Source organism: Cyprinus carpio, chromosome A14 (assembly GCF_018340385.1).
Source record: "Cyprinus carpio isolate SPL01 chromosome A14, ASM1834038v1, whole genome shotgun sequence".
Lineage (NCBI taxonomy): Eukaryota > Metazoa > Chordata > Actinopteri > Cypriniformes > Cyprinidae > Cyprinus > Cyprinus carpio.
The window spans coordinates 25746551-25818639 of record NC_056585.1 but is presented as its reverse complement, the minus strand read 5'-3'; the positions used below and the strand labels follow the sequence as shown (position 1 = coordinate 25818639).

General features: G+C 35.9%; 3 protein-coding genes across 4 annotated transcripts in view; 2 read left to right on the top strand and 1 right to left on the bottom strand.

The window, feature by feature from the left end:
• Positions 1–30739: 30739 nt before the first annotated feature.
• Positions 30740–43400, bottom strand: LOC109089960 (sulfate transporter-like). 2 transcript variants are annotated; one of them, XM_042770373.1, is made up of 5 exons: positions 43061–43400; positions 35799–35901; positions 34069–34674; positions 33245–33984; positions 30740–33156 (listed from the first exon to the last, which is right to left on the bottom strand). In XM_042770373.1, the coding sequence occupies exons 3-5, from the start codon at positions 34654–34656 to the stop codon at positions 32382–32384; spliced, it is 2103 nt and encodes a 700-aa protein (XP_042626307.1). In that variant the 5' UTR covers positions 34657–34674; positions 35799–35901; positions 43061–43400; the 3' UTR covers positions 30740–32381. The 2 variants fall into 2 exon arrangements, with proteins under 2 accessions (XP_042626307.1, XP_042626305.1); XM_042770371.1 differs by lacking the exon at positions 35799–35901 and having other exon boundaries at positions 43061–43393.
• Positions 43401–47642: 4242 nt separating this feature from the next.
• shtn3 (shootin 3) lies at positions 47643–66381 on the top strand. Its single transcript, XM_042770370.1, has 18 exons — positions 47643–47741; positions 47867–47925; positions 49221–49281; positions 54808–54902; positions 55487–55649; positions 55791–55888; positions 56103–56184; positions 57451–57545; positions 57793–57939; positions 60438–60591; positions 60697–60856; positions 60955–61025; positions 61104–61207; positions 62189–62203; positions 63510–63605; positions 63707–63827; positions 64857–65133; positions 65695–66381. The coding sequence occupies exons 1-18, from the start codon at positions 47711–47713 to the stop codon at positions 65837–65839; spliced, it is 1974 nt and encodes a 657-aa protein (XP_042626304.1). The 5' UTR covers positions 47643–47710; the 3' UTR covers positions 65840–66381.
• Positions 66382–69597: 3216 nt separating this feature from the next.
• thoc3 (THO complex 3) overlaps positions 69598–72089 on the top strand; it is a 3424-nt gene continuing 932 nt past the window's right edge. Inside the window, exons 1-5 of the mRNA XM_019074204.2 lie at positions 69598–69812; positions 70492–70648; positions 70730–70934; positions 71006–71167; positions 72070–72089. The exon at positions 72070–72089 is cut by the window's right edge and continues 81 nt beyond it. Of these exons, the coding sequence (XP_018929749.1) occupies positions 69633–69812; positions 70492–70648; positions 70730–70934; positions 71006–71167; positions 72070–72089 (724 nt within the window). The 5' untranslated portion in view covers positions 69598–69632. The remainder of the gene's footprint in view (positions 69813–70491; positions 70649–70729; positions 70935–71005; positions 71168–72069) is intronic.

Sequence of the window (72089 nt, the reverse complement as noted above, 5' to 3'; positions counted from 1 at the left end):
GCTGAGTTATGCTAGATGGTAGTAGACAATGGGTGTTATGAGAATCGATAGTATAAAAACTTTCAAATTGACATTGAACAATGAAAAAATAAAAATAATGTAAACATATTTGCCTAATATTGATTGACATTTAGAGATCTAAATTTGCAATTTTTGAAATATTAAAAATGAAATATGGTACAAAGGGAATTTGAGTAAACCAACAATGAAGCATTTTTGTGTTTGTTTTGTTCTTTCATTGAAAATAGTTCATACAGACTCATATCTTCTTTGAGAAAAAGCGCCTCCACTACACCAACTATCTTCACTGTAAAAATGATTTTCAAAATTGCAAATAAAACAAATATTACTGGAGTATGTTTTTTTTTTAAATTTTTTTTTTTTTGTTTTTTTTATTTTTTTATTGTTGTTTGTTGTTTTTTCTTCATCATTAAATTGCAATTAACTTCATTCAATTAACTTCAATTACTAGTAGTTTCTGAATGTGAATTGTTTCTACACCAACTATTCTTCAAATTTACATTGAAAAAAATCTGAAAATCAAACATACTGTGTTGCAAAAAACATTGTAATGTTAGGAGCTGAACAAAGGCCAGATGAGGTGGATCCACATGCAAGCAGAGTTTATTAACAAATGAATAGACTAACAAAATACAGGAACACGAGCCAACGAACTGGGAACAAGGAACACAAGCACCTACAGGAAGCACAACGACAGACAAACAAGCACTGACACACTGGGTATATACAGTATACACCGGAAACGATTTAACAAGGGGGGAGGAGCCAATGAAAAACCATGGTAACACATAGGGCAACAAACAAGAGAGAAGAGGGAAAGTTTGCCTGAGCACAGAAACAATGGGAATGGAAAATATTTCAAATTTAAAATTCTTCAACACAAGACTGGGACAGTGTCAAATGTTCTTTCATTCTCTCAGTATTTGTATTATGATATTTTATATTAGAACTAAATTTGAGCAAACCTGAAATGTTGAAAATAAAATATGGTGCAAAGGGAATTTGTGTAAACACACAATGAAGCATTAGTAGTAACTGCAAATCACTTTGAATTTCTGTTCATTTCTGTTGAGGAAAGATTGGTGGATCCTCAAGCATGAGCTGCTCTTTTCAGGTCCTGCCACATCGTTTCTATAGGATTCAAGTCAGAACTTTGACTAAAGGCCACTTTAAATCATTAGATGATCCGTTTTGGATCATTGTTCTGCTCCGTAGTTACACTAGTTTCAGCTCACACACTGTTGGTCAGATATTCTGTTTAATGATAGTCTGTTATATACCAGAGTTCATGTTTCGCCCAGATCCCAGTGCAGAAAAAACATCTCCTAACAAGCACACAGTGAAGAGTTACAGCACAACTTGACTCTGTCAAAAAGTTCCATTTTGATTCATCTCATGATATATATTCTCAGAAGTCTAGGGTATCATCCAGGTGCTTCTGAGCTTCTGAGCAAACATGTTCCTCTTGGTGTGCAATGCTTTTTTTTATGCCTTTTTCTTATGAGAGAGTCATGAATACTGACCTTAGCTGATGCTAGAAAGTTTTTCTTAGATCTTTTGAAACTTTCCAGATCAGGTGCCTCTGTGGGATTTTTTTCCTCATAAAGCTCTGATAGAAAACAATGAACATATGCACAATTAATCTTTCACAATGTCTACACTTTGTGTGTTAAAATGAGAGGATTAGTGAGCACGCAATTTCAACTCTGTGGGGTATAACTAACTGCTTTGTTCCATTTCCACACTGAAATGTAACTTTTTTTTTTCTTTTTTAGCTGTTCACACACACACACACACATCCACACACACATATAACTAGCATTCAAAAGTTTGGAGTCAGTAATATTTTTTTTTTTTATGTTTTTGAAGGAAGTCTCTTATGCTCACCAATGCTGCATTTATTTAATCATCAAATTCTTAAAGGTGCTGTATGTAAGATTTTGACTCTACTAAAGCATAAAAAATGGCATAATATGTTTGCAGATATTTAAGAAACATGCTAAGTTAACATACTTGTTCATCCAAAAAACAATGCTACAGTCAGTTATTCTCCTTTGAAAATGTGTGTTCCAGGCCGGAATGTTTGTATTTGTTTTGGTTAGTGAAACCCGCCCACTGCTAGTTTACCCAATTGTATTTCGGCACCCCTGGTTGCCAGTTGCCGAAAAAAACACAGCATATTTCACTTCATTCATCGTCAAGTGTGCTCGTTTCTGTTGGTCTTGTCAATCTGGCAACCTGCATGTGCATCAAGTCTGAGGAGGAGGGGCCGTCTGGAAAAAAAACCCCTCTCCAATATTTTGAATTTGGACTGCAATACCTAGTTCAACCATTCGGTGTCAATTCTACATACAGCGACTTTAAATATTATTAATAATATTATCTATATTAACATATTTTAAAATTAATTAAATGCTGTGATCGAAGCAAAATTTTGGGCATCATTACTCCAGTTTAGAGGCCTGCGTATGACAGATTTTTCAGTCCCACTCCCGCAAGATTCTGTCCCGCTCCTGCAGAAATATATCTTATCTGGTCCCGCTCATGCCCCCTACATTCATGTTTTGTCCCGCTCCCTCCCGCAAAAGCCTGCATAAAAGTAATCTATATAGATTTTTTACAGCACTTCAAAGAAATTTACATCAAATGGTTTTGTAACATCTCCTAAGATCCACAACATCCCAGCAAAAGCACTCCCGATAAAATATTTGTTATTTAGGCTAAGCATCCACATTTACAAACCAGTGTTATTTTTAATAGAAAAGCAAGCATGGGCTGCTGCGTGCATGGTTTGGCATGGCAGAATGAGAGCAGCGTGCTTCCTTTATCACTAAAAGCTGACATCTCAGTTCATTGCGATCTCATAAAGCTCTGTTATAACAATAAATATATGTACAATGAATCTTTCACAATGTCTACACTTTGCGTGTTCAAATGAGAGGATTCGTAAGCACGCAATTTCAGCACTGCAGTGAGTAGATTGTAACTTAATCACCTCTGATTGGCCATTGCATTCCAGAAATCAACAGCTGAGTCTGTTATTGGCTACATTGCGCAACCCTTTAAACATGTGTTATTAATTGAAACTCTGCAGCTTGCGCATGTTAATCATTTTAATGTTATTAGTTGTTCTTTTTGCTTTTGTGCAACACATAAATAACAATTTATGTGTTTTAGACATTTTATGTTTAGATCATTTCTATTTTGCGGAAGTCCCGCAAATAATTTTATTCTCCCGGATCCCGCACACACACGAGTCTCTTCCCGCCCGCAGCCGCACCCGCACTCGCCCATCAAGAGTTGTCCCGCGCCGCACCCCCCGCGGTACTCTTGCGGGAGTGCAGGGCTGCGTTCAGCCCCGACAAAACATTGCAAAACGTTTTTTAAACGGAAACGGTGGCGTGTTGAACACCCTGTTGTGATGACGCAAGCGTTGCAACTATGGCAGCTGAGATTTCAATTCTCTGTGTTCTTTTTGAAGAATTTTCGGAGCCTGATGATATTGATATAAATACTTGTTTAATACTGCAAAGTACCCTCGATGTTACAGTCACTGCCCTTGCCGTCCAGAATGAAAGAGAACATCCCAATCGAGTGAAGGGATTTGTGGAAACTGTGGTCCCTAATTATTGTGATCCAACATTTGCCTCGCATTTCAGGATGAAAACACATCTATTTTATCTCCTGGTAGCTAATCGATTCTAATTTAAATTATTTTATTTCTAGTTCTTAATTTTTAAATACCTTGTATTAATTATCATTCTCATTTTTTGTAAAGCACTTCATTACCACTGTGTATGAAATTTGGTATATAAATAAACTTGCCTTGCAATGAAGTTAAAAATATAAAACAACTACATCATCATGGTGATATGCTATATTTTACTATAAAACTCTTACGGCAAACATGTCTTCTAATGTCTTCAATTGTTGCATATACCGAGCTGCAGCGGACACATTTGTAAACTACTTTACTAGGACCCATTGTGCGAGGTGTCTCTTTAATACCGCGTGGTTTATATACATGCTGCCGCTGATTGGGCCTACATTTCTGACACACCCACCAAACAAGAGAAAACGCATCTCAAACCCGTTGCACACCGTTTCCAGGAAACGTGTCGTTCAACCCGGAAAACGTAGCAAAACGTTGCGCACCGGTGTGAGCTTGAACGTGCCCCAGGTCTCTACTCCAGTCTTCAGCGTCACATGATCCTGCAAAAATCATGCTAATATTCTGACTTGGCATATTTGATATGTATATCTTATACGGATATATACTGTAAATATATAAATGGCAAAAAGCAACATAAACTAATTGTGAAATTATCTAGTAAGACATTCATTTTTGTGAAATCATTCACTGAGAGATATAAGCAATTTAAAAAGTCAAATATGTTTTTACCAAGCTGTAAATATTCATACCGAGGTCTTTAATCTAAACCTATTGAATCTGGATCTTAATTTAGCTAATTAGAATAAATGCATAATTTTTTTCTTGTAATTAATCCTACACAGTTCTTTAGAAATACGCTCTCTCTCGATTCTTCTGTGTAATCAAGGACACACATTTTTTCCTTACTGAAATGCTCCCAGTTCAATTGTAAAATCTCTTTGCAAACACACAGCTCCACATGATGTAAGAACCAGGGCTTCAACAGCCAAATAAAAGCAGCTGATTTGCCCTAAAGGCCATTCTGTCCTGTGCTCCTATCTGTTAACTATCTGTGCATCCCTCTATAGCTTCAGTAGACCTCATTACACAGCATCATAAACCCACTTATATAAACCTCATTCTGGAGTTCATTGAATGGCTGACATCCCCATTTGACCCATTTATTATAGTGTTTGATGGTGTTTTTCCAATTGTGTAAGTGCATTGTATAGTGGTTTTGTATGTGTGAGTGTCTGCATAATTAATCATAGTGCTGTGTAATTCATAATGTAAATGATTTGCATTAACTCGCTCTAAGTTTATAAACACAAGGTCAGCCGAGAGCTCAGGGATTGTAATGACATTTTTACATAAACACACAAGATGAACTGAGGAACTCGCTGCCGAACTACAGTACATGCTTTAATCATTTTTAAAAGGATTTATAGAAAATATTTTAGAACATTGTTAAAACTAGATAAATGAACTTGCAAAGCAAAGACTTGTTTTTATGGGCTATATCTTGACTTAAGGTTCTTTTGTTGTTGTTTTTTGTTTGTTTGTTTGTTTGTTTTGGTTTAAGCATAAATCTAACAAATCTTTGAAAACAAATTATGTTGCACAATTATTTCAAACTTCAGTTATCGAGTTGGAAGTTAAGTACAATGAACTTTCAGTATTTATTTATTTTAGTTTTTTTTTTTAGTTTCATTTTTATTTAAATGTATCTAATTATATATATACCCCCCCCCCCAACACACACACACACACATTTCCATTCAAAAGTTTGGAATCAGTTTTTTAAAAGATTTTTAATGTGTTTTAAAGAAGTCTCTTTTCTATTTTAATATACTTTAAAATATAATTTTATACATGTCACATGATCCTTCAGAAATCATTCTAATATGCTGATTTATTATAAATTGTGGAAACAGTTGTGCTGCTTAATATTTTTCTGGAATCTTTAATACTTTTTTTCAGGATTATTTGATGAATAAAAGTCATATCATCCTGTATCTCTTGATGTTTCTCTTGACTTTGACAGTTTCAGTTTTCTTTAATAATTTTCTTGTTACCTTTGTCCCCAAGCATTAGGTTTTGTGTTGAGCTCAAACTCAGGGCTTTACCCTTCGGTTGAAAGTCCAGTTGACGGTCCATTTCATATGCAGGAGTTAATGGCTCAGAACTGGTGTAATCAGGAAGCAAACAAACGAATGCATAACGTAACAATCTTCCAGTAAGGCCAGGCCTGCTATACACAAGCTCTCTTTAAGACTCCTGCTATTTATTTGTCACAAACCCAACTATTTGTATGTACATCTAGTTGAACCTTGAATCACACTGAGGCCTTTCACATTACACCTGCTGTTGGAGAAACCAGGTTGTTTTTTTCTCTTTTTTATCAGACCAATGGCATATGTAAGTGGAGATAAGGGAGGCTGAGTCAAGATCTAAGAGATCGTCATCAGAATGGCAGAACTCTGCTCAGAGGAAAAAGGTTGTCTGCGGACATCACAAGAGAATATGATTATACTGGCAGGAAACGACAGACAGACCTGGACCTAATGATGTGAGGTCTTGTACTTGTCCTTTGAACAAGCTGTTACTTGCACAGAAACTATAGAGTTTTTAAACTTCATTGGGTCAAGCTGTGATGAAAATACTGCAATTATTCTTCATTCTGTAATTATTCTGCTTGCTTTTTCCTCATGGTTTCACAGTTATTTATTCTTAAATTTGCATTTAAGAAGACTTTTTGATTGCCACTGGTAAGCTGATTAAAAATCATACTGTTTTCTGTCCTAGAAAGATTATTTATAACCCTAATAAAACCAGAGCCCCAAAACCGCCATCACCCTCCAGTGCCAGGAGCCGGTCGGACAGTATGAGCTTCTTTCACAGCACTGAGTTTAAGGATTAAAGCAGTTCCCCTCATCACTTTGCTCTGCTCTCTGATTTTCACGTAATGCTCATCTAAGCCAATTCATCTCACAGCATTCAAACGGGAACATAAGAACAGATTCCAGTCTGATTCAGTTCTGGTTTTTAATTTCTCTTTAAAAATATATATATTTTTAAGATATTTATATTTATATTCAGCAAAGGATGCATTAAATTGATCAAAAGTGACATTAAAGACATTTATAATGTTATGAAAGTTTCTATTTCAAATAAAAACTGTTCTTTTGAACTTTCTGTTAACAAAAGACAAAAATATTGATCAGTACAACCAATTTCAACATCAATAATATATCAGAAATGGTTCTTGTGCAGCAAATCCGTTCGCCTTTGTATCACAGGAATAAATTATATATTCAAATAGAAAACAGTTATTTTAATTTGTAATAATATTTCACAATTTTACTGTTTGCTGTGTTTTTGAGTGCAACCTTAGCAAGTATAAGAGACTTTTTCAAAAATACAAAAAATTGTACTGACCCCAAACTTTTGAATAGTTATGTACATATTATGAATTATTACTAATGCAAAACATGACATTTTTACATTTTTTAATTTGTTTTAAGCAGTTTGGTAAATGGCAAAGCAGTTTCTTAGACATTAATTTAAATTACTATGTATATATGCATTTATTTTTCAGAGTGTGGACAGATAGCCACCATCAAGAAGAGCTGTGAGCCCAATGCCAAGAACATTTTAAACTTTTTGAAAACTGGCTTCTTTTTCACTAAGCTTGTGTTTGTTCTCAGTTTAAAGAGTTCAAAGGGATAGTTCACCCTGAAATTAAAATTCTGTCATTATTTACTCACCCTCAAGTTGTTCCAAACCTGTATAAATTTGTTCTGTTGAACACAAAAGAAGATATTCTGAATAATGTTGGTAACTAAACAGTTGATGATTCCATAGTTTTTTTTTTATGCTATAAAGCCAAAGTCAGTTTTGGGTGAACTTTCCCTTTAAGGTTTAAAGACTCTGATATTTAAAAGTAAAAGAAGGAGCAATAATAACAGATGTCAGGATTTAACGCTTTGTGCATTTGTTCAGTTCCGCATGGCTGGTAAAATTCTACATTCATCAGTCTAAGTGACTTGTGGGGAAGCAAGTTCATTTCCTGTCCTAAATGTAACTTAATATATTACTGTCATTTCTTACGATGGGTTTGTTGGTGTTACATAATCACAATATTGACCAATGAACATCATTTCAGCATTGAACTGAATATTGATCGCCTGTTCATTGCATTGAGCATTACAGTAATTACTTTACAGTGCTCTACAGTGTTATTGCTGCGATGGACTTGACATTGTCAGTATGTTTTATCTCTAGTGTGTGGCTAATCTGAGGATGATGTCCATCAGTGAGCACTGATTTGTAAAGCCTCTTCTCTGTCAGTTCCATCAGGGCCAGTTAGCATCAGCCTTTGGCACTCGCCGATGGTCCCTTGCCCCTTGCCGTCCCTATCAATCACAGCCTACTGTCAGATGAGTCGAGCTGCACTGACGGCTGTCCTTGTGAAGGAGGAGGAGGAGGTGAATATGTGTCCCAGCATACACTGCAGATCTTAGATGACCTCTCACTGCAACACAGCTTCATCCTGCCCAGTGTAAGAACAGCTTTCAATCCTTCAGGGACTGGACTCTGGTCAACTGAGAGTGAAGTAATCCTTGAGATCCAATAAGTTACGATGAAAAGAAATAATAATAATAATAATATATATATAAAAAAATACAAAACAGAGACAGAAACAAGCATGTATTTTTTACACATGTGATTGTCCTTTCCACCTTTTTAAATCACTAAGGGTAAAAAAAAAAGAAGTTTAACTAAGTCTAAATATTTTGTTTTGTAGCTACTTTTTATGGAAAGTAGTGTTATTTTACCTTTGTGTTACTTTTTCTCAGCTGGCTTGGGTTGCTTGTTTGTTTTTAATATAAAAAGTGAAATGAATATGCCTCAGGCTAAAGGAAATGTAAATTGAAAAAGCGCAAATAAATCTTTCAGTTGTGCTGCCTTTCTGGATTGTATGAAGAATAGGATACAAAAGAAGAAAGTTCAACACTTTCTTCTCAATCATCTCACTTGTGCAAAGTCTGAATATGCACAGAAAACCTTCCCATCACCATATGCACACACGCACAACAGACTCATATACAGTATAAGCACACTGTTTTTCTATAATGTAAAAAAATAAAAAATAAAATGTAAAATGTTACCTGAATAAAAGTGTCCCTTAAATCTTGACCTTGTATATAAAAGATAGATGCACATATTTTAGCGGTTGCCGTGTCATGACTTTTCATCAGCCATGTTGAATTTATGTTGCCATAAACTAAACAGACAATGTCATATAAAGAGTACAACCATATAGTATTATGGCTCAAATGTGGATGTAACATCATAACCTGATGGTTTTAAAGATATTTTCACTGTAATGGAAACCAAAATATAAGTTTCATAAACAATTGCCTTCATAATAATATGTCATTAGGGTTTATATATATATATATATATATATATATATATATATATATATATATATATATCTATATATATATATATATATATATATATATATATATATATATATAGATAGATAGATAGATAGATAGATAGATATACAACATAAAATAAACCTAATTTAATAATCTGTCAAACAGATTTGGCAGATCAAATAGATGGAGCAGAAACTCATCAGCAAACATTTTATGAGAGCTCAATGCTTTTAAATAATTCATACTTAAGGATCTAATATGAGATTATGGAGATATTTGAAAATAAATTCCACTCTTTAACAGGAAATATTGTGCATTTATGGGCAGGTGTTAATAATTCCAGTTTCACTCGTTGAGAATAAAACAGTGATCCTTTGGTGACCTCACAGTAAATATGAATGGGAGCTTTTGCATGCAAATTAAAGGATATTATCATACCATTTTGTGTTGGTTGTGATTATGTGTATGATTCAGAGAGATCCATTAATGAATACCCCTTTATCTAGCAGCTGATGGCCTCCAGTCTTTCTACAATGGCTAAATATCCCCATCTGACAATGAACTATGTGAGATAAAGTCTGGCCGTATAGTACTGGTGTATGAAGGGTGAGCTGATTAAGAAACACTTCTGTAGGTATCTGTTCTGAAAGCAGCAGCCCAGCTGCCTCACAGTAGGGGTGATCTGACTGCCACAGCTGTTCGTTATTGAATGCTTTCTTATTTCTTTTAAGCCCATTTTTCTCACTAATCTGCATGTAGGGTTTAAAAATAACATTGGTTGTTTTGAATGCTTCAGAAAAATGGAACAATCTGAATCTAAAGTGATTTCTGAAGAGATTGTTGTTAATTCTGAGATATTGGCATGCTTGGTTGGTAACGCTCAGCCCATGAATGAGGCACTTTGACGGCTGGCCTCGAATAGAAACTGCTGTGCAGAAAAATGGCATTATTCAGGTCAGGGAAGCATGTACTGAAAGGAAGAAAAGAAAAACACTTAAGTCCAGACGTAGTATTCTGTGACTGCAGGAAGAATCCTTAGAAGGTGTTGGTGCTCCCGAGGCGAGAGGAAAGGTTGTGCCCTTTATCTTCATGACATACTGGATGCACTTGACCGAGCTCCACCATCACAAAGACTTGGTCAACTTCCCTCATCATTGGAGATCCTCAAACCTGGACTTGAGCTTCAGAAGGCTAAACCTGTCTTGTGCATGAATTAGTCACTATACCAACAGTCATTTTTTATTTGGGTGGACGAATGTATCTCTGAATGTATGAATTATCTCTGAAGGGAAAATATAAGAACATTTTGCTGATGTTTCCATTATGTCAGGGAAAACATCATTTATCAAAGTTCTTTAAAGGTGTTTAAAATTGTTTTCTTGGCAATGCGACATTAGAGAAAACATTAAAGGAGCATTCCATTTGATCTTTTTGCCAACATTATAAGAATGTTACTTTTGAATGTTCTCTGATCATTCTGAAACTAGTTGTAATGTTTAAAAACTGTTAGACAAATATCAAACTAAAACGTTACATTTTTTTATATATATATATATTACTATTTTTAAATTAAAGACCAGATAACTTTGAACAAACATTCTGTAAATTTTACTTGAAGAATGTTTGTCCATAACTTTAAGAGAATAAACATTATTCAAAGTTCTGAAAATGTTCCCTGTTTGCTGGAACTGTCTTAAGAAGAGTTTCGATGGTGTTTTATTTTTATTGTTAATACCTTCGTATAATGTCTAATAGAGTGCTATTTATAAGTGCAGCACTGTGTTGTGTACATTGCACTGTATTTCTACTTTTCCATAACTGTCATCTACTGTCAGAGTGAATTTGATTTTCATTCATCTTGTGTGTCATTTTTGTTCAGACCAATTATATATTAAATACATGTTCATTTAAGATTTTGACTCATCCTCTTTCTTTAAAAAAAAGGTTGAAAAGGCTGAAATGTGAGGTTTCTCTCTATTCAATTTTTTGTTTTTGTCAAAACTTGTAAAGTTGTGTAAATCATCGCTTTTATGGTCATTTTACAGTTTAGGATGTTACCATAGATACTGGTGTTGTTTCAAAACAGCGTTGATACCTAAACAACATGTAGCCTAGTTTCCATCTACACCATTTTAATTGGGAAAATATACAGGAAATGTTTATTAGAATATTGTGTCGAAATATTGTTTCAGTTCCCCCAGATAGTGTTTTCACAGTAAAGGCCTGTTGTTTCACATGCCTGGTTTTTAGTTCAGTGGAAATTGCTGGTAAACCAATGAAATGCCTTTATGTTTCTCAAGCTAATTCTTGGCAAATGTCCAGATTCAAATGTTTTCAAGTGAATCCAGCGATATACACAGTATGTCCCAGACGGCCACAGATTAATGATGGGAAGGGTTGCTTTTTTCTTTTTTCACTCTTTCCCATACACAATACAGTATGATAAGCATGTAATTAAGGCAAGCAGAAAACAAATAATATTTTAATTTCGTCTCTGATAGAAATATGAACAAAACATCTGAGAGTTTGCCTACAGGAATGGTTCTGGCTCAACTGGGCACGTCATTCTGTCAAAAACATTAACATCAGTTAGCCTGTAGCATCTCTGTGTCTTTTTGAGGACAGTGTTTGCTTGAGCTTAGGAGCACAGTAATTGAAAACACTTGCGTACGATAAAGCAGGAAAAGTCAATGTGCTCTTTGCCCTCCTTCATGGAAACTATACACATCTGTGACAGAAGTCAAGCACTGTCACACAGAAACAATCGGAGTCCTTTTTAACTGCTCTCATGGGAATCTATTCATGTGCCATCTTGAAATGATTCAGAAGGCTTAGTAAATAACTGTTTGTGGCAGTACAGTCTTCACAGTATTTCAGCTGAATGTATTCCAGTCAAGGGCCTACAGTCCCCTGATCAATGCACTGTGATTCTATTTGTGGCTCTCTTTGACTCCAGGGCATCATACCATTGATGCCTGGCCAAAATGTGGCTCCTAACAGATCAATACCTTGACTTGTTACAAATATCGGTCATAAATTATGGCGCACAATCAGTTAATTAAGATAAATTGATTTGCACTTCGATAGAAAGTCACTGCTAAGCTTAATTAGGAAATCATGTTTTAGTGGATGTCCTAGTGTGAACTCCCAGCAGCCTGATCTCACTGGTGTTCGTATATACTGTTCCTATCTTACATTTTTGTACATCAATTTGGATAAAATCATCTGCTTAATGAAAACATGTACAGTAAATGCACATTTGCTGAAACGTGTCTAAATTAAAGGGGCCATGAAATGCAGATTTTTGTATTATGTTTTTTGAGGTTACTTTATGAAGTCCACAAAGTTTTTTGCACCAATAAAGATCTAATATTTGTAAAGATCAATCTCCATCCTCATCACTCTCTGTAAAATCACTCCATTTTAAGGGGCGTTACCTCTTTCAGAAACTGAAGTAAACCCCCACTGCTGTCAATGGCTTGCTCCATCACACCGTATCGCTGCTTTACAGCATGTTGTGTGTTTTGATACTCAGGATGACAAGCTCTGTGACAGAACCATACATGTTAGAGCCAGAGTCAGAAGAAATTGAAACAGCGAAATGACTGCAACAGTCAGCTTCGGCATGGTATTTGGTTTTGCTTGCTTAATTGGTTCACTTTTGGTATATAGCTTAAAAGTACTGTTATAACTTGTATTACAAAAGACGCTGCATGTATGAAGGCATTTTATTATCAGCACTCAAACAATGATATGACTTGTGTCGAATCTTTCAATAAAAGATATTTTGGAAAACCGCCAGCATTATTTTATAATTATTTTATAAAATAGTCTGTTGTGAAATGTGAAGAACAAATGAAAACCTTCTTTCAATCACTCGGTACTTCATTAAAAATAGACTTCAGCTATGCATTTCTAATGTGCTCAGATCTTTGGGAAGGTTAAAGGCACATTTTCATATATATATATATATATATATCCATTATCCATCATAACACTTCAGTGAAAAATCCCCTGCTGTCCTCTCTCATCAAAATCCACCAGCATATTTGTTTAGAACTGTTTTTGGTCTTTTGCTGGTAAATGGTCCTTGATCGGTGCATATTGCTCTCCTGATTCAGACCAGATGACTTTTTCACTGGAGAAAGCAATTATGGATAGTGGACTCATATTATGGCCGGATGGAGTGGTTTTTAGGCAAAAATGTCTTAATGGATTTGTGAAGATGGAAACACACCGCTTTTTGCTTCTCCAGATGTTAACTGATAGACTGGCATGATTTGATATTATTGTGATGTGTTTATCAGCTGTTTGGACACTCATTCTGACGGCACCCATTCACTGCAGAGCATCCATCGATGAGCAAGTGATGAAATGCCACATTTTTCCAAATCTGATCTGATAAAGAAACAAACTCATCTACATCTTGAATTGCATGAGGGCAAATACACTTTTAGCAAATTCCTTTTTAGAAATGCAATTCTTAAAAAGTGCAATTAGTGATATGTGGGTTACAACATCTCTGAGCCATTGGCTAATTGCTGCATCATTTATAGATCACTTAAGATAGTCAAAGAAGATATCTAAAGTCCAGTGTCTAGTTCAGTTATGGAGTAACTCAGAAGCACAGTCTTGCACGTCATGTCAATGAACAGTTGCACTCAATTTAATGTAATTATAGGATGCAGTGTCCATGAGTCAGCTGACCCACACAAAGGACTAAGTGTTGCATACTGGCATAGGATAGTGTTTATTGATCAGAGCCAGTGATGCCTAGTGAGTGGGAACAATGAGGGGGCGGCAGATTGAGAGCTGCTGCAGAGCTTCACAGGACCTGGAATAACATTTTTATGGGTGGTCCACTTCGTCCCCGGACCCTGTGAGAAGCTTATACCATGTGGGTCCTCAGTTGTCCCCTTATTATGTTCCCTTCTGGTAAGGAATCTGGATAGATACAGTAAACACCATAATGCATAACAATAAAAATACAGACCCAGTACTCAATCTGTAGAGCATGCGTCCCTCAAACTGGAATCCGCAGTAAAAGCCTGAAAAACAGTTATCATATAATGCTTTGATTTTGGAAAACATTGTCAGTCTGTTCTGCTGAATGCAATGACAATGAGACATCAGTGTTTAAATATAGGATTTATGCAGCTCCAAGCTATGAAATTACAATTTTTGCAGATTGACAATGTGCCTGTGTTTGCACAATTTGCAAAAGCACATGCTGAGATTTGTGGGGGAAAAAAGAGGCTTTATTGTTAATCTATTAAAGATTTTGTTATTTTCGCTTATGCACTAAGCCTCACAGATTGATTGTAGCTGCTCCAAATCACATGTGGCACATTTTGAAAATCTGGGCTTAAATACAGGTTCATAATATGGTGAGCAAATTACTAGTTAGAGCAAATGGATCAGCTTAAGGATTTATTTGGATCTATCAGGCATCTAAACAGACCCAATCTTTTGTTAAATGAAGGTTTGTCGCTCGGTCCTGGAGCCTCTGTCTGACTCTGTCTCATGGCAGAGGACTTTGCCTGTGAGCCCTGATCATGAAAGTGGCTTCTCCCATATGCTCACTGTCACCAAAGTTCACTGCACACTAAAAAAGAAATAGGTATTGCTAATCCCACAGCATTAAGTTGATATTAAATTTAATGTAGCCTACTATAGTACTGACTGAGTCAGATATTCAGGGGAAAATCCAAAGAACAACAAGCACAGAGAAGGGATTTGATGTTCATTGTGTGATTTCTTGATTTGATTTTAATGAATTTTATGCGTTTAGTTTGTACTTGTCAGTGCTTGATGGATGATTTTAAGGTAGAATAACTGTAATATAATATTATCTCAACCTGTGAAGGGAAATCTGGAGGCTGCACAGCTGGCTGTACCAAATGGCACTTGTGCAAGTTGAATAGGAATGAGAATCATGACTGCAGCTAATGAAGTAAAAGAGAGTATAAATATTTTGTATAAATATATAGATACGAATAACATAGCCATGTTAAAATATTTGGCATTAGAAAGATATTTAATGTTTTTTAAAAGAAGTCTCTTACACTCAAAAAAAATGCTGGGTTGTTTCAACTCCCAACTTTTGGTCAAATATGGACTAACCCAGCTGTTGGGTTAAATGTTTCAATTCAATTTTTACCCAAAATCCAACTTTTTTTTTTACCCACAACCCAGCATTTTTAGAGTGTATGCTCACCAAGGCTCCTTTTATTTGATCAAAATATAAAAACTGTAATATTGTGAAATATTATTGCAATTTAAAATGAATATTTTCTATTATAATATAATTTAAAATGTAATCTTTTCCTGTGCTGTGATGGCAAAGCTCAAAAGAACAGCATTTATTTAAAATAGATTTTAAAAAACATTTTTATGTAATAATGTAAATGTATTTACAGTCAAGTTTGATTTTTGAATTTAATGCATCCTTTCTGAGTTATTAATTTCTAAAATGAATTTCTTTAAAACAAACCTTATTGACCCTAAACATATTGTGTGTGTGTATATATATGGAACTAATTAAAGCAAAAAAAAAAAGCAAAAAAAAAGAAAGCTAAATTAAATAAACAAATAAATAAAATAGAATTAACAAACAAAAATAAAGAGAACATTGATGAGAGAAATAAACAAAATATTCCACTTTGTAATATTGTAATAGTAGCTGTATCAAAAAATGACTCAAACAAGGTCTTGGTCTTCTGTACATAAAGCGCCATGATGCAACACACTGTCTAAATTTTATTTTTAACTATGTAAAGAGCCAAGAGCAATATATATAGTTAGAGGGTAAGGATAAATAAACCTGTATTGCACATCTTGTCAAATAGTCTTTACTGAACTGCTTCTTTTGGGTTTTTCATGCAATCGTATTATAAAAGGCCAGACGAGACGTCTCTATCATCAGAGACACACCACAGAGAGTCTGTGATCATGCGACGGCACTGTGCTTCTGGAGGACCTAGATATGAACACTTCCTTGGGCACGGTGATGAATCATCTACAAATGACTTCACCTCACCAAATACCAGTGCAAATTGCCTGAGGAGAAACCTGTAGATGCTCTATTCACGTCAGGATAATACCCTTGGCAGTGAACAGCAGGGATAAACGATTGAGCAGCAAACTCTTCAGAGAGGGGAGTCTGACACCCTGTTGTTTTCCCACCACCGGCCCTATCCATTAAAGGCCATTGTGGACAAGAATGCATGCTGAATACCTGTGCTGATGCTATCTGGCCCTTGAGTAGGGTGTCTGTCTGAGCTGTTTTTTCTTAGAATTTAGATTTAGTTGTCATGGAGACCAACTAAACCATCACTGCCCAAAAAGTGGCATGACGCAGAGGCAATTTTGCTGTGTTTACCCTTGCCTCGCACAGCCAAGGACAATATGACACATTAAAGTGATGGCTCACAATTCAGAGAAAAAGGAACAAATAAACAATAGATTGTGTGGCATAACTGCAGATTCAAAGCCCCCGGGAACCTACAGAACAGAATGAGTTTATTTAAATGATTTTTATCCTCATATTTCAGGCCCACATGGTATGAAATTATTATTAATGCCAATATCACCACTTCATCATACAGAATAGTGTTTTTTAGTCTAAATTTACAGTTTTACAAAAAAAAACAAAAAAAAAAAACAACAACCTTATCCATACAGCAGAAATTACCACTAGAGGAAATAAAACTCAATGTTTCTTTTCACACAAATTATGTTAACAGGGACAGATTATCAATTAATAAATATCTGTTTTCACACTGTTTCTTAGCACAATACTAGGTTATGACCTCAAAACATTTTTCATAGTGCATGATTTGTAAACTAATGCATTTTGATATTTGAATCACATAAACATCTCTATATGTATGGCTTTTCTGACATACTGTACTGTAGTAAACTTGCTTGGTAGCTCACCTGGTAAACCAATGCACTTTCTAAAGCAGAGTCCCATAAAACACAAGCCACGCTAAAAGAGCTCAAAGACTTGCTGAAGCAAGCTAAAATGGCATCAGAAAATGTGTTTTTAACTCACGATTGCTTTTGTTTACACCATCAGTGAGGTTTTGTGTAGGTGGTGTTATTTTCAAAGCCAATACAGCATTAACCTTTTATAGCACCATTTACTGGATATTTCACTCCAAACTGCCACAATCCGTACAAGCAACATAATAGATTAATGTTTCAAATAAAACTAAACATGCTTTCAGCAACACTCACTGGACATTTCACTTTAAAAGTGTTGCAAAACATGCCAAAAGCAATATCATTTGTCAAACCTTATGGTTTTATTTATTTTTTTCTGCTTGTTAAATTTACTTAAAGCTGCAATTGCAATTATTTGCTAAATTATCTTCTTTAAATGGGTTGTGCATCGACACTGTACTTCAGAATTACAGATACTATGTTTTGGAAGTATGTCCAGAATAAGAAGTTTCACTGGAAACTGTCATCTGAACAAGTAAGTAACGTGACTGCAAGTTTTGTTCTGACCAACTGAAGAAAAAGGTTTTACAATAAATCAAGCTACCAATGGTGATTAAATTAAATGACCGCAAAGTTAGTTCAGATCACATCAAGCCGTGCAAATTATAATTATTGTTATACTTTGTTCTCAAATTGTTAATGTTAACAGCATCAAAATTGCATGACAACGTGTATTTAGTGTATATTAGCGTTATCTGTAGGTTTCAATTTCTGTACAGTCTAATGGTCATACCATTTGAATGTCATCGAAAGAAATTGTTCTTTTAACCTTAAAAAGCAGATCTTGTTCTTGTACCATGCACACAATTGGAAAGATCATGCAAAAATGAGATTCCATCAAGTCCTGAATTTGCCGTGGCACACGATCTTCCAAGAAATACATCTTTGATTGCAACACTGTCAAATATAATCATTCTGAGATTAGTGAGGGAGGGATTCCTTGGACAGCACAGTATGTGTGTCATCAGACGGAGAACAGAACATCATGATCTGATGTTCTAAACACTAAAGACCAGGTCCAGAATTTTGAAGAAGTTATGGCTGTAATAGAGAGCCACTTCACCCTGCATCCAGCTTCAGAAGAGAGCCAGTAATGAGACTGCTTGGAGCGACTGCTAATGAGCACTGTGGACTTTCCATTTGAGCTTTAACTAGACGTATAATAGTCCTCACCAGCCAATTCACACAGAGTGCTAGAGGTTAAAGCTAGTGATATACTAGAAACAGCTACAGAAACTCACTAGATAACTCAAGAGGTGACATGTCATTTTACAAGGAGGAAATTGCATCACAACAGGAAAAGATTCCTCTGCATTTAGTGAGTATAACAGAATGACTGTCTATTTGTTCCTGATGTGGACAGAGTAAACTTTATTCAGCGTCTATAAATCAGAGTGAACTTTTTGTGGAAAGTGGAACAGCCTTTTTTTTTAAGAGGTATGAAGCAACACAAACCATTACAAGAAAAAAAGGGAGCAAAAATAAATACATTTTTATATATATATTTTATATATATATATATATATATATATATATATATATATATATATATATATATATATATGTACAATTATTTATTTATTTATAATAAAATCAGGCAAAATAACATTAATCTTTAAGACTTGTTTTCACAGAATAAATAAGTTTGCAAATAATTGTCATTATTCTTAAAATAAGTTTTTTTTATTATAAGTGTATTTATAATAGAATTTATATAATAGAATATAATAGAATTTTAGAGACATGGAGCAAATATATAAATTATTATTAGTAATATATGAGAAGCAAAATAACAGATACTAAGACTTGTTTTCAGAGAATATTATGTAAGTTTGCAAATATTTTTTTAGTATAATTATTATAATTATTAATAAATACAGATTTGTACTTTTTAAGAAAACGTGTCCTCTTTAAACATTTTTTTTTTTTTTTTTTTTTTTTACTGAACAACAAGCAAGATAAAATGACTGATTAAGATACTGATTTTTTTTTACTGATGTTTTTTTTTTTTTTTTTTTATATGAGCATCAAGTTCAAATTCATCCTCAACTGCATTTAGTATCCTGCTGGAACAGGAGTAAAGGTCGCATTTACAACTTCCTTGATGAATGATTTGTTCCATCACAGTCTCATTAAAATGTCAGGTAAGGCATTATACTGTGTAACATTGTGGAGAAGTAGACCTGCAGTCAATTGACAACATAGAGCCACTTGGAATACGTGTGTATAACAGTAATCAGGAAAATGACCATATAATGGAAACAACCAAATGTTCCTACTCTTATTACTTCTTAGATTTAATTATTTGTTAAATCTTCTGTATTCTCTGTGGTTCTGAAACATTTAATTAAGCAATATGTCAAATGAGGTCATGCTGTATTGTGAATATATATCATGCAGAAAGTTGTTACTTCCTGCAACCCCTTTAGCCTTCAGTATATTCAGTAAAATACAGCACAGCTTCAAGTGTCTTACCGCTTTTAAAACAAATACCACATGATACAATTGTCATTAATTTTATTTTATAAAAATATATAATTTTTATTGTTATTATTAAAATATATTACAATTATACATTTATATAATTTTAATTTATTTTAATATTATAATATGTATTTTATAGTTTATTTAAATTATAAAATAAATATTTTTATAACTAAACAGCTATGCAAGTAATATTAATAATGATAAAAATTGTGAACAGGTGATTTATGTAGTAATTGTAAGAATATAGTGGATTTTAACAAAGCAGAAACCAGAGCTATCATTTTTATTACTTCAGCAATTAACCGTTTAATTAATTATGTATTTAAATGTTAAATGAGCACTGCAAATGAAATGTCCCCACTCGGATGCAACAAACACAATACGTGTAGTCAAAATGGTGTGATTAACCTGCACAGTTAACCCACTGTACCACCATTTGTAGTCTATAGTGTGCTTAGTCATTGCTACCAGAATAATTTTCTCATTATTGCAAAGCAGAACAAAGTCTGACACCAATTTACCTGATAGAAAAGTCAGGAAAAGGCCCTCAGCATGACCTTACTGTGAAGACCTAAAGTTAACTTTTGAAATCATTATAAGTGAGACTTCATGACACTAAAGACACTTAATTTCATACACTCTATATAGATCATTATTTCTTAAAAAAAGGGGAAAAAAGAAAAGAAAAAAGGGGGATAGGTATAACGTGGAATTGTTCTTCAAAAATATGAATGAAAGACCATTACAAAAAAAAAAAAATAATACAATCAATACGGTAATATTGTGAAATATTATTACAATTTAAAAGCTGATCACATAATTCTTCAGAAATCATTCTTATATACTGATTTGCTGCTTAGTTATCATCAATTATTATTAAAGCTCAGTTATTAACAATATCAATATATATATATATATATATATATATATATATATATACACACACACACACACACACACATATATATATATATATATATATATATATATATATATATATATATATATATATATATATTTAAAATAGAAATTTAATTTAATGCATCCTTGCTGAATAAACTTATTAATTTCCTTTTAAAAAAAAATCATACTTACCCCATACGTTTGCATGGTAATGTATCAGGGTTATAAAATGACACTATCATACATATATATATATATAATTATTATTATTATGGGAGAGCAGATGCTTTTGGTGTCAGCTACAGAAAATTTGTAATATTAAATTTTTTTGATTCAAACTTCATTGACTTAATACCCATCTGCAAGAGCCATTAATACTGAGACTTCCTCATAATTAAAATCTTTGTGTGAAGCACAGGCATTGCATGCCCTCACTTCAAATCAGTGTGTTACACTGAAAGTACTGTGACAGATCTGGCATCGACTGTCCAGATCAAAACGGCCTTATTAAGGGGATGAAATGTGAGATTTGTCATCCCATTATTTCCGTGTCATCTTGGTTCTCGGAGGGAGAAAGCATGTTTTGTAGCTGTTCGGGGATCAAAGACAGAGACTTCTGGCTGCTTTGATGCGTGTAAAGAGAGCCTCCAATCTGGCAGCTCATACCACCTGTTTAGATTATGGATTCATTTCACAGGACGTGACTTTTATGAGGCAGCGAGAGGCTTCATAAGACTGAATAATGATGTTTTACATCAGAGCTCTGGCAGTCTAATGGACAGTGACAGTGAGTTATACAACAACATCAGGACTGAGTGACTGTAACTGACCAATGGATCAATAATTCAATCACTAAACATGCCATAGTTTATCTCTTTCTCTTTCATAAGACTGAAGGCCTTTGGCAGTTAGTCAACAGAAACATGGATAGTTTAGATGCTGAATTCAGATAAATTGGGACACTTTTATTCAAAAGTTTGTGTTAAAAAAAGAAAAAGAAATGAACACTTCATTCAACAAGGACACATTAAACTGATCAGAAGTAACAGTAAAGACTGGAGTAATGATGCTGCAAATTCAGCTTTTTATTTGTTTTCATTCATTCTTTCCCTTTAAGAATAACCATTTCACATTTTATTCTGATCCCTTTTTTAAGAAACAACGATCTACTGTAGATATGATGCAGAAAATTCAGCTTTGTATCACAGGAATAAATTACATTTTAAAATACATTTGAATAGAAAATAGTTATTTTAAATTGTAATAATATTCCGCAATATTACTGTCTTTACTGTATTTTGACTGGTAGTGCATGTGTGTGTGTGTATGTATATATATATATATATATATATATATATATATATATATATATATATATATATATATATATATATATATATATATATAAATAACTTTTTTTGCATTCAAACTCCATCATTATTAATTATTGTCACCCTCTGCCAGTCATCTTTAGAACTAGAAATAAGAGACATGGACTTCTGATTTTGTGGTGTATATAAGTCAACTGTATTTGTTTTTACCGAACAAACTTTACGTAAAAGACAAGACCAGATGCCTTGGAGAATTTTAGGAGGCCAAAACATGTTGAGATGTGTAATTATCCCATAATGGTCAAACAAATTCTCATTACTGGAACACGGACTACAGGTACCAGTAAATGGTTATAAACTTGATGATGTTAATCTGTCCAACAGCTGCTGTAAATCTTAGAGCTCAACAACATCTTCACCCAGATGATAATAGCTAAAACATCAAGACTTCTTCAGCCAATGACCTCATTCCTGCCCAAAACGTAGCCTGTGCGGATATGCATGGATGACTTTTCCAGGAAGAAATGGTTGATGTGCAAAGCTGATGGATAACATGTCTTCAATAAAATCAGTCTCTCATCCTGATATGAGATTGACTGTTGCCCTTCACTCAACTGAACTGTAGAGAGGACTCACCGTGGGTTTTTCCACATCTATATGATTTAAACCACACCTGAGGCAAGGACAAAAAAGGGCTGCATCTTTCTTTGTTTAATATAGATTACCAAAACGAAACAACAGTAAAAGTAAATTAAAACAAACAGTAAAAGTTCAATAAAACAAGGACCAAAAAAAAAAAAAACAGTACAACTAAAACTAAAAAGTAAAACTAAACTAAAACAAAAACAGTAAATGTACACTAAAACAACAAAAACAGTATAACTAAACAAAAACAGTAGTAGTAAACAATTTTTTTAAAGCAAATGAAAACAAGAACAAAAACAGTAAAACTAATCTAAAACAAACAAAACAGTAAAAGTAAACTAAAACAAGAACAAAAATAAATGAAAAAGGAGCAGGACATTTCTTTAAAAAATTCTTATTTCTTTCTACTGTGTTTCTTAAAACATTTAAAACTCAAAATAAATAAAGTTCAAATAAAGTTGAAAAGAGATCTGCCTTTTTAAGTGCATTATAAGTGCCATTTAACAAAGATCAGAAACTGGAGGATTCATATTGCTCTTGAAGAAAAAAGAAGCATTTGTGATACAATGGAAGGAATATTGTCAATTAATTGTAAGGTACAATATTATTCTGTTGAATACTCACAATTAAAAAAGACTTACTCTAAATAAATGAATTTCAACAGTTTGCTTTATAAAATTCACTCAGCAGCTGTTGCGCTCAAGCCAGTGCCAAGAGCAAGCCAGCTGGAGAGCTCAGCGGTCACATGAGCCTCCTGGTGCTCGTCCTAGTCCTCCTACTGCTGCAGGCCACGGCCTTCTTCACACACAGAGCGACGAGGGGACAGAATGGGAACTCGGATTTGGCCATAATGAACTGTGGGGTCCTAACACAGACAGACGGCAGGAGATCCCAATGGGAAGATGGAAGAGCTGGTCTTGCACCGGCCAAACAAAACTAGTTCATCAGCTGGCTCTCAATGACCAAATAAACAGAATAACTGGCAGAGGGATGGTCCCCTGGTATCTGCCATCATGAGCTCACCCAGACCGCTGGCCAGACCGCCTGCACAGTCAATGGCTTCATCTTAAATTTCTCTACAGGGAACAGGCCGGATTACTGACCTCTGTGCCAATCGAACAGTGGTCGCACTGTGTCTCTGCTCTGTGCCACTGCAAAGCGTTCAGTCCGACTATACAGCATAGTACAGGTTCCCATCGACTTAATATATTTAATAAAATATTACACTCACAATATTTAATGCTAGAAATCATTAGGGGTTTGGTTCTTTTGCTTTTTGTAAGGACCTTTGAAATAACTTAAATCATTTGGCAAAGTAATATGGACATGTAATGAGGTCAAGACCTGCCTGGAACTACTAGTCGTGCGTTTCCCTGAAAATAATTGCACACCTTATAACATTCGTCAACCGATCAGATTCATGCGTTCAACAGCTGTGCACTATAAATAGTTATATACCATACATTTCTATGGAAGCTTGTTTCTGCCACAGGATATAAGAACATAAAGGTAACTTTTTTTTTTAAACTGTGAGACATAGTCATTCAGAATTTAGATAAAAACTCAGAATTGAGCAACGTGAACTTAGAATTTAATGAAAAAAAAAGTCAGAATTGGGCGACATAACCTCAGAATTTAGAGGGAAAAAAAATCCGAATTTTGAGTTTATATCTCACAATTCTGAAGCTTGTTTTGGTCATGGGATAAAAGCATAAAAAGGTACTTTTCTTGTTTTGTTTTTAAGATCTGCAAAACATAAAATCAGAAGTGGCAGATATAAAGAGCATGATATGTAATTGTGAAAAATTAGTGATGAATTGAGTGATGACATGAAAAACTAAGAAAATGACATCATCCTCCATGAAGTGGCATCATTTTGGAGGGAAATCCACACAACAAACATTTAACATGTAAATTTATTAAATAGCAAAAACGTAAAATATCTCATTACATAAGTATTTCCTGGGGAAAAAAAAAGTTCTAAATACTTTCTAACACCCTCAACTAACTCTCATTCACTGAAGCATGGCTAACTTTAGCTTTCTATTTCCTTTCAGTTTGGCATCCTGTTCATTTCCTCACCATTGTGTGGTTTAAGTACCTAGGTCTGAGTAGAGCATATTTATGAAAGTTTAAAATATAATATATATATATATATATATATATATATATATATATATATATATATATATATATATATATATATATATATATATATATATATATATATATATTGCAACACAAGCATATTCATATTTTGAAGTTACAGTTCAAAAGGTGACCAGGGCAGTCTGCAGCACTGCGATATACTGAGCAGCATTTGATACAAAGAGCCCCTTACACATTTTTTATGCATAATTACAAAGAATACTAAAATTATGTGCTTGTATTTTGAGGAAAACCTCTCTTAAGAAAATAGATGAGGGTCTGCCATAACCCATAACAAAGAGTCTAAAGCAGATGGTGGTGTTCCTCTAAGGTGGATTATGTAGATTCAGCATTTCACAATGGGGGGTGAATAGAGATGCCAATAAACTTTGCTTATCTGAACCACCGGCTTTAGAGCTTTATTCAAATATATTTACACCAGCACTGCATTCAGAATCACAAAACATCCTTACGTTTAGTCCAAGAACCGTCATATGCTGAGCTGAATACTGCCTGAAACAAAGTGGATTTTTTCTCTTTACCTTTTTTATAGTTTATGTAGCCTTTAAGACTGCTTCTTATTGATCGGAGGAAATGAGGCACAGAGAAGAGCTTTCATATGAATAAATGTGAAATGAGCTCAAATGGAGATCGCAGATGCTTTCACTTGTGCCCAGAGGTGGGAGATCTTGGGTGCTGAACTGATGACCGATAATTAATGGCACAATTACACTTCATTAAAGCGATGAGATTTGCAGCAATTGAGAGTCCAATCAATACAGAGACAGTTCTTCAGGATTACAGCAATGAGGGCTCTGCTCACTCTCCATCCTGCCTTTTTTATATGACTTTTCATTCTCATTTTAGTCATGATTTTGGAATTATATCTACAGATAAATAGAATGTGTATATTTTAAATCCTGTTTCACCACCTTATTCACAATTACCTTATTTTCATCACAAGCTCATTTTATATTGTCCTGCAGTGTGATTTCATATTAATACAAATGTTCCATGTGGTCTCTCAATTACAAGGAAGTCATAAAAGTGGCATGCATAATAATTACAAAGAATGAGTAAAATGCTTATATATTGTTTATCACCTGTCTTTATGAGTCACCGAGTCAAGCATTCAACTGATTCGTTCAAAAATGATGAATCATTCAGAAATTAAACACCACTATACACAGGGGACATGGTTGGTTCTGCTTTGATTTTGTTTGGAAATATTTTCACTGGCAGAGCAAAAATATGCAGTTTACTCACCCTCAGGCCATACAGATGTAGATGAATCTGTTTCGTCATAGACAAAGATTTAGACTAATGTAGCATTCCATCACTTGTTCAGCAATGGATGCTCTGCAGTGAATGGGTGCCGTCAGAATGAGAGACCAAACACCTGATAAAAACATCACAATAATCCACAATACACAAATCTATCATTAATATGCTTTTAACTTCAAACCATTACTACCAGCTACAATATTAGTCCTCTTTCCATAATATTGCTTTCTCAAGCATAATTCCCATGAACGAAAGAGAGAAAGGATGCATGAAATGGATGTACAGCACCGGAACAGATAAGATAAAAAAAAATAATAATAATTGCTTCAAAAAATGTGTAGAGATTTGATTTAGATTGGCTACGCTGCCATATTTTGCAAAAGAAAAGTACAGTGTATTCACTATTTACATTAATTGTTTTTGTTATATGTGTCTAAGTGCATAATTATGTGTATGTGTGATTATTCTGGACGATATTAAAAGGAATATTTCACCCAAATAAGAAAATCTGCATTATGTCACTTACTAATGGATCCTCTGCAGTGAATGGGTGCCGTCAGAATGAGAGTTCAAACAGCTGATAAAAACATCACAATAATCCACACCACACCACTCCATCAGTTAATATCTTGTGAAATAAACAGCTGTGTGTTTGTAAGATACAAATCCATCAATTAAGACACTTTAAACCATCACTTTTGGCCAAAATACGAGTCCATAAATGAGCAATATCACAGGCTACGAGTGTGATACATTCATACAACAGTTCGACATCTTAAAGTAAAAATAACACAACCCTGTTTCAGGCTCTTTCAATATAAAAGTCTTTGCTGATCACTCACTCATAAAGACAGTCTCTTGTCGCCATCTAAAGGCGGAACAATGTAACAAAAATCACCATCGTATTGGTATCTCTACACCAATTCTACTAGGCCTAATAAATTATATTATTTATTGAACAACAATATTTAATATACCACAATAGCCATTATGTAGTTACAATTCAGTCAAAAGTAGGCAGCGCTTTGATACAGCTACAAAACTTTTACTTGTCCTCAGTGAAAACAGTTTGCTCTGGGACATATAATAGATTAATGAGATTGGCCATTAGATTTAACCAAGGCTAATCTCATCTTTAACCACTATAGAGGCATCAGAGCCAGCGGCAAATTCCAGAAGATCTGTCTGAGGTGAGGCTGCTCTCGGTGGGTTCATGCACTGACGCCCTGGAGCTCACATCTCGTCGAAGCAAATTTTCAAATAGACACTATCTTTATTAACATTTGTTATTAACACCCTTTATTTTTTATCTTTATTAACTGCATATTTTAAACTACATTGTCCACTAAAAAAAAAAAAGAAAAATAAATAAATAAATAAATAAATACAAATTAAATATATAATTTTATAAATAGGATGGATTAAATTTCTCAGTATCAGTGTCATATGTCAGAGTTTTGGTAGTTTGTTTGTTTCTTACAAACACTCAACTTTTTACTTCACCATATGTTAACTGATGGACTGGAGTGGTGTGGATTACTTGTGGATTACTGTGATGTTTTTATCAGCTGTTTGGACTCTCATTCTGACGGCACCCATTCACTGCAGAGGATCCACTGGTGAGCAAGTGGTGCAAATGTGTTCAAATGTAATTGTAATTGCTAAAATTACAACAAAAACTTGTCTGCAATGCTACTCTGCATCTTTAAACAGGTTGTGTTTATTCAGAGACCTCATCCTTGTCAGAATCCTGATGTCTCCTCTGCCATCCCAACACCTGCTAATGTCATTGAGATGCTCCATGTCTGAGACATCATTTCTCTCTGGCTGCCTTGTAGATGTGAGAAAAATAAGATACTTTTGGCAGGAGACACACTGGCCATAGAATCTGAAGGCATCATAAACTGCAAATGTGCTGGTATGCGCAGTTCTCATGCTAAACTTTCAAACACACACACAAAAAAATTACCTGTCCGTAGCTGCATAAAACACTTTCATAAAACACATTTTCATCTGCATAATACCATAAATTTGGGATTTTTTTCTTAATACTGATATGTATGCATTTTTTTATAGTTAAAGCAATGGTTCATTATTCATTAACTTTTTATTATCATTTACTCACTGTCCAAACCTGTTCTTTATGACTTACTTTCTTGTGTAAATAACATATTTTAGACATCCCTCAAAATATCTTATTTTTTTGTTTTGCAAAAGCATGTCAGTCTTACAGGTTTGGTACAAATGAGGGTGATTAAACGACCAAATCTACATTTTTAGGTGAACTATCCCATTAAAGACTAGACACATGATCTGCTGCAGAACAATGCTGCCCGCTGGTGGTAACTTCGAGTTAAAGCACCTTTTTCAAAACGCACTAAATTTTTTTTTATTTTATTTTTTTTACTATTTTATTTTTTAGTAAAATTATTTAAATTATAAAAACACTAAAAGCACAGAACAAAATATGAATTCAGCAGGTTGGCAGAGGAAGCACCTGATGTAATGGAAAATTCCATTTTGTTGATTTGTAATCAAGACAAAGACAACTTGGCTTTCTGTAAACATTAAGTTTATTTTGTATTAATTATAAGACAAATTACTTTTGTAGAAGACAATATGTCACATTGCATTAGAGATATGGGTTTCCTGCCAATATCAATGATCACAAATAATCAATATGTAGTCATATCTAGTTGCATAGATATGGGAATAACTTAAATCGTATATATAGAGATGTTTTAAGAAAACAAAGTACATCTGTAACAATTAAACAAAACCTCCAATATGATTGCAGTAATTCTAATACAAAGTGAAATGCACATAAACAGTCCAAAAACATGAACTTAAAACCATTAGAAATGTTTCACTAAATAAAGCATCACCATATATTCTTAAAGAATAAACATTCTTTATTGGCATTAATGGTTCCATGAATAAACTTTAACATCCATAGAACTTTTCCAACGCACTAAAAAGTGTTCTTCACACTAAGAAAAAAAAATGGTTCTTTTAAGAACTCCTGGTTGAAAGGTTCTTTGAGGAACCAAACAATGGTTCTTCTATGGCATCACTGTGAAAATTTCTTTTCAGAAACTTTATTTTTAATAGCATAACCACTACATATGATAAAAACTACATAAACAGTTCCTAGTTTGCCCTTAAATGCATATGCTTCTATATTTATTTATGCTAGCATTCTATCAATGATATATCTGGTAAAAGCTCCAGCATTTTAGAAAAATCATGTATTTATAACCTGTTCCGATTCAGCCAATAAGAGGACAGATTGTGTAATTTCTCCAAGCCTGGATTTGCAGTAAAGGTCGGTATCCTGTTACGTCAGACCTGTTCAACAGGTTAGACATGATGGCATTAAAATGCTCTACCTGAGCCCTCTTTATTTTCTACATGAATTGAAAGCTGAGTCAAAGAAAGACCTGACCAAACATTTTTATTTAGCTTCTTCAGCAAAGCCTTTCAAGAAAAAAGGATGCACATTTTCAAAAGATACTCTGTGGCTGCACAGCAGAGGTGGGAGTAGGTCACACATGTGCAAGTCACAAGTAAGTCTCAAGTCTTAACCTTCAAGTCTCAAGCAAGTCCAAGTCAATTTTTGTGAGAATCAAGCTGGTCAAGTCAAGTCACTGCTTTATGTCGAGCAATTCAAGTCAAGTCGTAGCTTGGGTCAAGCAAGTCACTGTCAAGTCATACAAATGTTTGAAGATTTAACTGAATTTATATATTTTAAACAACTTAAAACTACAGTAGTTATAGACTATGGTTTTTATTTGCAACAAAAAAAAAATTATATGCATTTCTACTCAAAAGGTGTCCACATACAGCCGACTTGTTAATATAATAAAGAAAAAAGAAATAAAAATTAAAACTACTGTACATAGCCTACAATGTAAATGTAACTGAAATTAGTCCACCATAAAAGAATGAAAAAAGTATTTAGGTACAGCTGTTTCAATATGCCTCAAACATTGCAGAAGTCCAGAAGTATTAAACAATTCAAGTATAAAGGTTTCTATGCCACCAAATGGCATTTTACAAACAGACATCACCTTTATGGGACATGAACACATCCTTAAGTTAGATCCTTAACAACAAGAAAAAATATTAATAATTGAATCACACAAACCTTGCACCTGTTCATAATGTAACATTATTAATCTGTGAGTGAGTGAGTGAGCGAGCGAGTGAGTTGATTTGAGTGAGTGTGATTTATTAATATTTGTCGGTTCTAAAATTGGAGATTAATTTCAGGGTATATAAGTAACCATAGTAACTTGTTCTCTGAACATAACCTATTCCAGGGTTAGTTCACTTCAACTCACGTGTGATCTATCTATCTATCTATCTATCTATCTATCTATCTATCTATCTATCTATCTGATATGTTAATGATGAAGCACTAATATACTGTAAGTAATAAATAAGGTAATACATTATTCTAATATGTTTATCATTTATTTTATTGGCATATATAACAGTTATCTGTATAAATTATAAAACACTATGACAAGGTAATGTTTAATTTATTATTATATATATTTATTACATTTTATATTATCTCACACATGAATCTGCATTTTCTATAATGTCTTATATATTTGATATGTCTTAATATTTATTTTGCATCAAACAAACAATGTAATTCATATTCTCAAGGATTCAAGATTAAACAGAAAAAAAATTATGATTGCACAGCCATCAATTAGGTGGCAATATGCACTAAGCATGTAAACGACCATTGAACAAAAGAAGAAAGAAACAGCATTGCTCACTTTTTTTTAGTGCCCGTTTCCATAGTGACTCGTTGATTCATCTCTCTGTTGAGAATGTCTTGAGTCTTAACCAGAAACATACTCTAAGTTGAATGAACTTACTCCCGGACGGGTTTTTGGAAACCTCATACCTCGAGTAAGCAAAGTTTAGGGGTTAATCAAACGAAAGTTCAGGGTTTAGCAGACGGTAAGCTAACCATGCTTTCGTCGTCTAATCAAATGCACACAAGATAAAGACAATGGCTGTGCTGTGAATTTGGCTATATTTGCATGTAAAAGAGTTCGAAGCGACAGAATATATATTTTTAACAGCCGCTTGCTGAACAGAGTAGACGCAGAGAGAGGTGTGTGCATGCTGGGAAAACAAAAATTTGCACTCGTGCGGCAATACCGGCGAGTCTGAGAAACTAAATAAGGTTTGTTCCAAGAAGTTGCTAGATTTTTCACTAGGTTCTTTTTTTTTTTTTTTTGAGGGGAAAATAGCTAAAGGGGTCTGAAAAATTAGTGACAAAGTCAATAAGTAGGCAACACTGTGTCCAAGCTTTTATGTTAGCTCTCTCTCTAAGTTGCGGTGCATTCAAAAACAAACAGATATTTAAAGAATGAAAAGTCAAGTTATTTCGAGTCAATTAACTAAAGTTCGAGTCAAGTCTCAAGTCAAGTCTTTTATGAATATTTGTCACGCATGTCTCAAGTCCTAAAATTTGCAACTTAAGTCTGGACTCGAGTCAAGTCACGTGACTCTAGTCTCCCACCTCTGCTGCACAGTCACAGTGAAAAGGCACATCGGCACACACTCTGGTGCTTCTGCGATTGAGGTAAACATATGATGACTGGGTGAAAGAGTTCAACTTGCATTCACCCTGACAACAAGCGCTCAGTGTATCCAAGCTTTATGGTCATTTAAACATGCACAAGTACCCATAAAGATGGGTAAATGTCACAAATGAGATTATACATCATATAATTCTGACTGAATGAGCAAAAACTACAGTGGAAGGAGATAAAGAGTAAACATACTGGAGCTTGTCTAGCATAAATCATTTAGATTCATGTAGAAAGATTGAGCCCTTGAGTTTAAGCTTTTTAAATTAAGCCAAACATGTTATTATTAGACACTTAAATGCTATCAAAATACATCATTTTAAGACCAGAAGAAAATTCTGATTATCATCCTGACTGGGCAAAGGTCATGGGATACACAATGTCTTGAAAGTTTGAACTTATATTTAAAGGTCCTGCAGAACACAACACATTTTCTTTTTCAATAGCAATTATGTTGTAACAGATATACACATTGATTGTCTATGCATTTTAAGAAATTTTGAAGAGAATAGTTCTCTCAAAAATGAAAACTGTCATCATTTACTCTCCCTCATGTGGTTCCAAACCTGTATGACTTTATATTTTTAGTAATGGTTTAGTTTTTTTAATGCAGTGAAAGTCAGTGGGGTCCAAAACAACACATTTTGGGCTCCATTGACTTTCATAGCATTGACAAGGTTCATAGAAAGAAACATTCTAGATATCTTCTTTTGTATTTAAAAAAGTGATACAGATTTGGAACGACATGAAAAGTAAATGCTCATATAAATCTGAACTGCCGAAACAGACAAATATTAAATGCAAAGAAAATTTTGGATCAATGCATTACAAGATATTACACAACAGTGTCACAATCACCATTTTGCGACTTCAAGCTTTTGGCATAAGAGACGGCATCACTAAGAGTGTGAAACTGTATGTCTTTGATCCCTTTCTTTGGGTCATAATAGCCTCCCCTTCGCAAAGAATCAATGACAGAGGTGTTGCATCGCGCCAAAAGCACATTGACTCCCAGCTCCTTGTAGTCCTTGCATACCTCTTTCAAAGCATTGACTCCAGCAGTGTCCAGAAACAGCACTGGACTGCAGTCAATGACCAATTTGTGCAAACTGTTGTGCTGTAGCAGATACACATTGGTGGACACATCCATCTCTTGTTTCTGGTCTTCTCCTTCTTGTTTCTGATTCCTCTGCTTGTCTAGTTTCCTGCGCCTGGCCTTCTCTTTAAGTGGATCCAGGCCCACATTGCGATACAGTGACTTCTTAAAAAGAGCTTGGTTTGCATAGTAGATGGGAGCCTCGTATCGGAAAACAGCCACCTCTGCCTGGCTCTGGAGACCTTTGTAGGACGCAAGGTCCTCAAAGAGCTCGCGGTCCCCTGCTTGGCCCAGCTGATGGACTTGGGCGGACTGGGTTCGGCCTAGCACACAGAATGCAGAGACCAGGACTCCAACTAGTAGACCTAGCTCAGTGTTCACTAGTGCTGATGTAGCCATGGTAATCAGCCAGATGATAGCGTCCAAACGGTTGACACGCCACATTTGGGGAATGTCCCCAAACTTTCGCAGTGCCCCGCGGAGGTTGACGACTATGATGACGGCCAGAACACATCTGTAGAGATTAAGAGGACACAATTAGGAGAAGTCTAGAGGAAACTGACACAATTTCAACATGAAAATGGGACAAAAGTCATACATACTTCTGCAATGAGTAGAAGGCAGGTGCTATAACAAGCAGGACGAGCAGCAGCGCAAGAGCGGTCACCAACCCCGAGATCTGAGTCTGGCAACCAGTCGACTCCTTCACAAGAGTCTTGGTCAAGGCGGCGCTGGTCGTGAAACAACGGAAGAAGGATGGAATGATATTACAGAACCCAATAGCATACATCTCCTGGTTAGGGTCCACCATATAACCATGCTTCTTGGCAAACATCTCAGACAGAGAAACAGTAATAGCGAAACCAACAATGGCGATTGAGAATGCATCAACGGCGATATTGGGTATGAGAGACCAGTTCGGAAGCTGAGGTGGCATGAAGCCTGTGGGAATGTTGCCAGCTACATTTGAGCCATAAGTTTCCTCAAACTGGCCAAAGTGGGAAGCTAGAGTAGCAGCAATAACCACAAAGAGTTCAAAGGGGATAGGGGCCTTGAGCTTGGCTTTGAAGCGGTCGTTAAGCTCTTTGGTGGGTACAAGCACAAGCAAGCAGAGCACACTGGTTATGAGGTCACAGAGGTTGGTATGACCCAGATTCTTGAAAAGACTGATCCAGGTTTTTATGAGAGAACCCCACCCTTGGACACGAGGAAGGTGAAGCCCCAGTAAGTACTTTATCTGGGATGTGAGGATGGTAAGAGAGGCACCAGTTGCGAAACCACTCAACAGAGAGTCCGAGAGGTAGACGGAGACAAAGCCAACCTGTAGGAGACCCATCAACACCTGCAACCCAAGCAGAGCAATTAATACATTTAGATATTTCAAAAATTCTGATAGAAAATTACGAAACTTGATAAACGGACCAACCTGGTAGACCCCTGCTGTGAAAGTTAGTGTTGCTGCCACCATGATTGCATAGCAGCTTCGGTCACAAATTGGACCAGTGCTGTTGTCCACATTTCCCAAGGTAGTCTGATTGGTGTCTGATGGATATCCTGCCAGAGTAAGTTCCCTGTCCACAACCTGTCCCACCAAAAGACACAATACCCCAAATATACCAACAGAGATGTGCCTGGAGGTGCCGAGTAGTGTGTAGATAATGCTGGCAAAGAAAGATGTATAGAGCCCATAAATAGGGTCTTGTTCTGCCAGCAAAGAATAGGCGATGGACTGAGGAACCAAGAGGATGCCCACGATAAGGCCAGACATGGCATCCCCAATGATCCAGTCTTTGAATTGATATCTTGGCAGCCATTTTATGATTGGGATAGAATCTATGAGCAGGGCTTTGACTCGAGCAGAACTGCAGGAACACTTTTTTCCCACCTTCTTTTTCAACACTTCCTTCCAGGGCACTTTCTCTTTTACACGCTCCTCTAAAAGGAAAGGAACATCTGGCCCCTTCTTAGCATCATCTTCTGCTGAAACACTGTCACAGACTTCTTCAATTGGCATAATGTCCAGAAAATCTCACTGAAACAGGACAGAAAAGCACATTGATTAACTGGGCTTAGAATAAAGGAGTTTGGTTTACACAGAAAAAGAAAGAGAAAAGGGTGTTTCTTGGTTTTTGGTAATCTTAAAGATGATTATTTAAGACTATTTAAGACAGACACACAAAGTAAGTAGCAGAAAGTTATAGATGCATACTGCAGTAGACCAAAAATAAAAAATATATTTATAATATATGATAATTATGCAACACCAAGATGCTTCCCCAAAAATCAGCACGATTGAAATGTGACACTGATTTTATACAATGGTAGTTCAATAAACAAGAAAAGCGATTAGCTTTATCTCCGAGAAAGAGATTAGAAGAAATCAATCTATCAATGTCACTATCAGCAGACTTTATTATACAACCACTATTACAGAATTTACTAAGACCTCAATTAATTAATAAAATCCAACTTCTCCCTCAGAGAAAACAGATGACAAATATTATCATTCATTATGACTGTAGGAACAAATGTAAGAAGCATCTGGCACAGTCCTGCTACTTTGCCAACTATGGAATTTAGAGATCTGCTGCATGATTTGGTTCATGTTACAGAAAAAGAAATACTTATAAGTAAGACATGAGGATCATAAAGTATTAATGATTAAAAAAAGCAGTAAAATTTGTACTTTAGGTGAATTATCAACTACTTAGAAGTACATAAATGACAACATAGTACATAAACTGAATGCATTAACTACTGAGCAGGAGTGGGCTGTTTGCAATTACTGCAAAATGATCTAATAAACATAAGTGAGTATGGGAGACTAAATCACTGACCCACACCTGAATGGTAGTGTAAAAAAAATCTAACTGTTTAGTAATGTGTGAAGTTGGTGATGCTGTTTGTGGAGAGGATTAAACATTTTCTGCTGAGATCTTGAGAGATTTAATGTCTTCTTTTATTTCAGTTGATTTAATCAAAGGCTGTGGCTGAAGTCATTTGTAGTTCTTGTTTCTCTTTTCTTCCGTGATTCTGCATGGAAAATGCTGTTGCCTCCCTCCAGCACTATAATCAACCTTCCCCAGCTGTTCAAATTACATCTCATCCCACAGAGTTTTCCAGGCAAACATCTCGGAGTCAGTTTTAGTTTCTTACCTGATAATGTGGCTCGACTAACTGGTTAAAAAAAGGACAAGAGATGCTGGCACTGGTCACACACACCTTGACACACATTCCAACTGAATGTAACCTGTGGGACCTGCAATGACAATCACCTCATCACTTCATAAACTCAGTGAGAATCCAGTCAGTGGAAACTTGTCTTGTCAGCACAGCTAATGGGGTTTTGTACTTGACTTAAAAAGGATGAAGACAGGTACTATTAAAGGTCAACAAAGTGATTCTGAATAATGGAGAGCATGCCTAAAGACTTATGATTCATGCCTCAGAATGAACAATTTTCCTTCTATTCTTTCTTGTAGTAAACCTTACTACATTTGAATTACAACTGGTTGAGGCGGCCAAGTATGGACCAGATTCCAGTCAGAGAATCAGGAGAGCAGCAGAAGTCTTTAGATTGAGACATTTATTTTACTCCAATATATGCATCTGCATATGCCTCTGGTATGAAATTAGATGTGTTTGTGTTATATGAATATTTGTAAATAATCCCCCACCTTTTCTCTTGACGGCGCCCGATTTTGACTGTGAATGGGCCAAAGCAGTCTATGCCAGTAGAATAGAAAGGTGGCTTATACAGATTTAACCTGCAGGGGGTAGATCTGCCAGACATGGGGTTTGAGGCTTGGCCCGCCAGTAATGACAGTCTCGACAGATGTGCTGGTGTTCACAAACTGTTTCTCGGCCTCAAAGTACCCAATACTGGCGGTGCAGTTCTGCTATTCTGCTAAAACCCTTTCTGAGCCAGGTTGAAGGAGTCGTTGATCTGTCTCCTTAATTAACAGCTAAGTGATTTGATGGCTAGGGTCTAATACAATTGGGTGTATGGCCTCTAGTTCGAGGTCACTAGCACGCAGTAGCCATCCGCCCACTCTAATGAGACCAGTGGCATTATCATATTCAGGGGGAAGTTAGCCTAAGCGACTGTTTTGTGGAACAGGATGTCCGGCCTTTAAATGTCTAACCTCAACAGGAAAGGAGTCCATTTGAGCCTGTGCCAGAAGTAGCTTTTCTGTTTCAATATATTCAGAAGCCTCCATAGGAGAGTCAGTGTCGGTGGTAGCTGCTCCATGCAGGGATGTAACAGTGGCCTCGATGAGCTCTTGCCTTGTGTGGAATTGGCTTGGATCTGGAAGAGAACTGCTAAGTACTGAAACAGTTCCAATAAAGGGCGATTTCTTTAATTCATTGCAGTCAGGCTCTCCTTCAGTTTTGGGCATTGATGGCCATTGGTCAGGTGACTGAATCAGGAAGGCTGGACCTGAGCTCCACTGATGAGGGCCTGTTAGCTCGTTCAGTCTAAGACCTTGTGTGATGTGGTTGACTGGGTTGTGACTCAAATCCACATACCTCCATTCAGACATTTCTGTTAAAGTCTACATCTCTGCCACTCGTGTCCCTACAAACACTTTGTAGCGGTATGATTCAGATGTCAACCAGTACAACACAGTGGTAGAGTCAGACCAGAAAGTGACATTGTGGACAGCACACAGCTCCAAACGAGGTATAGACAGGCATTTACAAGGTGCTACTCTAGACCTGGCCAAGACAAAGGTAAGAATAACTTGTCCTTGATCATCTGTGGTGCGTAGGTACAGTATGCCACTGAACCGTAGGCCCTTTCCGATGCATCACTAAAGACATGAAGCTCTTGGATGGCCGATGGGTTTTCAGCAGAGGCTGGGGTGTATGCTCGAGGGAACTGCAGCTTGGTAAGAGTTGGGAGTTCTCCTACCCTGGTAAGCCAACTTTCTCTTATACGTAACAGCTCTATGGGGTCATCCCAACCACGGTTGTGCTTCCAGAGGTCTTGGATAATAACTTTAGCCCTGGTCGTGAACGGGATAATGAACCCCAAAGGGTCATACTGACTCACCAAAGTTTTATATATATATATTCCTCATGGTAGGCTCAACAGTCTCCACAGAACGCAAGATGTACCCCAGAGTGTCATTGATGCAATCCCACTGCAGACCAAGAGTGAGTTCCTGAAGGTCCGTACTGCTTTGTGTTAACCAGTGTTCACTATTTGTGGACCTGGCCTCTGGAGGTAGGTGTTGGGTTACCAATGGCACATTGCATGCCCACTGTCTAATCTCGAAGCCCCCTTCAGAAAGGAGCTGGCGCAGCCCACCCACTATCGCTTTAGCCTCACTTGTCGTTGGTACACTGTAAAGGCAGTTGTCGACATAGAATGAATGTTCCACAATATCAACTAAGTCAGCCATATCATATTTGTGCCCTTGGACATGTTGTTGGAGGGCATGAATGGCACAACAGGGGCTGCATGTAGTGCGAAACGTAAGCACCTGCCACTCCTATATCTCAGGTTCTGCTTCCCTGCACATGTATCTCCAAAGGAAACACAGTACAGATTTGTCCCCAGGCAGCAAGCGGGCTTGGTGGAACATACCTTTGACAGTGTGCTGGCGGAATCTCAGGAGGACACCTAGTAAGGATGGTCCCAAAGTTGGCCCTGGCAGCAGCTGATCATTCAAAGACTGTCCTTGATGTTGAAGAAGCAGTTGAAGACAATTCTGTCTTTACCATTGTGTTGCACCATGTGGTGCGGAATGAACGAAGACTCTGTACTTTGGTCCGCTTTCTCTGCACTTATCTTAGCCACATAACCAGGTGACTCCAACTTACGGATCTCACTGCAGTATACTTTAGCCTTCTCTGGATCCCGTGTCAGTCTGTGCTCAATGCGGCGTAAACTGGGGAGAACCTCTGTTTTATCTGCATGCAGTAAGCTTAGAGGGGTTCTTCTCAGCAATGGGGTGGCATATCGTTGTACACGGTCCACCGTCACTTTGATAGTGGCATTTTGAAGAAAGGTGTAAGCCTCTTTGTCCTGTTTGGAACTGGTAACCATCTTAGTATTGTATGGAAAGGTGTCAACTTGCCAGAGTCTTTCCACATGATGGATCAGGTCATCACGGGTTGGAACTGTCATAATGTGGAGGCACTGCTGATTTCCCCTTGAGGGCTGCATGGGACTCATTGGGCCTTGGAGAGACCATCCGAGTTGTGTATGCATGGGTCCCCCTACTGGGCCATTGCACATGGGCTGAGCAGGTGCCAGGAGATGTGGCACGTCAGACCCAATAAGAAGCAGTAGTTTCAATCTGTCCATAGGAGGCAGTGGCAGGTCCTGCAGGTGTCGATAAGCCTTCTGGAGAGCAGCCATTGGGTAGTTGTGTTCTGCTAGACACAGACCGGTAGCAGTGAATGCATTGTGTATAGCAAACTTCCTCTTAGGCTTGGATACTGAAGACACCTCAAAAGATACAGATGATCCTGCGAGTTCAGTGTGACACTGGTGAATTGTATGCAAGGGGAGCAATTCAGGGGTACCAAATAATTTAAGCTGCTGCACTACTGGCTGAAGCACTACTGTTCTCTCTGACCCGTCATCAAGAACTGCATGAGTTTCCATAGTTTGCTGACCACTTTGTAGAAGAACTTTAACCATTTTCAGCATGCCCTTGGGTGAATGGTTAGAACGATCAAGGTAAATCCTGGTAGGTGGCAAACTGACCATGAGAACAGCCCTGGAAGTGTCATCAACAGAATCATGCAGAACTGTAAGATGTAACTCTTTACAGACACCACATGTACGCTTGAGGTTGCAGACCTCCACTGCATGAGTTTGGCCACACCTCCGGCAGTGCTTTCCCTCTTTAATCCAAGTGATAATTTGAGCTGTAGTTAGTTTCTTAAACTGGTCACAGGCATTGAGGTAATGATCCCTGCTATCAAAATGAGGACAATATGGCCTGGGCTTTGGCTTTGAGCTAGATTTCTATGCTGCAGCATCAGAACCTTTCGTGCCTCTCTCACTGGTCAACAGAACAGGTGTAAATCGCTCCTTTGGACAAGTAGATGTTGTAGGTCTACCATAGGACTTGGGTGAGTCGCTCTGAAACAAGGCTGCAGCTCGCCAGGAAATGCGTTTCGCCTGGGACTTAATCTCAAACCAAGTAGCCAGATCGGGGAGTGTATAGGTTTTGGAGAATACCCTTGCTCAGGCAGTATTCAACAAAGCTATCACGATAGGCAGGTGGCAACTTGCTGAGCAGACGATCCACATGAGAGCCACACATGAGCTTGTAACCATTCTGACCTTCAAGAGTCCTCAACATGCCTACCAATGATTGTACCAATAAGGCAAAGGAGTCAAAGGCATTAGCATCGCCCAGTCTAAGTGGTGCACTGTTCATAATGGCACCCAGCTCGGACTGCGCTAGTTGTCTTGGCTGCCCATACTTGTCCTGAAGTGCTCGTATTTGGTGCCCATACTTGTCCGAATGATACATGTAGGCTTTAGCTAGCTGCTGAGCACTGGGAAGCTTCAAATGGCTTAACAGGACGTGGTATTTGTACTGCTCACTGAGATGTGATTACTTAAATTGTCTAATGCCAATTTTAACAGGGCAAAGTCACTTTCATTACCACTTTTAAACACTGGTAGCTCAGGTTGTGGGATGCCATAAGCTGAGGCATACAGTAGCTCTGTACCAGGGTATGCAGAATGTGTGTGGGGGAGGTGCAGGAATGAGGGTGGCTGAGCAAAGCTAGCATTAGGTGGCATAGCTGATGCCTGTTGGCTTGTAACTGGAGGTTGCAGATGATGTGCATGTGTGCTCACTGGAGGGATCAATGGTTGATGTATTACATATGGACTTGTAGGCAACAGTGTGGCAGTAGTAGGCTGCTGTGGCACCTGAAGTATGCTCATACTCATGGAGTGCGCAGCAGTGGACATAACTGTGGCTAATGAGGAAGGCTGAGGTACCACATACGATGTTGATATCACCGTGCGTAACGGCGCAGTTATAGGGGCAGTCTGAGATACTGTAGAGACTGGTGATGAAACTGCTTGTGGCAAGCGAGAGCTGGTACCTCTGTGAGACCTTTCCTCGAGCTGCTCCTACAGTGACTGGGACAGGGGGTAGAAACTTTAGGAGGATGGTCCTCTGCGGGCCGGTAGCATAATCATCCAGGTGAAGCGGAAGATTTGTCCTGCGGCGAGGTCTGTCCATTGTCTCTGTGTCACTTACTGTTGGGTCCATACTGGTTTGATGTTGCTCTCAATCCGGCTCGAAGGACCAAACTAATGTAGTAAACCTTACTACATTTGAATTACAACTGGTTGAGGCAGCCAAGTATGGACCAGATTTCGGTCAGAGAATCAGGAGAGCAGGAGAAGTCTTTAGATTGAGACATTTATTTCACTCCAATATATGCATCTGCATATGCCTCTGGTATGAAATTAGATGCGTTTTGTATTATATGAACACATTACAGAAAACATAGCAGCAGCATAAACAAAGACGGACAGTGGTCTTCACTGGCAGGTAACACTAATAAACGTGCCTCTAGGAAACATGAAATGAACTTTAGTTCCTAGTTCCTAAAATAGGCTTTCTTCCATTTCTCCAGCCTGTCACCCTCATAAAGTGTCTTCAAGACTCAAGAAGCACTTACTGACAGAACATACCTGGTCCAAACCTCACACACAGGCCAACTATTTCACAATCCAATTCATGTTGAGATCATACTACAATAAATGGATCACAAAATGCACAAGAAAAATCTAGCTAATCCATGAGAGAAAGCAAAATTATCATCTGAGTGATTAGGATTGATCTGTTCAACAGTCATTTTGCCTCCTGTTTTAAAGACCTGTTCACACCAACACAAATATTAGGTACAAAAATTCAGTCAGATTTTAGCATTTGATTTTTCAATGCATAAATGAACAGTAGAAAACCTAATGAAAATGGTCCCAGAAGTATTTCTTTCCATTCTTTTTTTTCTATCTTTGATAAAAAGCTTTATAAGTCATGAACCAAAGAAGCTCTTTTGGTGCAATTTGCTCACTGTGACTCTCTGATTGGTGGGATTTTCTATAAGGCATCATGGGTAATGTAGTTTTTCAGCATAAATTCAGCTGTTGTGATTATTTAAAAATAAGTTGAAATAATACGAACTGAAGGCTTCAGTAAAAGCATATACCATCGATTACCAACCTTGGAACTCACAGGTCTGTCTTTAAAGGTTTATAAGTTATCATTAAAAATCAATTTTGATTTGGCGAAAATTACTTCCAGAACCTGACTGATGCACTCCATTTAGAGGGAGAGAGAGAGAGAGAGAGAGAGACGAAATAAATGCATTAACAGCCATTCATTCAAATTAAAAAGTTTCTCGCACTGAATTTTCACGCCGAATATTCGTCTAGGTTTGAACAGGATTTAAGACAGACTTAATGCAATTAGGGAAAAAGCATCATGTGACAGCATAACAGTAGCAAATTTGGCAAAATGGGACCTCATGCTTTATTTTGTGATTTGTTGAAGTGTCCTTTTGGTTGGTACTTTGTGGTCCAGTTGAGCAATTGCGTCACTGTTGTATTTTTGGTTGGTTATTTGTGGTCAAGTTGAGGATTTTCGTGAATTTAAAGTAAGTGATACAATGTACAGTCATAGATCAGTCCATTTCATTTCACTTAAGAGACTTCAGAGTCAGAGAGAAGAAGGTTGTCCGCATCACCTTTACATTACGAATCCATAAATAAAATAAATAGAAAACTACATTTACTAATCAAACGGTGTGGATTAGTGATGCTGACATGGTCACTTTATACACCCTTGATCTTATCTGCAAAGATGCCTTAAAATTCCGATGACGTAATTGAATGATCAAAGCGAAGTTTTGTTTACTAAACAGAAAAGACTCAGAAGTGCAGAAATCGCATTTTGAAACTTGCTTTTAGTTAAATAATCCTGTGGTGTGGAAAAATAAAAACGGCAACATTAACAAAAAAACACAAATAGCGTGAATTGTTGACAAGATGATGATGCAAACTTTATATACTGTTTACTGCCGCTGCCTTTTTGTGTCGCTCATGTTAATGTTAGACATTTCAACCAAATATAACCTACCAAACATTCATAAATCAACATAAATAGATTAATACAGCATGAAGGCTAATTTTATCAATTCCACAATAACAAGATTCAGCAAATTTCAACCAGCTTAACTTCAAACTTAAACTCGTTTAATTTTCTTAACTCTTTGAAAGAACAGGGCGGTATAATGTAACAGTGGTTTGTTTCTTGCAGTGCTCTGACTTCATGAATGGCACTATTGAAAACAAAACTGCAACGTGTACAACTGCCTCAATGTATCACCTGACGGAAAGCTGCAAATATTCAGAGTTGAAAACTCACCTCAGACCGGCTGCGCGATGAGATCGTCTCATTTAATCATCCGGAGGACACTGAATCACTCTAGTGTTTCACCTCAGTACATGTAGCTACAGACAAATACTTAAAGTTCAGGATCTATTCCGTGACATATGAAGACACGCTAAAGTTTGTAACATCACGTGGACAGCGAAAAACACATTACGACTGGTCACGTGATTGCTCTTTCTTGGTTGGGTTCAAAACCTATAACACTGCCTTCTCTGAAAAGGCTACACAAAGTTTTCGGAGATCGACCGCACAACCCCTCCAAGTTTCGTCACAGTCCCTATGTCCGGGTTGTAAAAATACTACGGCGAGGGCTTGACTCATGAATATTAATCTTGTGCGCTCAAGTAGAACGACCTGATTGGCCACAAGCATTCATAAGACAAGCAGCGAATAATACTGTGCTGAAGACGTGGCTCATGAATATTAACAAGACCAATCGACGCTACTGGAAGGCTTCTAAGTGACGTCAGCGTTGCCTAATTAATAGTCATAAGTTAAACCTTCGCAATAGTATGATTCATACACTTAATTTATTGTCATCCGAGTCTGAATAAGGCAAACATTATTACTCACAATGACTCTTAACTCTATTGAGATCGTTTTTTTTTTTTTTAACACTTCAGAAGTAATTTTAGCTGCATGACTGGGTTTCTTTTACAAAAAAATAAAAAATAATAAAAAAAAACTCACCAGATGAGGATAATAAAGTATTACTGATTATATTGAACAAAATGTACTTTGGTTTTATTGCAAACTACTTAATGCATAAACAGTGTCCCAGTAATGTACAATATGTCAAGAAAATCTTTGATGTCAGGGTAACACTAAGTTTAGACATTAGCAAACATTCAGTTCAGCAGATCAAAGCTTTCAGCTAGCTGACTTTACTCGTAAAGCTGATTTGATTTATCATAAATATCTGATTAAATGCCATCAACCAACACTGAAATGAGCCTGACAATGCACAAATTATCAAAACATCTCTATTATTTAACTTGTATTTATATAACAGTAAATAATTATTGACAAGATTATTTTCATTACTTAATTTTTTATTTTGGTGTGAAATATGAACCAAATGAGATTCACCATGATTGCTCAAATTTGGAAGTTTTTACATTTTCCTAAACAGATTTGTTGAGTATGTAAAAATGTGTTAAATTAGAAATGGTTAAATAAAACCCTGGGTCAAATAATAAATAAACAACAACAAGTTCTTTACCGAGGACACTGGTCTTAATCCATATGACCTTCAAATTCTACACAGGCTTGACGAAATGCAGCCACACTCCCCTGCGAAGAAACAAAGAGTACAGTGTGTGTATGAAAGAACACAGGGAGGGCTTTGATAGAGTATTTTTGTGTAATATTTCCATTCCTCAGCATTCCAGTGACAATAATTTAAATACTGTTTTCATTAACATCATTCATTCCCAAAACTGCATCCATCAGTGTATCTATATAACAGAAATGTAGGATTTCAGTAATGAATAACATTAGAGTTGTGTTTTTAACTGTGAATCTGTATGCCGGTTTTAAATGGAGCTTTATCCTTCGGCAGATATGATGACTCAGCTGTACACGTTTGCAGTTTTGCAGTAGTGTTTTCAATAGTGCCATTCATAAAGTCAGAGATGCTGCATCTCAGTCAACATGGCTTTGAAATTGCCTTGAAATGACTTTTTTTTGAAAAAAAAGTTCCTAGCAGCTTCATTAAATTAGAGGTGCACAGTTAGTATTTAAACATGTTTAATACAGACATTGATACTTGTTATTAAACCCATGACCGTGGCATTGCTAACGTCTTGCCTGCTACAGGAACTATAGCTGAGCTACAGGAACTATAAGAACACACTCTTGTCAATAAACCATATATTCAGTGACGTTACGAAAGAGCTGCTATTGACAGAAGCACAGCAGACTCACCAATGACAAACATGCTAAAGCTTCAGGAACACAGTTCATACAACAGCTCTTCAATGACTATTGCTACAACATTTAAGATAAATGGAAAGCATGTCATATAGATAACAAGTGGTGAAAAAAGGCCCACAACATCATGTTAAAACAGTCAAATCACAGACAGTCAAGCTGAAATCTAAATTCAGGTAAATGCCTAATCTTCTTGAAAGCAAAGCCCTTACTTAACTCTTTGTAATGAAGTTTGTGTATACATTATGCTCTGTTATCACACAGTCTAGTCTGTTTTCGTTCCCTGAATCCTCTTTTTAATTAGCCCTAAAACAAAATTTTGTTTCAAACAAACTTTCCTGTGGTACGTTCATACCTGAGCCCATAGTAGAGCCGCTGTACAATACAAATGTAAACCTTTTTAGACAATTGCAATTCAAATCTGATGCCGTTGGTGAAGAAACATATTATATTATATTATATTATATTATATTGTATTATATTATATGTGCAAGCCAAAGATGAAAAATGCATGCTGTGAAGCATGACTATGGCAGACGTGGAGAGGGTGCGGGGGTTAAAGGTTGTAACTGTATAGAAGCATACAGTATTGCACATGAGGGTTATGAAATCAGAAAGAGTTAAGTGTAAGTATAACAAGAAGGAGCTAATAATGTATCATACAGAAGTAGAGAAAGCTGTTGAAATGAGGACCAAATGAAAGGGAAAGGAGACTAAGGTCAGAAACATACTGCACAAAAGTATGTAAACATGAATGCTTGACCAATGCACTGCAAGTGGTGATAACAAACCGCAATACTCAAGAGATAAAGTTACCTCCAAACATCTGTCATGACATGTTGTAGCAAAAAGTATGCATAACATTGAGCTTGTTTCACTAGAAGTGTTTGTTTACATAGCAGGGGCCTTCAGTCTATGGACCAAGGACCCCTCGGTGGACAGAGACTGAGTTGCTGTTACATATGAAACTGAGTACTGTAAGCCTGGCCTATGTAAATTTAAATTTTATTATATGGTTTTAAGAAATAATAAGTTTGGATGAAGCTTTGACAATGTAAAATATAAAGCATCTTGTAACTTTTGGTTGAAGTTAACAAAAATTTATATAATTTTAAAAAAAAAAAATATATATATATATATATATATAAATAAAAAAAAAAAAACTAACATACAGTATATATATATATATATATATATATATATATATATATATATATATATATATATATATATATATATATATATATATATATATATATATATATATAGTCCTTTTTTATTCAAATGCACATTTCTTTTAGAAATTTATAGATTTATATACTCGGAACTCATGCAAACCAAAAATATGTAGATCCCTATCATTTTACCTTCAGTGAAGATTGAAGACCTCACTCTCATCACATGGAAGAGCTAACTCTGCTCTCTTCCTATTGACCTTTCCATAAAATATTGCTGTAATAATTTTCTGAAAATAATTATTATTATTTTTTGTTAATTAATACAAAAAATACAACTATACTACATTAAAAACATAAATAAATAACTGCAAACTAGCTATAAAAAATCCCTATGGGGAAATACATAACTGCAATTCCACTGTGGTACAGCGTTGCCATATTGAAACATTATTTTCTCAATTTACAGTAAAACTATGTTAGACAAAGTTAAATTGTGCACTCTTAATCTATGTACAGTAATAATCTAAAATTAGTTGTGAGTGATCAAGAACTTTAATGTACACTGCACTTAATAGGAGGAAGTGACAATGGATGTAACGATGATAGATTCAGGATGTAACTTTTCCATGTTGTCCTAACTACAAAGAATTGTCCTATGAATAATAATAATAATAATAATGTTATGACATATATTCTCTCTGTCTATTATAAAGTTAAATTATGATTTCAATTGGGATAAAGAGAGCGACCAAAGGAAAGACCTCATTGAGGTGACAGTAGAGGGCACTACTGAGACGGGTTTCAAGAAAAGAGATCCAGATAAAAAGGGAACTAAGAGCTATCTGGATTTAATAGGAAGTGAAAAATGTGATGATATTGCTTCTGGGAGTTTTTCCTTTTGAAACTTTTGTTTATGTTTTCCATAGCCTGTAGAAAATAATAACATGTGATGTTTATTCAGTTTCATCTTATTAATTATTTCTCTTTTTGCTCTAAATAGCCCGTGTTGTTTAATGTTTGATGCAAATGAAGTTGTGCTAAACCTTTCTGTTCACTGTGTTGTATTGTATTGTAATTTGACGTCATTGGCATTGTTTGATGTAACTGTTTGAAGACATATCAAAATAAATCCGTCACAATACGAAAATAAATCTATTTGCTGTTTTCATAATTAAAGAACAAGACACAACGTAGGCTATTTGAATGTTAATGCGAAATATATCTAGAATTAAAGGGGTCTCTATTATGTCTATTATGTCAATTTATTATATTACAGTCGGTTTCCACTCACAAGTCGTTTATTTAAAGCGTCTCCTGCGTTGGAGTTCGGCGCCCTCTAGCGGAGTACTCCCTCTCGTACACGTGACCTAATTAATATTCAGGAGCCGCCCCCTTTTAACAAATCAAGTAGGTCGATTGGGTAAACGTCACTCAAGACTCTTAATATTCATGAGCCAAGCCTTCGCCATAGTAGACACACGGGTGGTACTCTGAGTGTGCAGTGAGGAGGGAGATGGATGCGACTCCGCTGTCTGCCGGCTGTGGTACTGAACATTTTCAGCATAACAATAGAGCTGACATGTTTTGAGTGGCAACAGGAAAGCAGCATGTGAGATGATTGTTTAAATGTTTCGTGCATTTGTTTGAGTGATTCTGCTGATCTGTGCAGTGAATGAGATGGAGGCCGGTGGAGATGAAGAGGGAGAGGCTCGGAAGGAGAGCAAGGAGGTGAGAGAAGATGCATGCATGGAAGAATACATCTTTACTACCTTCACATCTAATTATTATAACATTCTCTATTCATAAATTAATCTCAGAGTGGTGAGAAAAGGGAAATTCGGAGATCAGGCCTGTGGCTGTGTGAGTTAACCGGCTTTTTATTCATTCGAGGGTTGACTCCCTTTTCATGTGACAGTGCTGAGCATCTTTTGTATGTCTCGTGAGAGTTTAAGCAGATCATGTAGATGAGGATCTTAAATTATTATTGTTTTTTGACTTTGGCACACATTGTGTGTGGTTGTATGTCACACCTCTCAATTCCCGCTATTGTTGTTTTATGCATATTTATAGTTCTGTTGTGTTAATTCATATTAATATTTTCCAATTATTAAATTAAACTTTACAAACAAACTGCATTTATTTTGATGTACATATTAAAGGAAGGATAACCGTGACATAAGATTCAGTGGGTCACATTTTTTTGTATAATGGCGGGCAACACTTTGCATATGTTTCCAATTTATAGAAAGGGGAAAGAATAATTGGTTTTGTTGGCTCCTCAGAGAACTGGCCTTTTCTGAAAGGTGCCTAGAGGTTCTCAAGAGGATTGCATCGCTGTCACCATCTGAGAAAATGTGAAAGTATCATTTAATTTTAGTGTTGGAAATAAGACAAGTGTATTCATTTAAGGCAAGAAGAAGTTCTATAATTACAGATTGATAACCAGAATAAACTGGCGGGAACATACAGTATATGTATACATACCCTCACATCTTCAGTCTGGTTCAGTAGACAGCAGTCACTATGTTTATTTGCAGGATGAATACTGTTATGAAATATTACTGTTGATCGAAAATACTGTAAAAATTGTGAAATATTATTAAAATATCAAAGCTGTGATCAAAGCTGAATTTTCAGCATCATTACTCCAGTCTTCAGTGTCACATGATCCTTCAGAAATCATTCTAATATGCTGATTTGCTGATCAAGAAACATTTCTAATTATTATCAGTGTTGAAAACAGTTGTGCTGCTTATTTTTTTGTGGAAGCTGTGATATATTTTTATTTTTATTTAAAATATGAATTTTGTGTAACAGTATAAATGTCTTTACTGTCATGTTTGATCAATTTAAAGCATCCATGCTGAAAAAAAAGTATTAATTTCCTTGAAAAATAAAAAAAATCTTGCTAACTCCAAACTTTTTTGGAGTTGTTTTAGGAACTCCTGTGCACTCAAATTATTTAATTTGTCATTACTTATATATAATTTTCTCAATATTTCATCATCTGTTCTCTTTTTTAGTGCCAGAGACTCACTGCAGAGAGAGATGAGGCTGAGAAGCAACTCAAGCACATTAAACGGGGTAAGATCAATACTGTTGCGAAAGAATGTGAAGTCATCTGCTTTTTCTTATTTCTATTTGTCAGGCATGTTTGTCATTCAAAATGATAAGAAAAATATTGCAATGTGCAACACAGAGTAGATTCTGTTTATATGTGCAGTTTATAATCATTTGAATGTCAGTCATTACTCATAAATTAAGACAATTCTAAACCGCATTTTTTTTCATAGCACCCCACTTAACTGTTGCAAGCTCTTTTGGTGCGTTCAAGTCAAGTCAGACAGATTGCATTAACGTCACCACAAAGCCGAAATTACAAGTGGGAAACTCTGAAGTTTCTTTAAGCCCAGAGATTACATGGATACAGATGCAATGGATACCCAATCTGTATTGATAATAAATTTGTGGAAAATCTAAAAAATACAATAGTATTATACAATTACGAGAGAATATAATGATTCACTTTACAGCACCTTTATAAATTGGATAAAAGCTTAAAAAAAAAAAACATTCTTCACATTATTTATTAATCTTTTTGTAGAAAAAAAAATAATGCTGAATTGCTCCGACCAAGTGATTTGAACACGCCTGACATCGTAATTACAACTACCCAACTCATGAATACAAATTTTCCAGGAGGACTTGAATGCACCTACCAAGCCAGCCTAAAAGGTACATTAACTTGATCAGTTAATGTACTATTTTTAGTATTTGTGATTATGCTGACCTCAATGAACTCCATACATCACCTTTTCACTCAGAGTAGGAGGTGAAGATGATCTCACTTGGCTCTTCCCACTTACTTGACGCACGGTGTTGTCTTATCTCTCTTCCGATTCCTGCACCCTCACCCATATCATCATGACATTACCTCGGGGCTCTTCTGAATGATCCATTATTGTAGGTGTTAGCGGTTATTCAAGTCTCCATGGCTACTGAGAGCCAACCGTGGAGATGCATTGGTGTAAAAGTGACTTTACCTGCTTCCATTGCATTTTGTGACATGTAAGGAAACCCAGCCTCAGCTACTAACTAATTTGTTAGCACTCTGACAACAGTCTAGTGGCTGCCAGCTTTAGGAACAGAATCTGGAAATTGTTCTCAGGTGAGGAAATGCTAATTCTTCTCTGCAAGTTTAAAAATAGGGTTTCATTTTACAGGGTTTCACATAAAGACATGCCATTTTGAATGTTTGTACTCATGTTTATGTAGTGAATATGTGTGGCATTGTGGAGTATTGTTAATGCTTTTAAATGAACATTCAACTCTAAGTGCTTAGTTATATTTGTAGAGAATACTAAAAAAAAGCATATATATATATATATATATACATTAGGGCTGTCAAATGATTAATCACGATTAATCACATCCAAAATAAAAGTTTTGTTTACATATATATGTGTGTATACTGTGTATATTTATTATGTATATATAAATACACACACATGCATGTATATATTTAAGAAGAATATGTTATGTTTATATATTAAATATATTTATATATAATATAAAATATAAGAATATAAATATATAAATGTATATACATGTAAATATTTTCTAAATATATAATTTATGTGTGTGTATTTATATATACATAATAAATATACCCTGTACACATACATATATTATGTAAACAAAACTTTTATTTTGGATGTGATTAATCGTGATTAATCATTTGACAGCCCTAATATATATATATATATATATATATATATATATATGGGAAAATATATACATAATTAACATGCTATATACGTAAAATTGTGGATATTTTCTTTATACACTTTATTAATGTGTGTTAAGTTTAGGGGGATATCAGGATATAATTGTACCTGGAAACCCATTTGGTAAATTAGTTGGATATTATGAATATTAGTTCACCATATTATTATGCAAAAGTGGATATTGTTATGAATCCAGTTATATTTTACCATTTTAAACTTATGCTTTTTGGATATGCTTCCTGCCCCATTTTATGGTTGTCCTGGAATTGTCAGACATTCCCTAGGGAGGCAACGTAGACCAGGCTGAATTCAGCTCTCATCACTGTCTTGTTATATCACTAAATTATTAAAAATCACCAATTATGAATTATTTATCAGTAGAAAATGAAAAAGCATCCGCTTTTCAACCTTCCATTGTAGTTCATGCCAAACCCCTCATACACTCCCATATCATTTCTGAAATGCAAGTCACCCTGAATATGATTTAGTGAAACTATATTCAGTATGAATGGCTCGAAAATCAAAATGCATGACATTTTCACAAACACCTTGTGAGTTACGGTGAATTTTTGTCCCACCCTGGTAAATTTTTTCATGCAATGAAATGGCAGTGCTTTTATTTTTTTTAGTGGCACAAATTCTTGCTGTGGCTAACATGACACAGCAAATGTCACAGTAGTTTGGCCTAGTTGCTGTCATACAGGACAATAGTCTTGTGCTGGGTGCATGTGATTGGTCTGTGTTCTATTTAATGATTGGCTGCTGCAGGGGAACTGCTGTCGAGTATCTGGGAGGTACTGGATCTGCGTCTGGGAAAGCAGCTGTCTCCCACCTCCTCTTTGGGACGCCTGAGCAAGCTTCATTAAGAATACCCTCTGCACATATGCAAATTAGAACACAGACTGTGTGTTAAGCTATCAGCCCCGTTACTCAGCTTATTTACCTTTATGCTTTATATCTCATGGTTTGTGAGTGAAAGGAGCAAAAATTTTAGTCTACACATCCATCCTTGGTTTGGAGTAGATTACGGGTTGCAAGCGCAGGCACAATTAGTGCTGGAGTTGAAACCAAAATTGCTGGGTGATTAAACCTTTACTGTTGAGATTTATTAAAAGAGTTTAATCACTGTGATCAAAATTGGGACGGAAGCGCTTTAGACTAATGGCAGCCTAACGTTGTGTTAAAGTTGCAGACAAATGCTTGTTTGAAGCAGTCTGGAAAGGATGCTACAGGAGTTCTTTAAGCTTTCGCCTCTGTTCGACTGACTCCACAGAGCCATATTTTGCTCATGCAGCTTTAAGCATGCTGGATTGCTGACCTAGAATCTGCTCACAGAAGAAAGCCCAGCAGCAGCGCTCTCTCGGTCAATCATTAGAAGCCAAATGAGTTGAGCAGATGAGTTTGGACTGATCTGCATGCGAAAGACGGAGCCACACGCCTGTTATTGTGATGCTTTATTTTTAGGGGCGACACATGCAAACTCGAACACCCTGAATCATTGGCAAACGCAGAATTAGTGATTGACCCGGATGTGCTTAGATTGAGGTTGTTTTGCTTTTATTGTAGGCAAAGACCTGATATCTATACAGTATTTTAATATTATAATATTATACAGTTATTTCAAGCAGTTTAAGCAGTGCTCATTGGTGTGATTTTGGTTTAAAACAAAGTATTATACTTAATTTTTTTTATTTATTTTTTTAGGGGAGTAACAATACACTGATGTCAATTATCAGTTCAATACAAGTTAGTGATCTGACAATACTTCAAACAAAGCCAAAATAGTGTTTTTTATGATTACTTATAAGACCTATATGATAAGATTAAAATGATTTGATATTACCTCAGAAATCAGGGCTTAGTCCTTTTCAGTGAATTTAAATATTTATAATTCCATTCAGCTAAAAATACAGAATTATGTTACACATATACATAGTTCAAAAGAGTTTAAAATATTGTATTTTATTAAATAATGCATTTTATTTGAAGTCTATTCATATTAAATTAATAAACAGAAAGTTCAAATGTGTGATCTTCTGGGTTTACCATGTTTGATGCAAAATAAAATCTGTCTAAACTTTTATTTTGGGTGAACTTAGACAATACATGTTTTCTCTATCCACAATAAATATTACTGTTGCATTTTTGTATTGTGATTTATTGTGGCACAATATATTGTTACACCCCTGTCTGTTTTTCATGTCCTAAATTAAGAAAAGTCAACGACTCTTATATACATTTGACTGCATGATGCACAGTATGCTTGTAGACAGTAGCAAACATTATATGTTGGGTCAGTGTCTGTGATGGATCAGTAAACTAATAAATTGATGGAGTGCATATTTGGATGATTTCTGATATGCATTTCTCTTATGGACATTTGCATTACTGAATTCTCTTTTGGATTTTGGTTTTAAGCAAGAGCTCTGGTAGCTGTTGAGAGCTGTGAACTTCACTTTAAACTGAACAGGTTATTCTGTCATTGGCTCTGCAGATCTGCGCACTGCAGCACTGATGCCCATCCTGCATATTTAACAGTAAAGGAAGAAAAAAGTGGCTTAAACCTGCTGAATTTAAATAGTATTATAGTAATAGTATTATAGTATTTATAAGTATTATATGCTACCCTGAAAGCTGTTTTAACAGTTTAATCTGTGATTATCCCGATCATGATTTGCACATCAATTTTGCATGTTTGCTTTTTTCTGTATAGTGTCAAACCTGTACTAATATGATTTGATATCAGAATCAGCTCATGATCACCCCCTGAATAAGGGGTCAAAGTGAGGTCATGCATTGACTACGCCCTGCTTTCCATTCTCACAATGTACAGTATGTTACCACATGAAAAGAAAATGAGAGATATTTATTCTGGGAAAGGGCTCCGGGGCAGGCCATTGATGTACTTTACTGTGACTGCATACGGAGAGACGCTTTGTTCCTGCATAATTCAACAGCCTTTCATGGAATAATGTATAATAAACTCCCCCTCTTGCTCATTTCCTGTGAAAAGCGCAGGCACAAATAATGCATTTACCAATATAATGTCTCATGCACATATATTTATGTAATATTTAAAAAAATCATTCATTTTCATTTTACCACTTTAAAGAACTGCTGAAAGTTTGTGTTTTTTAGATGCTATTTATATGTATTTTAGAAGTAGTGCAATGCACTAGTGACTTGTTTAAGAGCCTGTTTGATGTGAGCTGCTCTGACGTTGCTATGACATCCGATCCTCTATTTGAGAGGCCAGTGTTGTGTATAGAGTTACTGTGCCGGTGCTTTGTAGCAACAGTCCACCGATGGTACCCAAAGTGTTGGGAAATGGTCCCTATTGTGGGCATGTAACTGACTCTGATAATGTTTCACTGAGAATAAAACCACTCTAAATGCATATGCACTTTTTACAGTTGCTATTTTTATAATCCTTGTTTTTATTTGCTGTTAATGAATTAAGTCATAGATTTTCATATATGCCTCATTACTGGTTTAATGACTCATGCAACACTGTTTTTGCCTTTAAAATGTCTTTTATACATTAAACTGCAACATTCTGGTGTTGACAGCTCTCTCATAAATGGTGTAGGAGGTAGCTTGACGTTCACTTTACGAAATGCTGTTAGGAATATAAATGAAAAAATGACTATACTCACACCTTTATTGCCATGAGAAAAGGCTTATACATCTGCCTTGCTGATGTGTATATATCTAAAATGTGTATAGAATCTAGTTTTAGATCTAATTGATTTAGATTAAGTTCCTGCATGATGGATTTCACTTTAAATATGACCTGATAAATGCTTTTGATTTCTCTGTACAGTTTCCCAAATGGTGATTGAGGAGGTGAACGTACTACAGACCCAGCTTGAGATTGAGAAATCGTGCCGGGAAAATGCAGAGGCTCTGGCTACCAAGGTGCTTACCCAACAATACTACACTGCAGTTTCATTAGAAAACCCGGTAACACTTCACAATAAGGTTCCATTTTTAAAATTATTTAATTACATTAGTTAACATAAACTAACAATGCAAAATACTTATGAAGCATTTATTAATCTTAGTCAGTGTTGATGTATTAACATTATTAAAATCAAAAGTTGTATCAATTAATATTTTTAATGGGCCTGAGCTAACATGGCCTAACAATGAACAGCTGTATTTTAATTAACTACCATTAACAAAGATTAATAAATACAAGATTAATGTAACAAATGCATTGCTAATTGTTAGTTAATGTTAGTTAATGCATTAAATATAATTAACAAATGTAACCCTATGATAAATATAATAATAATAATAATATTTTGCTTGTAAAATTACATGAAATGTCCCATTGGGTCTGTTTTTTTTTCTCAGTATGGAATAAGGGAATTTACTGTTAACCGATTAACAGCTTTTTATTGTATTATTTTTTACAGTCTTTTACTGTTAAAACAATGCCAAACTTCAAAAATGGTCAAACTTCAAATGTCTCTAATTTATGGTTTGACCACTTTTAGTTGAATTGTGAGAACAGGAAGATGAAGTATTTGAGCCTGTCCTCACGGCCGTGTCTGGACGAGCTTCTGCCCAGTATTTCAGACTGCATTTCCCTAGAAGAAGAGACTGACCCGCATGATCCTGGCTCTGATCCTTTTTCACAGTATAAGCAGCAGGTCAAAGGTAAATACCATAGTGTATCTCAAACAAATGGGGTGCAGTTAGACAAAATATAAATAGGCCTGTGCACAATTTCCTTGGCCAAGCATTCTATCATCATATATATCAAGGGTACCTCCATTGCAACGTCTGATTTTTCCACAGATCTCCAAGAAACCGTGAGTTCTTTGCTGGAGGAGAAAAAGCAGTTGACTTGTCAGCTTCAAAATCAGCAGAGGCAGATAGAGGAACTGACAGCACTTGTGAGTAGCAAAGCAACTTTTGAACTTTTTACTCAAATCAGGCTTGATGGCACTGAATGGGGGCTTGGAATGCAAAGTGTCTTGCAATATTTTAACCTGTTCATGAATAATAAATGAGCCTGAAATGAAGCCTTGCGCTACTTCTGATCCTAAAAGGATATTGGAGTTTTTTAGCTGATAGTTTCTCATACATGTGCCTCATGTTAATTTACAGACTGAAAAGGAGCAGGCTGAGATGAAGGAGCTTCATAGAACCATTGAGCAGCAAAGCAAGACCATAAAGAGGTTCAACAGGGGTGAGTACGAACGTTATGAACACAGAGCCACTTCATTTCCTCGCTTGTATTCAAATGCATGAGCATGACATCATCTCAGATGGCCTGCAGTGCATCTGTGCATGTGCCTTCCAAGAAGATTAATGTTCCCCACCAGCCCACTCACTACCGGCCGCACGTCACAGTCCCCGATCAAATTATCTGTAAAAGATTCACCACAGGAAGTCCCTCTTCTCCAGCTGGGGGTGATGCACTTTGTTCTGTCATCCTCCCAGCTCCCTCTGTGCTCATTTGCATTATTACTCTGACTGGATATATATGAATTTGATATATATTTTTTTTTTTTTTTTTTTTTTTTTTTTTTTTTTTTTTTTTTTTATAATGTGTGAAGTCACATTGTTATTTAGAGTTTGGAACTGAGAGTTTTTGTTTTATATGCAAGGAATGTCATGAAAGTAGAGACAATACAACCAATTTCTTTTATGAGCTGACTCTTTTTAACGAAAATGTCTAAAAGATTTGAACCATTCAAAAGTTTGGGGTTGGTAAATTTTTATTTTTTATTTCTTTTGAGGGAGAGAAGTCTTTTATGCTCACCAAGGCTACATTTATTTAATACAAAATGCAGTAAGTTAATTTTAAATAGCTGTTTCTTTAAAATAGCAGTTTCTTTCTTAATATATTTTAAAACGTAATTTATTCCTGTGATCAAAGCTGAATTTTCAGCATCATTGCTCCAGTCTTCAGTATCACACAATGCTTCAGAAATCATTCTAATATGCTGATTTGCTGCTCAATAAATATTTCTTAATATTATCAATATTAAAAACAGCTGTGACACTTAATATTTTTGTGAAAAAAATAAAAATAAATCAGGATTCTTTGATGAATCGGAAGTTCAAAAGAACAGCATTTATTTAAGATAGAAAACTTGTAACATTACAAATATCTTTACTGTCACTTTTGACAAATATTATGAATCCTTGCTAAATAAAATTATTTCTTTTTTAAAAGTATTTATTTATTTTTCTGTAGTCTATGTTTTCATAAAGCGTTACTTTTTATTTTGTATAATTGTTAAGTGTATAGTTAGATCCAATTATTCTTCGCTGACTAAAATCATTAATGTAAAAGTGAAATCAGTAAATTCCTTAAATGCTGCCCATAGAATAATCTATGCCTGTTATACTTTCTTTAATGATTTTTTATTATACCCAAAAGGTCTAGGGATTGACCAGGTCTATTGCTTTATTAGAATGAATCAAGTGCCATTGTTTATCTCTTTAGTGTCTATGATGGCCACTCATGAGTATGACAACATGAAGGAGCAGCTGGATTTGGAGCAGAGCCTCAGGCAGAAAGCAGAGACCTATGCACACGAGGTACTGGACAAAACACGTCTGTAGTCACTGCATCAATACACGGGTGACAGACCAACTTCAGTCCCCGCTCTGACAAACTCTGACCTGGTGACCTCAAAATCCAACCAAAAGACAAGATAAATGTATTTACTGACTGATGAGTATGAATTGTCCACAATTGCTTGCATCACAGTAGTATGTTAGTAGCTGAAGAAGCAAAATCATCTGAAATTGGAAGTCGTTTCCTAATGTTCATTTTTTCCTGCAGATGATGGTGAAGCAAAAAGAAGCAAACAGACAGAGCATGATTCTGCTGCAGCAGGGGGATCCCAACATTCAGCTGATCAAAGCTTTAGAGGATGTGGCCAGTGTGACTAAAACATTAGAAGAAGAGAGAATCCAGCACCAAGAGAAGGTAGGAGAAACTTCAAAACTGAATTTGAATTTTATATGTGGTTTTCAGTTTTATTAGCTAATTTCAGAAAAATTAAATCTGTGAAAGTTCAGTCATATTTGCACAAACACAATAAGCCTAATCATGGATCGCATGATAGGATTAGACGACAGAATTAAATTTACTAAACCCCTTTTCATTGTTTTTAACACTGTCAGCTAGAGCTTTTCATAGACTTAAATCCTTTCATAAATATTAATCCTCTAAGATTCGTTATTTCTTTAGAGCTCAGTAAACGGTTTTGTCTTATTTAATAGCAACACACAATCCAGTTTAATCAGGCGGTAAATAGTGCTGTGCATTCATCTGACTTACCTAAAAGTTCTAATAATGTAATAACCTTCAATAAATGTAATCTTCAGCAAATCTCAAAATGAACACTTTTTCATGCTGTAAATTATAATGTAATGCCAAATTTCACTAATTTTAATGACTGGTTTTAGTTTGTAGGGACAGATTTACTAACAGCTTGCACCAGTACGAACCATTTTTTGGCATTAAAAACTATTGGCAGGATTTAGTGATAAATTAGTGCTGAAATGCATGGACAGTAATTTTTAGTGCTGACTTTATTCCATATGCATTTCATTTGTAGGAGTTTCTCTTTCAGACTAACAATTTATGGGAGGAGAGTATTTAAATACATCATGAAAAGTGATTTACTAAGATTTGCAATAAAAAAAATTCTGGTATTTGCGCCATTAATGCCCAAATATTGCATTTTTGAACCCATTTTGTGCTTGACATGACTGTGATAGTTGTGATAGATTGTGCTGGGCACAACTTTCCACTCCCATCTGCACATTTATGGGATTGCGCTCTCACGTTGATTAGTAAATCTGGCCCTTAGTGTTTTATTTTTCATTTATTTAGACAAAATAGTATTGAATTGTAGCATATGGCAACACACATCCATGCATGCAGTGAAGTTGGCATTTCAAACAGCTGATTCAGGTTTTTCATTCACAGTGGTGGACTGAGGCTGAGAATGTGACAGACCACATTCATTCATTCTTCAGTTCCCTCACAATGTCTTGTTGATAATCCAGTACTTTTCTTAGGATCTCCTGTGATTCTTCTGTTCTACATTTGCAGCATCAGCAGTAACAAGTAATACTTTTCAAACCACATTAAATGATAAACGCATGTGACGATACACAACCACAGCTATATTAAACCAACACAAATCTAAAAGCACAAGAGGAGACATCCGGAGGCTTGACAGCTGTCATAATTTGGGGATTCATTCAGCAGCTGGTATTTATTACACTTATTACACATGATACCGCAAACTGGATGAGCAAGGAATCACATGAGGCAATATTCGGTTCATGGAGTGACAAAACCGCAGCATCACTAGTTCTAGTACTGCTTTTGGTGTCAAATGGGATTTAGTGTTTGTGAATCAGTAGGACTGACGTGTCATGAGTCAATATACAGTCTGACCCACAATACATATCCAAAGAGCATGGATCCTAACTTCAGACATCACGTAATTAATAGGCTATGTAAGCAAAGCCATGTTTACAAGTCAGCCTGTAAATAATTCTGTACCAAAGTCAAGGACGTTTTACATTTGGCCCCAGTTTAGGTTCTGTTTGAGTTCATTGTACCAATCCAATCTAAAAGAATGACAGATTTCCACAGAAACAAATAATTTAAATGAAACCATTTATGGCCATTTAAATTATTTTTGAATATTGGTGCGTTCAAGTCCTCCTGAAAAGTTCATTTTTGCGAGTAGGGAAGTCACGTGTGTTAAAGATATTGTTGCAGCAATATGGTATGGAAGCTTGTTTCCACCATTGAATTAAAAATAAAAAAGGTTAGATTATCTCACAATTATGACTTTTTTTTCACAAAATTGCGAGTTTACGTCTCATAATTCTGACTTTTTTCTCAGAATTGCATGATGTAAACTTGCAATTGTGTGAGAACTCATGACAATGTCAGAATTGTGAGAAATAAAGTCAGAATTGCAATAAGTTTATATCTTGCAATTCTGATTTTACAACTCAAAGTTGCATGTTTATACCCCCAATTCTGACTTTATAGCTTGCAGTTGCAAGTTTATATATCTCTTCTTCTGGTGGAAATGGGCTTCCATAAGATGGTGACTTGCCCTATTTGCATAAAATTCAACAAGGCTTTTTAACTCTTCATCTATAAAATGATGAATAAAGAATATGCATCTAGTGTGTTTTTATTAAATATATGTGCTGTAAATTAAATCATATAATCTATTGTAATTGTACAGTACTGTGGTATTTTTGTACATGCAACTCATGTTAGATTTCATTTTAACAAATTTACCATTAATACAGAAAATGCATCTATTGCTTCCAACATGCCCAACTCAAAGACGATGGGCTTAAGGAAAATCCTGATTTTCCTAATCGTTTAACTCATAAATATGCTTTTCCTGACTTGAACTCAACATATGTCCTGATTGTTTGCAGGTAAAAGCTCTAGAGGCTGAACTGGACGAATGTGCTTTGCGTAAGCAGCTAGTTCAACTGCAGAGACAACTGGAGATATTAGACGAAGAAAAGAAAGAGACTGAGGGACGACTGCAGGAGGAAGAGAAGAGAAGCACTCTTTTTGAAAAGAAAGGTAAAACTAAGGATGACTTTAAATTTGAAGGCCAGAACATTGAGGCGCAAACCGCAGTGACCCACATACAGTAACATCCCGGCATCCTTTTGTCGTTTGTAACAGTTAAAGAGCTGCAGGAGGAGAGGAGGAGCTGTGTTTCAGCATCAGGCCCCTCCCCTGGGACTGCTCCTCCCCCGGCCCCTCCTCCTCAACCACCTCCCCCTCCCCCGCCCCCGCCCCCTCCACCTCCCCCACCTCCTCCCTCCCGCTGCAACCCCCTCAGGTAACGCTCCACTTTACTGCGCTGAAGCCGAACTGTCATTTACAATCATTAAGAACAGTGTTGTTGAAGATCTAATTGGATCTCTCTGTTTACGGCAGCTCTCTCATCGCCATCATGAGGAAGTCCTCCAAGGGAGGTAAAGGAACCCCCAAACTAGAGCAAGCCCCAGGTGATTGTCCCTATAGCATGTTTCAATTCTGTTTTCCTGTTATTGGTATCTGGACAAACACATTCTCTCTCGGTGCAGTGAATGAAGCTGTGGATGATGTCAAAGTCAAAGCCGTCAATGAAATGATGGAGAGAATTAAACACGGCGTGGTTCTCAGGCCTGTGAAGAGTCAGGACACTAAGGTGAGGTTTTGAACCTGGATCAAAATTCAGATTGTAATTGACTCTTTTGACTCTCTATGAGTTTGAGTTTGAATCAAATTGGCCACACCCCACCGGATGTTGAATTGAAATGACAGGAATTTACCGTATTGCAATTAAAAGAAATTCATCACATTCACACAGCAGAGTGATTTAAGTCTCCCAAACCAACACAATTAGTGAGAAAAAAATTTATGTATAATGAAATATATATAGACTAAATACAAATATATTTAAATGTCACTTCAAACATTTAAATTATCACTTAAAGGTTTTTGTCAGTAAGATTTTTTTAATTATATATATTATTATTATTATTATTATTATTATTATTATTATTTTTTTTTTTTTTTTTTTTTTTTTTTTTTTTTTTATTTATTTATTTAAAGAAGTCTCTTTCAAAATAACTGTTCTCTGTTTGGATATAGTTTATGTAGAAGTTGAATTTCAAGAAACAATCCTGAGTATTATCAATGTTGCAAAAAAAAAAATATCATGAATAATATTTTTGATGAAACCATGATAATTTTTTTTCAAGATTCTTTGATGAATAGAAAGATCAAAAGAACAGAATTTATTCGAAATAGCAATTATAAATGTCTTTACTGTCACTTTTGATGAACTTATTATTATTATAATTATTAGTGTGTATGATAACAGGTAATTCATTTTGTAGAAATAAACATATTATTAAAAAGTAAAAATAAAGCACTACTGTTCAATTAAATTGAATTTCAGTCATTCTAATTTCCTATGTAATTCTTCTTCTTTTTTATTTATTTAAATTACACTTCTGCATGTGTAACTGAATTAGAATTTTCAAGGAATTCTCATTCAGTTCTAAATGCACCTGTAACACACTCACATTGGTTATGAATATATTGTGTATATTGTGTGCACTGATTGATGTTCTGTTATGTTTTCTCTACCCTGTACCATCCTCTGCTGACCTGATCGTTGCAGAGATTTGGCACAAAGGTATATTCAGATCACACATATTGTTTACAGTTATTAACTACAATTATCACACCAGATTATTGTTCCACGTGCACCAGTGTTAAACTGCTCCGACCGCTCCATTACAATCAAAGCAAATCCTGTGTTTGTCAATACAAAGACCCTGCAGAAATGGTTCATAGCATTTGACCATCCTCGCTGAGGAAGGGTTGGCTCATCAAAGCATTTTGCGTAGAGACAGTTGATAGGCTGAGAGGGGATCAATCTTGTTTAAGTTATTGATGGGCAAAGCAACTAAGATGAACCCGAGGCTCAGAGGGGCTGTAGAACTTTTGATCAATAGCTATAGAGACTTTAGAGATTGCCTGCTTTGCATTATGCTGCATAGGCAGACTGTCTTTTGTTTTTGTCTTTCAGACATAAGCTTAAAAACACCTCATGCTGTAGCTGCTTGTTAGTCATATACAAGCCGTTTTTTTTTTTTTTTTTATGTTAGCAATGTTTTGGTGATCTATATCACCAGTGTTATTTTATTATTATTTATAGAAGTATATATTATTTAATAATATTTTTAATTTTAATGTATGTTATGATTTGATTGTGTATTTTTATTTTAATATTTCTATGTAGCTTTTAATTGATGTTTATTTATAATTTAGTTGTAATTTTACTACAACTTGAATAGAACATTTATTCCAGTTATTTGACAAGGCAACATTTCTAATTTTAAGTGTTTAATCTAATATTTAGCTTTATTTCAATTACTAGAACATTTTCATTATAATGTGATGATTTGCTGCTCAAGAAACATTTATTATTATGATTATTATCAATGTTGAAAACAATTTTGATGATTAATATTTTTGCTGAAATGGTGATACATTTTTTTTCAGGATTCTTTGATGAATAGAAAAGTTCAAAAGAACAGAATTTTTGAGAAATAGAAATCTTTTGTAATGTTATAAATGTCTTTACTGTCACTTTTGATTAATTATTATTATTGAGTACCTCATAAGCTACGTGTATGAAATCATTTGTAAGTCACGCTGTATAAATAAATATTATTAAAAAGTAAAATTAAAGCAATACTGCGCAATTAATTAGATTTCCAGTTATTCTGTTTATTTCAGTTCCTTGACAAGGCAACATTTCTGATTATAGTTTTTCAAGTTTTCAATCTAATATTTATATACAGTTTTATTTCAATTACTAAACTTTTTTATATAGTTTTAGTTAACAGTAACAACACTGATATATCATGTAATGTTATTTGTGACATTTATTTTTATTGATTTGATCATATAATTACATTGTTCCTGATCCACAGCAGCCAAGCCCAGTGGCAGCAGCAGCAGCAGCAGCAGCAGTGGAGGAAAAGGTGGAGGAAAGTGGAATGGGGGAGGTGAAATGGATTATGTTAGGGGCCTGATTAACAGCTGATTACGAGTCCAGCTATTGATCCACAGATTACAGAAAGCATTGAAACTTTGTTCACTAAATTCTGTTTTCTCTCTGAATCTTTAGGAGACGGTGAAGAAGAGTCCCAGCCGTGGTTTCCAGGAAGTAGTTCATGCTAAAAAGGACAGTGAACTGGAAGTAATTCTGAGGAGGAGACGCAAACAGGCCTGTGATCCTGACACAGCAGGCAAGAGGATAAACGCTCAACTTCAAGAAGAACCCATGAAATTTAAACTCATACATTTACTATGAATGTGTGCTATGACAAATTTCACAGTCGTTTAAACAGAAATGTTATACCTAACTAGTCAAATAGTCTAAAAGTAAGAAACCCTGTAGCTGAGACTCATTTCAGAGCAGGGGTCGCATTTGAAGACTGCATACAGTACATCATCGGGGCAGTCCCTTTTAAGAAAAGTAACCATTAAACTGTAAAGTAAAAAAATGAAAAAATATATTTTAGAAATATATCCACAAGAAATAACAGTCAATTTACTGCAGTTACTTTTCTTAAATAAGACATCCTTGATGACATAGACTACAAATGTGACCTCCGGAGGAAATGAGACGCAGCTTGTGTGTATATGCAATTGATTTGAAATACTTAAACTATGAATCAAAGTGTCAAATACTCCTAATCTTATTCATACCATGGTTACAAAGCAGCGCTGCACATATAAACAATATTTTATTTGGCATTATATGGTGATCACATTAAAAATTATCAACAGAAACTTTCTGAAGAAAGTCATTTCCCTTTCATTCATAATGTTTCCCTCTTTAAATCGGTAAATACGCTCCCCACAGTCCGCAGCAAGTGACGCAAAGAAAACACACACATGCAAGGTGAAGAGGTGAAATTAAATGACTTTTTCCACTCCAGATATCCACTTTTAAAACATAACATTAAAATGACTACATTTGCAATGTCGACTAGCAACAGCAGTTCCGTTTAATCGACAAGTTGACTTGTCATGCCTGGTATCTACTATTTAAACAGGAAGTGTGGCATACTTTATCAAAGGGCTTTTATAATAGCTTGCCGGTTTTAGTTGACACCCATGAATTTGCTACTTTTCATTGCTTAGTCAAAGATTTATGACTGGGCAAAATGATTGTAGGATAAAAAAAATTGGATTGAAGATTACTGAAAATACACTAAGCATACTGGATAACATAAGCAGATAATGACAGTCTTTCATTTGTTGCTCTGTAGATGATGGGCAGCTGAGTAAAGTCTCCTCATCAAACAGCCTGAACGGCCGACACAGTTCTGACTCGGGCAAAGACACAGAAGGGCCGGGCAGCAGCTCTCTGTCGGGCAGTGAGCGCGGATCAAGAACCAGCTCAGACTCGGGCCGAGAGCCAGCCGTGGCTCGACAGAGCTCAGATTTTGGCATGGAGTCCAAAGGAGCCGCTCAGACAGAGTGTGTCTGCAGATCTCTCTCTGAGAAAGAGCCCGCTGAACCTGTCACCAACGGGTGCTGTTCAGGGTAAGGTTATGCTATGCAACTTCATCATCACTCAGCCACAATAAATCCATTAAAGGAACATTTCACCCAAAAACTTGCTTAAAAATGTCCTCACCCCCAGGCAATCCAAGATGTAGATGAGTTTTAGTCATGGGAACAGATTTTACATCACTTGTTCACCAATGGATGCTCTGCAGTGAATGGGTGCCGTCAGAATGAGAGTCCAAACAGCTGATAAACACATAACAATAATCCACACCACTCCAGTCCATCAGTTAACTTTAATCAAAGCACTTCTGGCCAAACACACAGCCTTTCGCTTCACAAGACATTAACTGATGGACTGGAGTGGTGTGGATTATTGTGATGTCTTAATCAGCTGTTTGGACTCTCATACTGACGGCACCCATTCACTGCAGAACATCCACTGCTGAGCAAATGATGGAATGCTTAAATGTTTCTGTGAACTATTCCTGTAAGATTGTTACCTATTTTGCCAGATGTAAACCTTATATTTATGAATAAATATTATGATCTGTGTCTAACTTTGTTATACATTTTTGCTTATACTTTTCTAATCAGTGAAATGAAGGATGGCGATCAAGAGAAGTGGGCAGGGCCCAATGGGATCGGCCATGTGGATGCAAGTGAAGTCCTGCAAACCACCATCAGCTCCTCTGCACAAAGCCCCAATGCAGCAAACGGTAGCACAGACGCCGAGTGTTAACAGCAAGTGGCGCTGCAAAGACAGCTGCATTATTTGCACAAAACCATGCTTTCTGAATTTGTTTATTCCAAATTTAAAACCAACCGTTCATATTTTAAATGAATACAGAAAGATCATTTCATCATTTGCAGCTTGAAAAAAAAACATCTTACCAGACAACACTTTTTTTTTCCTTTCAGCGTAAATGTACTGTATCTGTCTTTACCAGAAAACACAGGGTGTTTAGATGTTAGAGACATCAGTCATATGCTTCAGATTCATTCTGCACAGTAGTTACTATTAGATTCATCTTGGATTCGTAGATTCAACATCTGAGTCACATTTCCATAAGAATGCAAGCAAGGAAACTTTAATGATGAAGAGCGTAATTAATTTCTGTGCCACTAGCAGCAGAATCTGAGCAAGGAGATCTGCAATACTTCGAGAAAATGATCCGTTAAAGGATTAGTTCACTTCCAGAATAAAAAAAAAATCCTGATAATTTACTCACCCCCCAAGTCATCCAAGATGTTCATGTCTTTCTTTCTTCAGTCGAAAAGAAATTAAGGTTTTTAAGGAAAACATTCCAGGATTTTTCTCCATATAATGGACTTCAGAGGGGATCACAGGGTTGAAGGTCAAAATTGCAGTTTCAATGCAGCTTCAAAGGGCTTCAAGTGCAAGACGTGCATTTGTGGTTAAAAGTATATACATTTGTATTTTTTTAAGAAAATGACTGATTGTTTTGCTAGATATGACATTTATTACTAGGCTGGGATTGTGTAGGGCCCTCTGCACTGAAACTGCAAATTTGGACCTTCATCCAGTTGGCCACCATTGAAGTCCATTATATGGAGAAAAATCCTGGAATGTTTTCCTCAAAAACCTTCCATTCTTTTCGACTGAAGAAAGAAAGACATGAACATCTTGGATGACATGGGGTTGAGTATATTGTCAGGAAATTTTCATTCTGGAAGTGAACTAATCCTTTAACAGTCTCCACAGACGTAGCAGAACCTCATGGATGCATGTGATTTATGAGCTGCCATCTTTGTAACCAGCGTCCTCAATGCCCTCATGTCGTTTCAGAACTGTGTGACTTTCTTTCTTCTGATAAACTGATAAACTATTTTGAGAAATGTGTTTTTTTCCACACAATGGAAGTCAATGGGGTCCAAAACATTACTAGACCCCACCGACTTTTATTGTATGAAAAGCAGTTTCTTTTGTTTCACAGAACCATCCCTCAAACTAACCCTTTACAAAAGATGCATTTTGCATGCTAACAAGTCATACCTTAAAGCCTGACAACACTGGCTCAACCAATGGCATGAGTTTAGGGCAGGACTACTAGTTAGAATAATAGCAGATGCTGCTAGTAGCACAGAATACTTCTGATTCAATGCAAAGCAGTAAAACAATCCTGACAGAATCACTGCACTGCACATCATGGCACCTTTACTGTTACAAAAAGGTCCTAAGTGTGGACTAGACTATCCAAATTAATCAAGAGATGCAATTATAAGCCATTCAAGTGATTCTTTCCATAAAGAGGAACTGTTGTGGTCTGTTCTGTCTACCTCTTAAGACACACTCACCTCTTGGGGATCAAAATCGTACATCCTAGATGTTAGGAAAATGAATACCATCAAATCATGGAGGGCTATGCACCAAGGCCTTCCAGCCATTTCCAAAACTTTGCACTGCATGAATGCACTGTAGAAAAGTTTGGCTTTGATCAACAGCTGCATCTTGATTAGATCCGCTCACTAATTCTGAGCTGTTCCAATGCAATATCATCTGCAAATTGTAATATTGTGCAGGATCAGGCTGCCTTTAATAACTGCGAATATTTGCCTTGTGACTCCTCTTGACTCGAAGTGGATCATGTTAATGGTATGATGTGGAGAATATTAATGAGACTGTAAGGTTCTGGCCATCTCAGTTGTCCTGGTCTTATTGTTCATCTGCTAACAGGTGTTGTTATTAGTTTTTTTGATGTTGTTGTGGGGTTGTTATGAATGAATGTTCTTTCAGTAACATTAATAGAACGTTCGTTCATTGTTATCTCTTTCAAAATGTTCTCAAAACTTTAGCACAAAAAGTTATTTATACATCTTTCATGGAATGTTTTATTAGTTTTAGTTGGGTGTTAACCTGTTTTGCTATTAGATACTTGTTTCAGAACTTTCAGAGAACATTCAAAGTAACATTCCCATAATGTTTGCAAAATGATAAAATGGAATAAATAACCAACACATTTAAAAAGAGAATTATGTTTTGAATGCTAACCCTCTGGGCCTCTTTAGTTGGAACTGACCAAAAATTCATCGAAATTGGATGTCACTTGGTGACTTTTGTCACATTAGCTATGTTTACACACAAAAAAAAAAAAAAAAAAAAAATAGATATGATTTGCATATGTTAAAGGGTCGAAAAATAAAAAAAGGAACACTTATACCTTCATGGTCAAAAATGACGGTGAAAAAAAAATAAAAATTGTGTAAATATTGCACAAAATGTCGTAAAACCCCCTAAAAATTCTAAATAATAATCAAAAAGTATTATTAAAAATATATTACATTAATTTAACATTAAAAAAAAGTTTGATTTCAAGGCTTCGGTCACGTTTGACTGTGATGTGATTGACCGAAAATGAATAGGCCCAGAGGGTTAAGAGGACATTCAAAAATGGGAATGTTAGAAAAATTTTCTTAAATTATATTTTTGTTAGCTGGGTGGTCTGACGTCTTTGATATCAGACTAACAACTACAATAAAATTTGACTTGGCCAATAATTGTAGTTGCAATTATGTATCAATTGTCAGAAATTGTCTGAATTATCTTATTATATATTCTTGTTTTCACTCTGTTGTCACAAGTGATAACCCACACTGATGTGACTCATTTACACTCTTTTTTAATGTTTAAATTGCTCCTTGATTTCACCACCTCTGGAATGAGTTCTGGCCTTACTGTATACACCACTTCTTCCTTTTCAGCCTTACTGAAGTGTAGGCTTGGTTTTGTATAAGAACTCTGAGAAGTGATTGATCTGACTTGTGATGAGTGTGTTTTGAAGCTTAAACTGAGTGTAATAGTTTTTATTTAAATTGATCTAAATCTCCCTCTTCAACATACCTTTTAAACAACTGAATAAACTTATGAAGAAATACAGACTGTTTTCTGCACCTTTTTTCTATTTTTCAAACAAATGCATCGTCAGCTCCATATCCCATCATTCAAGACACAGAAATAGCACCATAAACAACATGCTCAAATCCTTCTTTAAAGTTTTTAAGTAGTTGGTTTCTCTATGAAGTTTGTCTCTACTCTCTAAGTAAGGACATTGAGTTCAGTTTAACATTCTGCAGTTAAACAAAAGAAAGTGCAAATCATTACAAAGAGTGCATTGAAATATACATGAGGGCATTAGCAGGTAATGCAACCGGATCTGCCAGTGAGAAACAGAGCCTGGACGTGTGAAGAGAGGAATGGCAGGAGATGAAAGAGAAGAAAAGGAGACTTTTACAGTAGTGGAGAGTGCAGCATGATCATACACATATAATGCTGGAGTTAACCTGTAATCAAGCTTGGTTTGGTAAAGGTGACCAGATTTATTGGGTATTGTCTGCAAACCTACACCCTAGTAATTATGTTTATCAAAGCATGTTTTATTTATCTTCTGTGGCTGAAAGGGGCTTCCATCTATCATTTAGGGTTCAGTGTGTAATGTCACTCCCGTACACTAGGTGGCGGACTGTAACTCACGGGTCAGGATGCAGCTTAAATACACGGCGAAGGAGCAGCGAGCATGGCGTCCTCATATCATCAGGAGATGCAGGAGGTGTTCAGGAATAACAATAAAAGCAGAGAGTTCCCGGCTCACAGTGCTAAAGTGCATTCGGTGGCCTGGAGCTGCGATGGAAAGCGACTGGCGTCCGGATCGTTTGACAAAACCGCCAGCGTGTTCGTCCTGGAAAAAGACCGACTGGTGAGGTTTGGTTTAAGAACAGTACACACAAGTGATTCAAATATGGTGATTGTGCTTCTCATTTATATATTAAAACGACATTGCAACAGTTAGAGGTGAATCTTGCATTTTTTTTTTTTAAATAAAGCCCTCAGTAACTTCAAAACTAATTAAGGAGCTTTAAAACTCTTTGTTATTTCATTCATATCTGCAAGATGTCTATTAAAGATCTCTTCATCTGGAAAGCATCTGCTGTGTACAAACATCTGTGAAATATCAATTTTACATTCTAAATCATCTTAAACATCTTAAATACATCTTCTAAACGTCTATTTAACATCTGATAGTGAATGTCTAGAGTCGTATTGCAGATGAGCCCCTGACAGCACACGTGCATCACAGAAACATCTGTCTGACGTGTGCAAGATGTGTTTTTTTTTGTGTTTGCTCATCTGGAATACGTCTAAATGACGTTTCCTATCAGATGTCAAATAGACGTTGTTTTTAAGATGTTAATGATTTACAATCATGTATGTAATAGCAGATGCTTTCCAGATGAAGCCATCTTTAACAGACATCGTGCAGATCTGGGAAGTAATAGCATGGTAGCTGTAACTACTATATTGTAGGTTAGATGTGGTTATTTGTCATTATTAGACGTGATCTTGCTCTTTTTTTTAACCTATATTGCATGTGTCAGGTGAAGGAAAACAACTACCGAGGGCATGGAGACAGTGTGGATCAGCTGTGCTGGCATCCCACCAACCCTGATCTGTTCGTCACCGCATCAGGAGACAAGACCATCCGCATCTGGGACGTACGCACCACCAAATGCATGGCCACGGTCAGCACCAAAGGTGAAGCGCTGGACCCATCTCTCATATCTGCTGATCTTACGAGCTTTATTCACATGTGGGAGTTTCTCTGACCACTTTTAGGGGAGAATATCAACATTTGTTGGAGTCCTGATGGTCAGACCATTGCTGTGGGCAACAAGGATGATGTTGTGACCTTCATTGATGCCAAGACGCACCGTCCCCGTGCCGAGGAGCAGTTCAAGTTTGAGGTCAATGAGATCTCCTGGAATAATGACAATGACATGTTTTTCCTGACAAACGGAAACGGCTGTATTAATATTTTAAGGTATGTTCGGTTGTGTGCAGAACATTTGGGTGATTTCATGAAATCAATTGTCATGTTTATGTCTGTTTCAGTTACCCTGATCTCAAGCTCATACAGTCAATCAACGCCCACCCGTCCAACTGCATCTGCATTAAATTTGATCCCACGGGCAAGTATTTTGCCACAGGAAGTGCAGATGCGCTGGTCAGTCTGTGGGATGTGGAGGAGCTGGTGTGTGTGCGCTGCTTCTCCAGGTCAGTTCATCATAAATTTATCTCTATGTAAGATTTTGACCTTTTGTCTCACAATTATGTCATCATTTTGACTTTTTATTTCATAATTATAGCTTTTTGTCAGAAGTTTGACTGCTTCTCTCGAAACTGACTTTTCATCTCATAGCTTTTACATTTTATGCCATAAAGACCTTCTGAACTAAGTTTTTTTTTTAAGACTTTTATTTCATTATTAGGTCTTTTTTGTCATAACTTCAACTGCTTATGTCATAAATTGGACTTTTAATCTCAGTTATGACTTAGTATGTCATAAATTGACATAAGTATGACTTTGTATCTTGTAGTTTTTAATTGTCATGAATTTTTTTAAATAGACTTAAATAGAATATTTTTAAAGACTTTTTATCAATTTCTACTTACCTCTTAATCTTTATTTTTTTATGTCATAATGTTTCTAATAATCTTGACATGGTATTTCATAATTTTGACTTTTTCTCATATTTATGACTAATTTCTTTTCTAGGTAAGTAGATGCAGTGTTATTGTTAAATATAACTGAAAACCGTATGAAGAAAAATATAAAGTTTAGGTGGGAAAAAAACATAAATTAGAAATATTGCCTTGGCAACTAACTGAAATTAAGTTTAAGTTACTAGAACTAAAACTGAGAAAAACTTAAACAGAAATATAAAAATAATAATAAAAATGCCAAAACTCCTAAAACTAAAATAATCTGAAAATCCAAAATATAAAAATACAAGCTTATTCAAAATATTAATAGTGTATTTACTTTGTGAATTTTGTGTATGCACAGTGATAGATAGATAGAGTTCCTTCATTGTAATTTGTGGCAGACAAGCACATTCGCCTTATTTTCACATTACATGAAATAACATTTCATAATATTTTGAATCCTGCAACAGACTCGACTGGCCTGTGCGGA

Bases quoted from the DNA above. Each gene is read 5' to 3' on its own strand.
- LOC109089960 (XM_042770373.1), bottom strand. From the start codon at position 34,656: ATGCCAATTGAAGAAGTCTGTGACAGTGTTTCAGCAGAAGATGATGCT. The intron at 33,985-34,068 runs GTTGGTCCGTTT...CTTGGGTTGCAG, and splicing joins TCACAGCAGGGGTCTACCAG to GTGTTGATGGGTCTCCTACA. The intron at 33,157-33,244 runs GTATGTATGACT...TAATCTCTACAG, and splicing joins GCCTTCTACTCATTGCAGAA to ATGTGTTCTGGCCGTCATCA.
- shtn3 (XM_042770370.1), top strand. From the start codon at position 47,711: ATGGATGCGACTCCGCTGTCTGCCGGCTGTG. The intron at 54,903-55,486 runs GTGCTTACCCAA...GACCACTTTTAG, and splicing joins CAGAGGCTCTGGCTACCAAG to TTGAATTGTGAGAACAGGAA. The intron at 63,606-63,706 runs GCCTGATTAACA...CTGAATCTTTAG, and splicing joins TGAAATGGATTATGTTAGGG to GAGACGGTGAAGAAGAGTCC.